The sequence below is a fragment of the Chenopodium album genome, chromosome 3 (assembly GCF_948465745.1).
Source record: "Chenopodium album chromosome 3, dcCheAlbu1.1, whole genome shotgun sequence".
NCBI lineage: Eukaryota > Viridiplantae > Streptophyta > Magnoliopsida > Caryophyllales > Amaranthaceae > Chenopodium > Chenopodium album.
In genome coordinates this window covers 13364703-13420805 of record NC_137836.1, presented here as the reverse complement: position 1 = coordinate 13420805, position 56103 = coordinate 13364703, and the positions used below count along the sequence as shown (strand labels likewise).

The 56103-nt window shown below is 34.8% G+C and overlaps 3 protein-coding genes across 5 annotated transcripts; 1 reads left to right on the top strand and 2 right to left on the bottom strand.

Moving 5' to 3' along the window:
• The first annotated feature begins 1730 nt into the window (after positions 1 to 1730).
• On the top strand, positions 1731 to 12087 carry LOC145623844 (putative aconitate hydratase, cytoplasmic). Its single transcript, XM_081676727.1, has 20 exons — positions 1731 to 1991; positions 3068 to 3172; positions 3279 to 3439; positions 3538 to 3630; positions 3909 to 4094; positions 4892 to 5053; positions 6001 to 6145; positions 6241 to 6383; positions 6491 to 6547; positions 6637 to 6716; positions 6783 to 6858; positions 7000 to 7185; positions 8674 to 8741; positions 8842 to 8960; positions 9416 to 9537; positions 10461 to 10559; positions 10639 to 11118; positions 11241 to 11339; positions 11428 to 11670; positions 11776 to 12087. Exons 1-20 carry the CDS (start codon positions 1988 to 1990, stop codon positions 11842 to 11844), a joined length of 2697 nt encoding a protein of 898 aa, XP_081532853.1. The 5' UTR covers positions 1731 to 1987; the 3' UTR covers positions 11845 to 12087.
• Positions 12088 to 12161: 74 nt separating this feature from the next.
• LOC145623845 (putative pectinesterase 15) lies at positions 12162 to 16777 on the bottom strand. Its single transcript, XM_081676728.1, has 5 exons — positions 16240 to 16777; positions 14266 to 14437; positions 13376 to 13582; positions 12936 to 13183; positions 12162 to 12654 (listed from the first exon to the last, which is right to left on the bottom strand). The coding sequence occupies exons 1-5, from the start codon at positions 16656 to 16658 to the stop codon at positions 12453 to 12455; spliced, it is 1248 nt and encodes a 415-aa protein (XP_081532854.1). The 5' UTR covers positions 16659 to 16777; the 3' UTR covers positions 12162 to 12452.
• Positions 16778 to 18579: 1802 nt separating this feature from the next.
• Positions 18580 to 41505, bottom strand: LOC145623843 (uncharacterized). Of its 3 annotated transcripts, none has more exons than XR_014110272.1 (23): positions 39902 to 41505; positions 39648 to 39719; positions 39363 to 39567; positions 39146 to 39254; positions 32147 to 32230; positions 31846 to 31944; positions 31573 to 31665; positions 28050 to 28142; positions 27755 to 27820; positions 27567 to 27659; positions 27274 to 27355; positions 27103 to 27162; positions 26968 to 27020; positions 26716 to 26882; positions 24585 to 24795; positions 23998 to 24055; positions 21276 to 21332; positions 20925 to 21170; positions 20613 to 20677; positions 20455 to 20511; positions 20273 to 20371; positions 18985 to 19125; positions 18580 to 18899 (listed from the first exon to the last, which is right to left on the bottom strand). XR_014110272.1 is itself a non-coding variant. In XM_081676724.1 (23 exons), exons 1-23 carry the CDS (start codon positions 41108 to 41110, stop codon positions 18789 to 18791), a joined length of 3525 nt encoding a protein of 1174 aa, XP_081532850.1. In that variant the 5' UTR covers positions 41111 to 41505; the 3' UTR covers positions 18580 to 18788. The 3 variants fall into 3 exon arrangements, 2 of the variants coding, with proteins under 2 accessions (XP_081532850.1, XP_081532851.1); XM_081676724.1 differs by having other exon boundaries at positions 20273 to 20366; XM_081676725.1 differs by having other exon boundaries at positions 20273 to 20366; positions 39152 to 39254.
• Positions 41506 to 56103: the final 14598 nt, after the last annotated feature.

Genomic DNA, 56103 nt, shown 5'->3' with positions numbered 1-56103 from the left:
AAATTTAATGATTGGTCGAATTTAAGAGTTGTAGTCCACATAGGACTCCTCGATCATCAAATGCGCGCACCACCCATCGGGCGATGGGTGGCCGATGGTTGGACGAGCTGCACAAGGGGGAGTTCAACCAGTGGCTGCTGGTTTTCCATCGCCCCAACCAGCAGCTCACGGCCGATCGCACAGCACGTCCATCGCCCGATGGCTGGGCGATGGATTGGCAGCTTCGCAAGGTCAACTTCAAAGGCTTGTATCTTGAGATCTAGGAATTGTATAGGGGCGTGCGACCTATAAATGGAAATATCTTCAAGTCTCGTTTCTAATGCAATTTGAATTGATTCATTCCGATCTGTAGAACTCAAGTTATGATCAAAAGAGTGACCAAAGGTCTGTTTTTCCACTTTGTAGACCATCGTTTTCCTTCGTTTCTAGCTTAAATTCATTTCCAAAAAGTGCATAGCGACCCTTATGGATGCTATATTCATTCCTCATGCATATAAATCTCAAAATAATATTGCACAAACATATATACTTCATTGAACAACCTCAATCCATCGACTTTTCATCCTTTCATTGTCCGATTCTTCCAAAACCACTTTGAAAGCGTCCAAATAGTTATAGAAACTACCTGAAACATTAAGAAAAACACAAACGAAGCGCAATAGAGCACAAAAAGGACAACTTATGCAATTGCGACCTAAAAAGCGATAAAAGACTCAAAAAGCAACTATAAAACTAGCATAATTGTGCCTATAAACTCTATATAAATGTGATTTATCAACTCACCGAGCAAGGCTTGATATAGTTGGTGAGGAATTCACATTGGGTTGAATCCTCCCAACCGTGGAATTTGGAGGTGAGGAACCTATATCCTTCCCCCTTACTTTTAAGTACTTCACCCGTAAATGGGACAAAAAGAAAACATGAAGGTTGAGGTCTAGTTCGTCAAAATGAGACAAAAAAACGGAATATTTTAAAACGTAAGTAATACTCCCTCTGTTTTTTAATAAATGTTACACTTACTAAATTTGACCGTGTTTTAATAAGTGTTACACTTCCTTTATTGGCAAAAAACTACATTTAAATATATTATCTCTCTCTTCTCATGGTCCCCACCTAAAACCACTACTACTTTTTATGTTCTATCTTTCCTCTCACATGTACTCCCTCCGTTTTTAAATACGTGCTCCACTTTTCTTTTTCGACCGTTTTTAAATACTTGCTCCATTTCCTTATTTGGAAAGCTTTTATAATATTTAACTAATTTCTCTCACCTAGTGGACCCAACAAATATCATATTTTATTAATTTCATATTCTCTCTCCTCTAATTTCTCCACTATTTTTTGTTTTTTTTTTTTTACAATTTTTTATTTTTCCACCAACCCCACTACCTCCATATTTTATTAGTTTCTCCAATTTCTCCTAAAACTCCGCGGATGGAGAAATGTAGCAAGTATTAAAAAATGGAGGGAGAATTACTTTTCAATAAACTATTAACCCCACTATCTTTCCATTATAATTTTTTAATACTCCAACAATTCCATTTACCTCTTATTTTATTTAAGTTAATCAAATTGCCCAAAACTATGTGTCGGTCAAACTGTAACACTTATTAAAACACAAAGGAGTAAAGCGATATATGGATATATACACCACAGTTTATTGCATTTAACACCAAAAAAGGAAAGAAAAAAAATAGGGATATACACAATTTAAGGTTGAAATTCAAAAATAAATGCAGTGGTAGTAGGTGGAATTGAATCACTTAAGTCATGATATGACACAGAGACGTCTTTCATTTTCCCATTGCTAAGAATAACACCTGCTCATTTTGCTTCATCATTTTCATTCTCTTTCTCTCTCCTCTTCTCCTAATCTCACCCAGTTTCCGATTACCGATTCTCATTGAGTCTCCGATCTACTTCCCGCTAGATTCACTGGCGATCTTCTTCTACTCCTATTGAACGATTCCAACGAAGGATCGCAACTATGGGTATAATTTTTAATTATTAAATGTGATTTTTGTGGAAATTTAAATCGATGTTGTGATTGTTGGATTATTTATATTATAACTGTTAATTTAATGTTTGTGGTTTAATCTGAAAACAAGTAAGATTGAATTAAATTAATCGTGGATTGTTTATTTCTCGTATTTTTTAATGGATTGAGCTTAATTTATTGATAATATGGGTTGATTCAAAAACAAGTAAGATTGATTTTTTACAAATTATGGATTGTTTATATTTGAAGTAATTGACTTTTTATTCATCGATAATTTAATATCAGTTGATGTTGATGGAAATATGCTCTTTAAGAATGATCAAAAGATTCAAAAACCTTTTGGTTTTGCCTATTGGTAGATGCTACACCCGGTTGTACGTAGATTTAGATGCAATCGGATGCAATGACAATGATGTTATAAAGTGATTTTATTTTATTTATTTATTTTTTATTTTTTTGAAAATGTATATATTATAGTGTTACATGCTTTTATAATGATGTTTGTGCCTTTTATGCTATTATTAAGTTCCGATTGTAGTGCTTTTATTTATCACAAATTGCTTGTATAATAAAGTTATGTGCTTTTATTGTCAAAAAAAAAAAAAAAAGTTATGTGCTTTTAGAATAATGTTTGTGCCTTCTATGCTATGGAGTATTATTCCTAAATAAACAAGAATCTCTAACCATAAAGTATAGCAAATCTTTGACTTGTTTATAAAGAAAGTCATTTTTGAATAACCAAGACAATGTTGTTTTTAATCCCAATATACAACCGAGTGTAGCTTTTAAATTGCGGGTTTCACAGCGTTTTAGTATCTGGACTTCAATTTTGATTAAATTATTGACTCACCATATGATGTGGGAATCAACTTGTTGAATTGCTGCAATGAATTTGTGGATTTTCAAGATTTTGGTATTTTTTTCAAATCTAAAGTACTGAATGAAACTAAATACGGAGTAACCATTAAAGGTTATGCAATATAAGCAATGAGATAAATTGAACTGAATAACCTTTAAACAGTACTGATAATAATAACCTTCTAATCTTTTGATTCTACAATTCTTCAGCTTCTGAGCATCCTTACAAGGGAATCTTCACCAGTCTACCCAAATCGGGTGGTGGTGAATTTGGAAAGTATTACAGTCTTCCAGGTCTTAATGATCCAAGAGTTGGTAAGTTTGGTTTTTAGAACTCTGTTGGTATAGTCTATGACTTTGACTAAATGCTTACTTGGTTAAACTAACAATTTTCTTTTGACTTGGTTGTTTTATATCGCAGAAAAGTTACCTTACTCCATTCGGATCCTCTTGGAGTCAGCCATTCGCAACTGTGATGGCTTTCAAGTCACAAAGGATGATGTTGAGAAAATCATTGACTGGGAAAACTCAGCACCTAAGCTAGTTGAAATCCCCTTTAAGCCTGCGCGTGTACTTTTACAGGTTTGTTACTTTGTTACTAAGTCTGGGTATTGTATTGGTATATGTATGAAGATTCGTGACCAATATACAAATACATTAAGCTTTGTTTTTGTTTCTAGGATTTCACTGGAGTGCCAGCTGTGGTTGATTTGGCTGCAATGAGGGATGCCATGAGGAACCTTAACAGTGACCCTAACAAGATCAACCCATTGGTCCGTTTCCTTTTCTGTTTTTATGATGAACCTGAAAATTATAGTTCAGTGACTGTGACCCAGTATAATATGCTACTATAAGCCATTCACTGTGCTTTATCATAGCAGTCTTGTTTTTTAATTATGTCTTTAACCCAACAAAGAAATGGGCAAAAGGGAAGAGTGTTACCATGTTCAGTGCTTTGAACTAATATTTTTGCTTTCTTTGTACGCATTTCATTTTCTTAAGAACCATATACTTGTAATCTTAACTTTAGTCTCCTTATTTTGCATGGCAGGTTCCTGTGGATCTTGTCATTGATCATTCAGTTCAAGTTGATGTAGCAAGATCTGCAAACGCAGTCCAGGCAAATATGGAACTTGAGTTTAAGAGGAATGGAGAGAGGTTTGGTTTCTTAAAATGGGGATCAACTGCTTTCCGTAACATGCTTGTTGTTCCACCTGGTTCTGGAATTGTGCACCAGGTAAGAGTAATTCCTGGATTTTGATCATTCGCAAGGGCTGATGTTTACTCGTATTTAATTATTTCATTAGAGTGTTTAGTAGGACATTATAATTTTTGATGTACTGCTAGCAGCATACTGGCTTAATCATGTTGTCCTTTTGTTTTTTCCTCTTTGCTTTTATACTCTAATAATATTCATTGAAATAGAATGCTCCTGGGTCTTCCTGAGAGACCATAGAGTTGGTAGGGTGTTCATTTTTTATATTTATTTTATTTTATTTTAATATTGGACTCTGGTGTGTTTTTCTTTTCTTGATCAAATAAGATAGTCTTTTATGAATTGGTTGATTAAATAGAGATTTCACCTACTCCTGTTCCATTAAGTATGATAGATTTTAGTTATTTCTTTTTGTTGTCCCATTATTTAACGCGTGACTTTTATGATCACAGTTATGGTGAGATGAGGAAATGTACTAATATAGGATAATTTTTATTAGTTCACCCGAGGTTTACTTATTGAATTGGATGACTAGAATAAAGTCTAATTGTTATAAGCACAATATATTGAAAGACTAGAATAAAACTTATAACAAAGTAATTAGTGGTAATAATACTGCCTATACTCAAGTTCCTTTATTTTTCTTTGACACCCAAAATTTTACCAACTTGAAAGGACTCTACATTTTATACAAGTGGCAATATGTTTATGAAGTAAGGTATAATGTTTTCAATTTCCTTGACATCTTGATTTCGGGCTTGATTTTTTTTTGGGCAAACTATGTTAACTATTCAAGAATGTTTCTAATGAAATTACAGGTCAATCTGGAGTATCTTGGACGGGTAGTTTTCAACAACGAGGGACTTCTTTATCCCGATAGTGTTGTTGGTACCGATTCACACACAACCATGATTGACGGGCTAGGTGTTGCTGGATGGGGTGTTGGAGGAATTGAAGCTGAGGCAACTATGCTTGGCCAGGTGGGTGGTGCTAATAAGATATTCCTGCTTTACATCATAATGCAAAATTTGCTGCAGTGAATGTTGTTGCTGGAAAGGCTGAAATAAAGTACATGGCTGATTTAAGTAACATTATAAAATAGAAATAAGGGGTTAATATGGTTGTGTGCATATGTATGGTATCAGGTGTTATTTGGTTGACATTGAATTTCATTCCCATAGGCATTTGTTATGACATTGAAATTAAAATCCCACATCAAATTTCCTAGGAATTGACTAAACTTATTTAGTTATGAAGGCTATTGCAAATCATGGGAATTTTGAGTTATCACGGGGAAGGGGGGAGGGGATTGGTAAATTGATTCCCATGTTTGTGGGCATTGGAAATTCCCATTAACTTGCACTTCCTACATTTCCACTTTTTATTACAAATCACTTATTTCTAAACTCGTATCAATTCAATTCCTCCATTTGTTTTTGTTCAACCAAACAATACCTTAGATTTATTTTGGGTGGTCTAAATTGTAATTTGTAGATTTTTTTTTTGGGTGGTCTAAATTGTAATTTGTCACATGTGCTTGGCATTTTTTTTTAAAATTAATTTTTTTTTTTTAAAAAAACTGTTTCTTTATTGCACTTCTTCTTTGGTATTCACTATTCTCTGCTCTGTAATACAAGTTTTCTATTTGATGAATTGCTTAACCAAGTGTAGTCCCATGTAAAACAAGGCATAAACAACTGATCTGAATTTAAATATAGAAAAGAAAAAGAAGTTATACATGCTATTTTACTATTCCCTGTATTAATACTAAGATATCTTAGAAGTTAGAAGTATCTAGGTTCTATGGATCATCTTTTGTTTTGTTTTTGTTTGTTTGTTTGTTTGTTTTTAATTGATATTTATAAGCCCTTATGAAAGAGGTTTTGGATTTTTTACTCCCTAACACCATGTGGGTTTGATTGGACAGCCCATGAGCATGGTTTTACCCGGTGTTGTTGGATTCAAGATGACTGGTAAACTACGTGATGGTGTTACAGCCACAGATCTGGTTTTGACAGCAACCCAAATGTTGAGGAAGCATGGTGTTGTTGGCAAGTTTGTAGAGTTTCATGGTAAGTTGGTGGATGGTTACATGTGGAGGTGTGGAGGGTGGTTATTTGATTAGTAGGGTCATTGCAGAAGTTTATGTTTCTCCTTGCACTTACAGGAGAGGGAGTCGGTCAGTTGTCACTTGCTGACAGGGCTACTATTGCCAACATGTCTCCTGAATATGGAGCAACTATGGGTTTCTTCCCTGTGGATCATGTTACTTTGGAGTACCTAAAATTGACTGGAAGAAGTGATGAGACTGTGAGTTACAACATATACCTTATCTCTTTCTTTTTTCTCTGTATTTTAAAAGTTGTATTAGTTTTTACATCAAGTTAACCATCACTAAATTTTGTGTTTCCTTACAGGTTGCTATGATCGAGCAATATTTACGGGCAAACAAAATGTTTGTTGACTATAGTGAGGTTGAAACTTGTCAAACTTTTTAGCTTTATCATTTAGCTGTGATGTTGGCATATATGTTCTAATATAAACAAAATTATTCCTGTATCAGCCTCAACAAGAAAGAGTTTATTCATCATATCTCCAGTTGGATTTAGCAGATGTTGAGCCATGCATATCAGGACCAAAACGGTACGTTTCTTATAAATATTTCCATTGGATCTGTAGAATGGTGCTGATGTGACCCGTTACTGATAGGCCACATGACCGTGTTCCTCTAAAGGAAATGAAGGCTGATTGGCATGGGTGTCTTAACAATAAAGTTGGTTTTAAGGTAAAACCATCTGCTTAATTTTCTTTACTTGTTTTTCTAATTTCTCGTGCTACTCATTTCACTATTCCTCTCTTGTATATATTGTTATTATGGACTCTCATTTGGTGTTAATTCATTACCTATCACATTGTTATCTTGTAGGGATTTGCTATTCCCAAAGAAGAGCAGGATAAAGCTGTTAAATTTTCGTTCAATGGCCAGAGTGCTGAATTGAAGCATGGTAGTGTTGTTATAGCAGCAATAACAAGTTGCACAAACACATCAAACCCAAGTGTTATGTTGGGTGCTGCTTTGGTCGCAAAGAAAGCTACTGAGTTGGGTTTGGAGGTTAGTTAACTTGCCTCTTATGATTATGTTTTATGTCTTGCTCTTAGGATTCGAATGATGACGCATTAACAATTCCGTGATATGTTTCTGTAAATTCCTTGGTTTATTGCCATTTGAAAGGTGGTCGGTTGAATGAATTGAACAAGTTCCTTAAATAATAATTCGTTTTACATATAAAAATTAATTAATCTTGTAACACAATTACATTCCTACTTGTTAAATGTTTTACCAATGAAGTAAATTGTAGACTGTTGTGAATAGGATAGGTGGTTCTAGTGACTAGAGATTTATATGTTACCAAGCTCTGAATTTGAGGATTTTCTTGCACCTACTATTCCCTTGTATGTGGTTTTCTTTTGAGGGCATGTTATAGTAGGATGTAACAATATTTGTTTGAGGGCATGTTATAGTAGGATGTAACAATATTTGTATCTGAAATTTATCAATGGCTATATCTTATCACATAAATTATTCTTAAAGGAGGAAAAAAATTACTCATGGTGGTAGTAGTAATACACTAGTATCATACCATTAATCTAGTTTTTGTGCCAAACCTTACACTGTTTTGTTGTATGTTTATGTTGTTTGGTTTATGTTTCTGAACTTGTTACTATTTAAATTAGGAGTGGCTTTCCCTGGAAAAAAAAAAGGTTCGGAGTGGCTCTTTCACTAGCCCTCTAGGTGGTGCGAAAAAAAAATGTAGATCATATTGTTTTGTTTGCCATTTTGTTTAGATACTATGTTAGGAAATAGATGAGGATCGATTGATTTAGGTTACGTGTTTGATATGCGCGGAACATAGACAACAATATATAAAACATAAATTTGAGAAATAAAGTAGAAAATAGAATAGATGAACACAGAGATAGATGTGGTTTGGTCAACAAGACCTACGTCCACGGGGTAAGGGATATTATATTCTTATTATCTTTCATGGAGGATAAACAAGAGAGATAACAAAAAGAGATACAACACTCTCCATCTCACAAAATCTCTCAATAGTAGAGTTACATAACGGCTTGAATTAGCTAGGCTAATTAATCAATATTTAGCACTTCTTATTGTCCGCCCAAAGGCTCCTTATATAACATAAGAAAACCCTAAATAATTCCTTAAGGAATATCATTAGTAGCCATCATAAAAAATCCCGAAAATAGGAAGCAAAAACGTCTCATTCGACTAGGCATGGGCGTGCTATATAAGGCTTGTCCGTGTCCCTTCCCCAGCTTTGACAGTCTTTCATAAAACAGCCATAACTTTCTTATCGGAATTGGGCATATGACCTACCGTTGGAAAGCTCTTGAAACAAGCTATAACCTCCATCTTAAATCACCTCAAGATCACTTCTGGATTGAGAGATATGTGCATTTGAAGTTGACCCTTTGCCATTGTACTAGATTTTAAGTCATATTTAACATACTATTTGGTGGATTGTTTTGCTTTTTTTATCATCCTTTTCAGCCAATTATATAATAATTTTTTCATCAGGTCAAGCCCTGGGTTAAAACCAGTCTGGCTCCTGGATCTGGAGTAGTTACAAAATATCTGGAAAAGAGGTAATGGTTTTTGTCATATATTGATGACATAATTTTTCAATAAAATTAATCAAAATGCTTGTTTATGGATCATTTGTTTTTCGGTTTGTGCTTTATATAGTGGTCTGCAGAAATACTTGGATCAACAGGGCTTCAGCATTGTTGGTTATGGTTGCACAACTTGTATTGGAAACTCTGGTGATCTACATGAATCTGTTTCTGCAGCTATCTCTGAGAATGGTATGTCCATTGTGTGTGTTAATTATGCCTTAGCTCTGTCTGTTACTCTGTTTAGATACTTTCTAGCATAAACTTCTTTGATGTAATCCAAATATTGTTCTAAGTAAAAATAGTTGGCTTGATTTTTGGTTTTTGTAATATTTTTGCTCTCTTATTTCTGTCTCTTTTCTATATCTTGATTTTTGTTACAAGTCTGCTTGAGATCACTCTGAAATCCACAGGGCTACATATAGTCTTTAAAATGTAAAAAAAGCACTAAACATGCTTATATACAGTAGTTGATGGTAAATTTTCAGTGACACTGCCATTTCTGCAGTCTATGTCTTGTTTGTGATGCCATATTATTATATCATGCATTGCATTAACTTGAATGCTCATATTAGGGCTACTTTCTAACAACTAAGAAATGCTTCTAATCTACCATGGTGTATTGTGTGCCTGGTTCGTTTTTGCAGACATTGTTGCAGCAGCTGTGCTTTCTGGTAACCGTAATTTTGAAGGGCGTGTTCATCCTTTGACACGTGCCAACTATCTTGCTTCTCCTCCGTTGGTTGTTGCTTATGCATTGGCTGGAACTGTAAGTACACAACTGCCTTCGGATATGCATGGTATCTAGATTCAATGGTTGTTTATGATAGTTAAAATACACCTGGACACTGATGCAGGGATGAGCTCAGATTGTTTATGGTTTAAGTTTTTCTTATTTTTAGTTGTGTATTTGATAATGCATTGATTCCTCATTTTCTTGAGGTTGAACAAAATTGAAGGTTTGTTGAATTGTGGAACTGCATAATTATTTAATACTTATTAAATATCTAGTTCTTTTAGAGTTTTTAATTTCAAGGCCGTGTAAAAAATCAAAAGAATTTGTTTTGCTGGGGGTAAAACTAAGGGTTGGATGAATGGATGGTATTCTTGTTATATATGTTTCTGTTACCGCACTTGAGTTTCTGGATTAATTGGATTATAAAGATGTGTCTAGGATTCTTGTGGATGGATATTGGTTCTATAATAAATGTATTGCTTCTGAGGGTGATTACATCAATGAGTGGTTTTGGTGCCTCTCCCAGGGGATTTTTTGGGACAACTCATGTAGAATGGGTCTGAATCCAGCAGTCACTGCTGTGAGGGACTCGTACTTCTTAGGCAACTTTAATTTGGGCTTCTTTAATGTCCTGTCCAGATCATGTGTTATGTTTCGTGGGTATATAGTTTGTACGAGTGTGTAGCTTTTTACCATTGTAGGTTTTCTCTTCTGGGACAGTCTTCCACTTATCTGTGCATGTGAAACAAAAATATGACTAAGAATTCCAACTGCTTATAATTCATTTTATGAAGGGCAGAACCAATAAAGTAACACATAATTCAATGAAATCACTATTTTTCTCTTTTCTTCTTCTCTCATTTCTTTCATCTTCAGATCTTCAATTATTTTATTTTATTGTAAGGGACACAAAGTTGAAAAATATCAATTAACCTCAATAATCTTGCATTTTATAGGTTGATATTGATTTCGATAAAGAACCTATTGGTACTGGGAAGGATGGGAAGAGCGTTTACTTCAGAGACATTTGGCCCAGCAATGATGAGATAGCTCAGGTATGGCCTTTGTAATATGCTCTGTAGTAACTATTTTCAATGATGAGAATGAAATTTAATGCTCTTTATGCTGGTGTAGGTTGTGCAATCAAGTGTATTGCCCGACATGTTCAAAAGTACCTATGAAGCTATCACTAAGGGGAACCCCATGTGGAACTCTCTTGAAGTTCCTGTTGGCACCCTCTATAAGTGGGATTCAAACTCCACATACATACATGAACCCCCATATTTCAAGAATATGAGCTTGGATCCACCTGGACCTTTTGGAGTAAAGGATGCCTATTGTCTTCTTAATGTCGGTGACAGTATAACTACCGATCATATCTCACCGGCGGGGAGCATCCACAAGGATAGTCCTGCAGCCAAGTTTCTACTTGAACGTGGGGTTGATCGCAAAGATTTCAACTCATATGGTAGCCGTAGAGGCAATGATGAAGTGATGGCAAGGGGTACCTTTGCAAACATTCGCATTGTAAACAAGCTCTTGAATGGAGAAGTGGGTCCAAAAACAATTCACATTCCAACTGGGGATAAGTTGTATGTTTTTGATGCTGCTATGGTAAAAACTAAATCTCTTTTCTGTTGCTTTAAAAATGATACTTATGTTGAGATTTTAGTTTCTTTAGTAAGGAAATTTAATTGCATGAGACTTAATACATTCAATTTCAATCATAATTGCAGAGGTACAAGGAGGCTGGTCATGAAACCATTGTCATAGCCGGTGCTGAGTATGGAAGTGGTAGCTCTAGGGATTGGGCTGCCAAAGGTCCAATGTTACAGGTAAGTGGATTTTAAATGTGTATTAGGTTTCTTTGCTCTTGTTAGTATGAAGATGCCTAATAATGGAGAATAAATAATGTGATTACAGGGTGTGAAAGCAGTGATCTCTAAGAGTTTTGAGAGGATCCACCGAAGTAATCTTGTAGGTATGGGTGTTATCCCTCTATGCTTCAAGGCTGGTGAAGATGCCGAAACATTAGGACTAACCGGTCACGAGAGATACACAATTAACCTCCCTTCTAAAGTGAGCGAGATTAGACCGGGACAAGATGTCACTGTAAAAACTGACAATGGAAAGTCCTTTGTTTGCACCCTCCGCTTCGATACAGAGGTGATTATTATGAACATCCTTTAATTAAAATTCGATTGTTTTTTTTTTTTTTTTTCAGTGCATGGCTAAATTCTGAAATAATATTTGTATGAAATTGTTTTGTAGGTTGAGCTCGCCTATTTCGACCATGGTGGAATCCTTCCATATGTCATTCGTCAATTGATGAAGCAATAATTTTTCATCGATTGAAATAAGTTTTGGTGGTCAAGTTCGGTGTTCTCTTGCTCTTCTCTGCCTTTCATACAACAAAGAATTTCCAATAGGGATTTTTTGTTAATAAGTGAGGATCTTTTGATTCAAAATTTCATGTTTGTTTTAAGGTAAACTTGTCAAAATGTACCTTGGTTTACATTCTTTATGTGAATTATCACCTTAATTAATTAATTTTATCAAATAGCACTTTATAATTTTCTTTTCCGCTGAAGAAGTCAATTTTTTAACTCCCCTGTTTTCCTCACTCTGTACACTTCCTCTTCCTCCAATGTCAGTTGCTCCAATCCTTCTTCCTTCTCCATTTTTTTTTTCTCTCTTCATTACAATGCTGTAAAATAACAAGGTTCTGCATATTCTGCTAGTTTTTATTAAAATTTAAAGACCGTACTTACAGTTTACCTTGAAATCGTCCGTTAAAACCCAGTCAAAGAACAAACTGAATGTAACCCTTAACACAATAGGAACGAGTTCATACATTCAATTATCCCCACCAAAAACAATTTACCTCTAGTATATTTGTAAGACAAATATGGAGTATGAGATGTAAAATTTGTTATGATATATGAATTCTACATAGATTCAGCATCTTTGTTGGTGTCTATTGAGTAGAATGAAAGTTTTTGCTGAGGAAGAAGCCAATCTTTTCCATCAATATATGATACATCCAAATATGTTGCTGCCTCATTTTGGTTAAGTTGCTTACTATAAGAAACCCTATTTGCGTAACTTGCTCCTGGACCCGTGCATTCATATTCTCCGAAGAAAACAGTCCTGTTACAATCACATAATAATCGTTAGAAAACATCTTCTATTTGATCTCGACACTTCTCACTTTAGTCCGTTGCTATAAGTTCTGAACGCTTGTACATTTACTTTGTGTAAATAGTAAGTGTTGAGATCAATTAGAAACGGAGGTAATATATTGCATTTATCTTTATTTTTTTGGTGTTTGCATTTATCTTTATTCATTCATTAAAATTAAACTTTACTTCTCTTATTGTATCCTTATTGTATATTTCCGAAAAAAAGTTAAAAAGAGAGAATTTACGTACGAGTCTCTAGAGGGATCTCTCCAATCATTCCATCCATCAGGAGAAACAACCTCCGACATGTATGTCTTGGAAAACACAACTGTTGAATAGGGTCCCCAAGCTCTACCGAGCCAAATTTTACCACTTCCACCAATGTTGCAATTCACAAAGGAGAATCCTGTGTTTTCATCTTGTGATTGTCTCCCGTGTGCCGTTATTGATCCATCCACCCCTTGTGCATTCCCAGCTATCGAGTTAATTGTGCAATTCTACAATGAAAATACAACCATTTTATTTCAATAACCTTGTCTCATTATTTGTTACCTTGTGACTATTCTAACTAAAACCACAAACATATATTCCCTTCGTCTCTAAATATATATATTTTATTTATTTGTGACACTACTCGACTACTATTAAAGTAAGAACAACATTTAGAAGAGTATGGAGTTTACAATAACCTCGTAGAGTGATCTAGCTTCTCCGAAAATGAAATCAATAGAACCTTGAATGAAGCAATCCTTGAAGTAATGCCTGCCACGATCATCATTAAGTGTGTCTTGAGACCCATAAAATCCACATCCATAAAAGGCAGCTTCATCACTTGATATTTTTAGTGCCACTCCTTGCCCTCCTTCATCTCCTGGAGATGGTTGAGGTGCTGAATTCTTTTCTCAAACACCCAATGTTCGTTATAACAAAGTAAAATATAATTTTCTATTGCATGCAAAACACTATAAATACTCTCTCCGCTTTAAACTGTTTGCACAATTTGCTTTTTCACGGTCTCCAAATTACAGGTTTGTTTATTCTCTCTATATTCTTGAGTGTTACACTTTGACTGTCACATATTCGTTTTTTCGAAAGTCAAATTGTAAGCCTATGTCTGTTATAACCACTGAGTGATGCATGAATTCGTACTCATAAACTCCATACCATTTAAAGATATGTGTATAATGCTAATGAAGAGTCCTAGGGGTCATAGAACAAAATAGTGGATACTAAGATTGTATATATCCACCTTTTTCCTTACCACAACAAATTCTTTGTTTACCTTCTTGTAGGAAATTAGAAATGACAAGAATTTCAAGTTTACACGATATAAAGTGTCTAAATGCATACACCTTAGTGAATTAATAAAACTTATTTATAACTCTTTATCTGACAAGGTTGACTTGTGTCGCTATTTACATTGCTTCTTTATATAGACGGATATTGGGTAAAATGAAGTTTATCATTGGTCATTTGCTCTCAAGTCTCAACAATTCAAAGTTATAAAAATTTGCTAATATAGTTATTAGCTAGGGTTGCTAAATCTCAATATAAGTGCATGCCCAAATTATGTATTTACCTGAAAGCTGATGTTGTAAGCTGTAAATCCAGGACTAAAAATGGTGACTGAGGCACTAGAGGCTGTACCGCCGGTCGATTTCGAAGTGTCATTCCATGAAATTATTGTGTTTTCATAACCTTTACCTTGGATTATCAAGTTGGTTTTGTTAGCATTAATCGTCACCTTCTCCCTGCCATCATACGTAGATATCATGCACGCAATTAACTCATCTAACTCTAAGCTCCAACAATAAAAACATATAAAAAAATTACTATGTCAGTTTCATACATATATATATATATATATATATATATATATATATATATATATATATATATATATATATTTGAAACAAATGTCTGTTTCATATTATTTGCAATGATTAAATTATTTCTACTCACATCATATCATATCATATCATATCATATAATAACTAATATATAAAGCTAAACTTTTAGCCAGGCCACGAGACAGCGACACTTGGCGCTTTAACTTTTCGCCAAGTGTAGCGCCAAGTGTCGCGCCACATAGGCGACATATAAGATTTAGTATGACACCTCTAACGCTAGATAAGAGAATTTAAGATAGATTTTTTTTAAGATAAAAAAGTTATTTAGAGTTTTATTTCTGACAAAAAAGTTATTTATAGTTTTATTTCTAATAGGACTTCTAATTTTCCATATGAATAAGTAGATTGTAACTTTAAAAATATATCTTATAAATATGTTAAATTAAATTTATATCATCAAATTTATAAAGTTGTACAAAACAGGACTTATTTATGATACACTTTAATCAACCAAAATAAAACTTCGCATTTTGATTTTTCGTCAAGTGTCACGTCATGTAAAAAACAAATATGAATTGGTGTGACACGCATAAGATAAATAATTATAACTTTTAAATACTTTTAACACAACTTTAACCCGTCTTTATAAGTAGCGAATTAATGTAAGGATTTTTAAAACATAAAGATATATATTGCGGAGGGAACTCGGGGCATCGCCCGGGGTACGTACTAGAAACTAATATATAAAGCTAAACTTTTAGCCAAGTCACGAGGCAGCGACACTTGGCATTCTAACTTTTCGCCAAATGTCGAGCCAGAATGCCAAGTGTCGAGCCACGTTGGATAGATTTAAATACACTTCATAAGATAAAAAAAAGTTAGTTTAGAATTCTATTTTGAATCAAATTTGGATAGAATTTTAGGATAAAATTATTAATTTAGAGTTTTAATTTCATTAAAATAAAATTTGAGTGTCGCGCCACGTTGGATAGATTTAAATTGACTTCATAAACAACCCGGGCATCGCACGGGCACAAAACTAGTTTTATGTAAAATCGTTGTGAATAAAATAAAACGGAGATACTACTATACTTTGACCTTGGTCATTAGCTACATGGCACTTAATTTAATTAATTTAATTTATCTATCATTTCAATTTGTATTTTTTGTTTTATTTGCAACATTTCTATTCCCCACTTATTTTTACTGAACTTAAATTAATTTTATTGAACTGAAATTATTTTTGATGAACTGAAATTATTTTTACAGATTTTCTATTATAATTCTTCTTTAAGAAAACTGAAATTTTACTAAACTAAAATTATTTTTACTGAACTGAAATTAATTTTACTGTATTGAACTTACTTTTGCTGAACTGAAATTATTTTTATTTAATATTATTTTTTTAAGGTGAAGTGAATAGGGTCTTATTGATGCATTATTTCAATCATGAATATTTTTAATTACTAATAAGTAAATATTACAAAAATTATTTATTATGAAAGCATTAATCGATATAAATCTAATGGGATCTCGCATAACTATGTTTTCCATTAACTATAAGTCACTAAATTCAGTCAAAATAGGGTATGTAAATAATGTAAAAGTCAATGAGTTGTAAGTAATAAAAAATAATTTTAAAAAAAGATGAGGAAATGAGGAAATGCCGAGTACATAATTAAGCTTTGGACTAAGTGACTAACCTGTATATGCCAGAGTCTACAATGATGAGAGTATAAGAAGAGCTAGAATCTGGCACAGCATCAATTGCTTTTTGTACACTACTAAAATTGCCATAACCATGCAAATCTACCGTTAAAGTAAGAGAAACACGGTATAAAGACGGCAACCTAGACCCCCATTTTGACTCACCACACGACTCGTGTGGCTCTTTCGGGTGGTGGTAGTCGTGGTGGTCGTGTTGGTCATGGTGGTGATGTCTTCTCCAAACACGGTCACCAAATTCCTTAAAAATGCCTAGGAAGTCATCAAAATTACGCGCTTGTTTAATAACAAGGGGTGAAATAGAGGATGAAGAGTTCATAAAAAGGGTGAATGCAATAGAAACAAGTGCAATGACAAAAGCTAAGAGCCAAAACCAAGAGATGGTTTTGAGTTTCATGACTAAAGCTCGGCTCGTTTTCGGGTTAAAGATGATGAAGTCATGAAGGGAAATGACTATTTCTTATATAATATGTGATCATGTGATGACTTTGTGAGGAGTAGTGTAGGGTGATTAGCGTAAAAGAAATGAATTCATGCAATAGTGAATTACTATTATTAGTTATAATAAATAATGAAATAGTATATAGATTAATAAGACATTTATCTTTTCTTGCTTGAAAGTAAAGAGGGTAGGAAAAAGGGTAATGGGCAGCAAACAAGATTGGAAGATGGATACGCTAAACAACAGAAAGGGAGAATGATGAAAGGTGCTACATGCGTATGGGTGTCATTCTCAGCAAGTACATTTTGACTTCTTCTCAAGATATGGTGGTAATTCAATCTATTTGATTTTGATGGTATTTGAACTAATTATTGGTTTTTATAACATTGTAGTTTTGACCCAATTCAAATTACTAAAATTAGGACCGGTTTTGTTCACCTTTTTCGGTTTTATAAGTTCAAATAAGATTAAGCAAATTTAGATAAGATAATGAGTTCGAATAAGTAAATCAGGTGAATTGAACATATCATTATTCGATGTTAAATTGATTGACGTGTAGCCTGATTTTGACATGTTTGAATCGAATTTCAATAATGAAATACCCCGTAACAAATTGTTAAACTTCATTGTGAAATTTCCACCACCTTCCATCATCACCCTAAGCTACTTTTGCCAACTTACTCCATAGCCCTTGATCCCATGCATGTAATACATCACAAGCATCCCCCCTCCCCCCAACCCACCACCCCCAAACTCCCACTCTCACCCTAACTCACCTATCCATTGAATTGAAGTAACACATTAGCACAAGTAGCAGTGTGGCACCCCTACACACCTAAAATCAATCACCAAAAAGGTAGATGCAATCTCTAGACGTAACTCCATGCATGCGCATAGAGGCCACAGTACAACGGAGTATCTTCTTCGTATGAGCGAATCCCCGCCTCCCTGCTTCACTCCAAATAATGTGTGCTATAAGTAAATGCATTTTTTCTCTACAATTATGACAACTAAGTTCTTGACGTCCTGATTAGTAAGTGGTAATAAACAAAAATAATAGAATTGGATCTTAATGTAAATCTTAACTGGCAATACTTTGAGGGAAAAACTAGCTCATGCTTAGAACTTGTTCTAATTTACTGAACTAAAATTTCTAAACTGATTGGAGTTGAACTGAATATTTTATAAGAGAAGGAAATTAAGAAATGAACTGAACTAATTGGAGCTGAACTGAACTGGAAATAAGCAACAGAACAGACCCTTAGTACTTATATTTACAACCTACGCTAGCTTACTTAAATTATCAACAGTATAAGAAATTTGTACCCACCAATTTATGTTTCATTTTTTATTGTCTGATTACAAATGAAATCAATTTTCCCAAAAATTTATAAAGAAAAATTTAGTCGTCATACTTGTTTGATGCATTACAACGTATAATTTTCAAGCACTAAATTTTTTGCATTTTATGTAAAACATACAAATACATGAATACAGACATACAGTTATGTTTTAAAGTACTACGTATAAAAGTAGAACAGGACATATACGCAATTACGCATCATGAACCATACTCAAAAAATAAATCAGTTGACCCATGCAACAGTTATCAGCTTTTTGCACAGCAAAACACAACTTTATCATAGGCTCAAAAATTGCTGAGCAGCTGAACAAAATTTTTGCACTATTTTAAAACTGAAGGAGATAAAACAACTCCATTCCACAATCCAGGAGATTAAACAATAATACAACCCACCCATCAGCTCTCCCCCTACCCTCCTTTCTTCTTTCCTTTTCTCTTTTACTGTAAAAACTGACCTTTAACTGTTAAGTAGCTGAAAAGCATAATTAATTACAGAGCTTTTGCTGCCGTTGAAACAAAAAAAAAAAAAAAAAAAAAAAAAAAAAAAAAAAAATTATACAGAATATGCCCATAATTAAACCATTCTGCATAAATATGAAGAAAAACAGATCCTAAAACTGGAAATCTACTCTGAAATCAACGAAAAATGCAATCCCTGCCTGTATACGGATAAATTGGATTCCCAAAATGTGGTCTTCTACCAAGTTCTGCTAATTTACAAGCTAACTATCAGCTAGACTTTTGAATTCACGGCAATCTGGAACCAACTTGTGAAGCATAGAGGTTCCCTGGAAACGTACTAATGACCAAAAATTTCTCTTCAACTCACGAATCTGCAGCAATAGTAAGTAATTGTTATTTGATGTCAAAACAGTAGAAGTTTTGGGGGTAAAAATGCAGACATTCAAAAAGTGTTACCTGGTCAAGCGTCATCTTTGTGAAACCAAAACGATCTGTCCATATAGATCCTGCCTCCTCTGCTGCTGGAAGCACTATGGTCTTAACTTTAAGGAACGCCAAGAGTCTCTCGATGCAAGCAAATAGTGTTTGAAAATAACCCTACAAGAAGGTTTGATGAACATTTAAAATGCCTAATCACTTTATCAGGAAATGCCTAACTTGTGAAGGTGAAATACCACCACTTTTTACTGGAGTTGGAAGCAACCAAATAATATATAGTTTATAAGGCAGTTGATAAATTAAGGTGAAATTAAGGTGACAATGTCTCCAGAGATAGCATGTATTAAAGAATAAAGATGAGGATACAGAAGACCCATAGGAGGAGCAAACTTGTAAAAAGTGGGTTAGGATAAATTGTAATAAGAGCCAAGAGTGTAGGATGCAAAAAGTGATGCTTATTATGGTTCACGGCAACCTTATGCTCAAGTGTATCAATAAGAGAAGATGATTTTTAGAATAATGAAAAAGAGATAAGACATGAGAAACAGGGCCTAATATGCTCAAGTGTATCAATAAGAGAAGTTGATTTTTAGAATAATGAAAAAGTGATAAGACATGAGAAACAGGGCCTAATATGTACCAAGAACAGGGCCCTTGATGATACCACTTCTAAACCGTAATCCAACTTAAGGTTATTCTGACCATTTGATCTAGACCCCCATACCTTCCCTAGTCTCTCATATGTGTTTACTTTAGGCAGCACCAAGGACTTTTTTCTTAAATTTCTCTGACTAGTCTTTACAACTCCCTCAAGCACTTTTCATGCATGCTGAGGCATATTTGACCATCAAAATCTATAATTGTGTACTAGCAACAATTTAATGGTTTAATTAGTAATGCATTACCAAGCGTGGCTGAATAAAACAGATGAAGTATTTTACTTCATTGATACTTTGAAATTTCAAATTTAGTAGGACATTGTGGGGGTAAAGTTAAATATACTTAAACTTGTAGTGTCAACCAGCAACAGATCAATAATAAAATAACCCAAGGGCCTATTCTGATTTACTGAACTCAACTGAACTGATTGGAACTGAACTAAACTGAAGGGAGCTGAATTGTTTATGAGAGAAGGAAATTAGTAACTGAACTGATCGGAGCTGAGTTGAGCTGAACTGAACTAAAATTAAGCTGAAGAGAACAGGCCCTAAATATAATGGAAGGATATCATTACTAGTGGAGGTGATGCCATATCAAAGGCCACAGAAAATTTAGATAAGTCATTATCTCTCAGTAGACTACTTACTTTGCCATGATTACCACTGCTTGTTGCGACCAACGGGAGCTCTGCAACATCTGGACCAAATATTCGGAATATTCCAGCTGATACAACCACTTCGCTGCACGTAGTGAGGAAAAAAGGTCAAGTTGCCAAAAGGTCACAATTTCATAATGTTTTGAATAGAAAAATGAAGAGAGCTTATTTACTTGGCGGTTAACACAGCACAGTACATCCCTCCGTATTCTTGGCCACCCACATTCCTCCTGTCACAAAGAATTGAATTAAACAAAGCAATCATGTTAGGTTAAGTTATACCCACATAAAGCAGCAATAGGAACTCATTTTAAAAGGGAAAAGTGCGTACCCGTAAACCATTGCAGGTATAAGGTCATGTCCAGACACTACATCAATGATTGGGGCAAAAGATTCCTGAAGGATGAAGAAAAGAGCTTAGGAACTAAAAAAAAAACCTATATATCATTGCCATAAGCCCATAATCATATACAATTTGAAATTTTAAAAAGAAGCAGCCCAAAAATTCTATTCTTGAAGATAGAATACAATTAATTTTCCATAGTCATACTACACAAGTACACATATGAAACATAAAGTCAACACAGAACAATATTATTAGAATAATCTAGAAAATTTTAATAAAGGCACCTAAAAGCCTTACATGGAAAATAGCTACAGCCTGCGAGAGCAAAGGTCTAGTTTCAGGAGATGCAATCTTTCCACTGAGAAGTCTCCAGCTTACTTCCAAATCAGATCCACTATCAGAACCAATGTGCATGTTCTTTTTCCGGATGATATCCACAAGAGATTTAGGAAGCTTTTCAACTCCTCGAACCAGAAGATTCTGCAAAGAAGATTCAACCCTTCTACAATCCATGCTACAAAACCATTTCCCATCCGGCAATTCCTGAACCATGATGACACCATCATCTCAAGCTTGAATCAAATTGCAGATAAGAAAAGGAGGAGATAATTCATAAGATGTGTATGATATTATTGGATGGATGCATACCGTAAGGTCTGCCATATTATGATCCTTTAAGCAACCAACATGATATTCCTTCTCACACTGACAAGAGAGAATTCAAAATTAATTTTAAACAAACAAACAGCTTGATCAAAGACTAAAGAAAAACTCAATAGAAATTGTACAATGGCCTCTACTTCAAAAGCATTCACGATTTTTTATAAGGTAATTCTTTGACATTCAATTATTTGGATGTGAATTTACAAAAGCAGGCATATAAAACATGTCCCACATCCCAAAGCACACTTGTGTACATGTTTACTACCTAGTTGGGTACCAGGTTCTAACCCCCAACAGTTGCTATTGTTTTTCCACACTCACAACCTTTTTCCATCTGAACTGCAATTTACTACTGACTTCTCAATACATGAAAATTACACTCCTCCCTTGTCAATAAAGAAAATATACGCATCAGTCTCTCATATGAAAGCAACAAGGATTGTTACCCTCAATGAATACAAATCAAACAGACTAAATTGCTTCAAGAACTGATCCAGAATCTAATGCATATTCTAACTAATGGGCCTCCTTAACTAACGGGCCTCCTTGACTAAATTGCTTCAAGAATTGATCCAGAATCAAATGCATATCAATCTCTCATATGAGAGTAACAAGAAGAGATATCCTAAATGAAATCAAGTCAGACAATAAATTCAAGAATTAATCCCAGGAGATTTAATGCCTATTATACCTCTAAGAGGTCGTCTAGACTGTGAGCAATGAGCTGTAGCAAATACGGGGATACTTATTGTTAGATTGAAACATCCACCTGGATAAAGCCATAAAGGTAAATCTTTTGGGCTTTTCATTTCCAAAAAACCATTATTGTGACTTTATCTATTCCTCCTCTGGCTATTTTGACTGGTTGTCTGACACCATCTTCATTATTTTCTTTCTCATTTCTTCCTTCCTTTCATCTTTATCCCTCAACCTTCATGGTGATTACAAATTTAGATGTTTTGGTTTCAATTATTTTTCTTTTTTCGCTTTTGTATTTTCAAGGATCATGGATCGTCCATGGTTGAAGTCTTTTTAAACCATTACTTTCATCTTTGATGATTTATCATTTCTGAGTTCAAGTTTATCAGCTCTGATTTTATTGTTTCTTTTTGATGTTGGTTTTTCGAGAATTCTGACTTCTACTAATCAAATTTTGCTTGCATTTCTAAGGGTTCTGAATCTTTCTAAAATTATTTTCCACTTTGTATTCGATATTATATTTTTTGGGCCACACGAAAATGACATTTTCCTTTCGTCTTTCCTTAACGTTGTATGTAAAGCAGTTAAGGAGTTTGTTGCATCACATTTCACTTTGATATTACTCTAATATATCCACTTAGATATTACTCCAATATTTTCCACTTGGATAGTTGGATGTCACATTCCACTTGGACATTACTCTAATATTTTCCACAAGGGTTGCAGCTTTTCATTTGAGACATAGAAACCATGACACCAAATGATTACTCTAATATATATTTCCCTGACATGCCCAACCTATTTCTTAAGAAAAATTACCCCCTAATTCCCACATAGAAACCATGAGACCTCTCTCTCCCCCCCCCCCCCTAATTCCAACTAATTATTCCACATAAATGGTAGAGGATTCTGCACAAGAAGGCAGCTTTGGCTTCCAACATGAACATTTCTTCAAAACATATACTACCTCGGTTTCATATTATTCACAACGATTAGACATTTTCTACTCTTGTCAAATCGCTGCAAATAATAAGAAACGGAGGTAGCAAATGGGGAGAAGGCAGGTGGGAACGAGCGGAGCGAGAGCATTTTGTTGAACAAATTAGGGACCTAGATTTTGCAGAATTAAAAAATAAAAGGGAAAAAAGTGAGGGGAAAAAAAAAGAGAAAGAGCAGCCATCACATAAGGAAGGCAATGACACACAAGGAGCAGTTGATGGAAGGGCACGAGTCACATGGCAAGCTATGAAGTCAAAGAGGATCTTCAGAGACTCATAGAGTCATCCACTTTCCAAGGGTTAGGATGCTGAGAAAGTTTGTTTCTTCCCATGGAATATTTCAATAAATTGAAGGATACAATTACGCTATTAGGGAAATTTATGCACAAAACAAAAGAAGCTCGGTTTTGGAATAGATGTATTAAAAAAAAAAAATTATATATATACATACATATATATAAGGAAACTTCTTATCTTCCCTTTGTATATCACAGAAGATCGAAGGATACAAATATACAATTAGGGGATATTACACACAAAATATATATTAACCTTGGACTAAAAATGATAATACATAGATAAACTCTTGAGAATTGCCACATGCCACCAAGTCCATATGGCCATTTGAGCAAAATCTTGGCCAGAAAGTCATTGTGCATAATTTGAGGGTATTTCACAATTTTATCTTAAAATAAAAACTAAAAGTGAAGAAAAGCTGGCACCCAATTAAACAGACATGCCCAGAATCATAGTATTAATCCCCGACAGCAACACTGCATTGTAAAGGTTGTTATGCATAAAGAGACTGAGATATTAGGCTGCAGGTCTCACAAATGCAAATTGTTCACATGGCCGCAAAAGTAGTAACACCACTGCCATTGAGATCGCATCCGAAATTTAAAGCCAAGATCATACTAAAGATTTTACTCAAACTAAGACTTGCTTGGACCGTTAACAGTAATGGTAAAGGACTATAGGCACAAGATAAAACAATAAAATGAGAAAGATACCTGGTCACAGAGGATAATTGTACGAGGCCCAAATCCTGTCTTGCAAAAGTCAAAACCTCTGCAGCAGATATAGTTCACACAAACTAGTGTTAAATGCACTATAGCATAAATAAGAATGATAAGATCAATTTTTAAAGAGAGCAAAATTAAAGGCATGCATACAAAACAACCCAAAATAATGAAATACAAACAAAATAAGATCCTAATTACAAGCAAATCTCTTCTTATCATGAGAAACCATAAATATGGAAGCTTGTTCCTGACATTCAGCTTTAAGTTATGTTCAAAATATTCATTTTGGCCTCAACTTACAGCCAGAACAGGTGTATAGATGCAGAATTGACAAAACCAACTCAACCACACATGCCACTCCTACCACAACTTATCAGGAAATAGCCTCAACAACTAATATTATCAGGTTGACATAGCATTTGTTTGACTCCACAACATCCACCTCCATGTATAACACACATGAAAAGGGATACAAAAAACTAAAAAGTAATCACCATTGATCCTTCTCAAATAAGTTTACTTGTACTTGCAAGTTAGAGATCATTTAAAAACACGGATAGAAATATTGGAAGTACCTGCACAATATGCAGGCACTAACTTCAGATGCAAGGTTGTTGACAATTCGAATGGACTGCTTTGTTATCTGCTCTATAGAATCAACTCCACTAACTCTTCCAGCAGCAAGCGCATTAGCATTATGTGCAACAAATTTCTCCCTTTCAAACATATTCTGACAGTATTTACAATACCATTTTCCACGAGGTATGCTTGGCAAAGATGCACACTCTGCGTTTTAAAAATATATATAAAAGCACAGAACACAACAATTATACAAGTCAAGTCACTGTGGCTAATATCATGACATAAAGGTACTAAACACGTATTTAACTGGTAAAAAAGAAACCGAAAGTCATGAATACTTGACCAGTGATAATTAGGATAAAACAATACACCAACTTATGAAAAGAAGATGAACATCAGTATCACAACATAACAGAACGAAACAAAACCTCTGCCGTGTTTTGAATCAAGTAGTGCATGAAAACAGCCTCTCATTTACCACTGAGGTATAATATCAAGTCCACACCTCATCCATATACAAGTGTAATTAAAAAAAAATAATAATAATAAATTAAAAACTAAAAAAAGGCAATGTCCATGATGGATTTATATTAACATCCACAGCAAGGTACCAAGGGTCTTGTTTAAATCAATCAGAAAAACATGAAATATTCACCCCTTTACAAAACCATGCCAAGAAAAAATCATACCAAGAGAGACAAACACAATAAGAGGCTCTCATTAGGCAATCACATAAACATTATCCATTAGTATAACTGGCTGGCCCATTAATAACTACTTTTTGCATATCTACTTTTTGATGCCATCATGTCCACAAGGTTTTGGATGCATGTACTATCCTTTTAAGTTCTAACTCCTGAGAGTACAAAAATTCAGGAGGAGAGGAGAAAAAAGAGACATTAAAAGGAATAAACTTTCAGAGATAGTAATAATAAATCGTACTCTCATGATTTCTAAGGGATAATTCCCATGTTTACAAATTCATCAAATCGTTGTAAAAAGTTTTCATCAGTTCATGAAAAAGCTTTGATAACTACAAATGCAAGTAACACATAGCAAAACGAAGATAATCACATCGTTATAATTTTCATTTCTCTACCCACTGTCACATGCCCATATCTTTCATTCTTCCTCTCTCATTACTTCTCTCTCATCAATTCTTCTCAACTTCTTTAAGTGAGATTCTCACTCAGATTTTCACTCAAAACTTCATCAACTTAAGGTAAAACTTTGTTTTTACTCACATCGTTCTTTTTAATGTTCTCTAGTTTTATTTTTGGGACTAGGCTTTGTTGTTGATGTTTAGTTTTATTTTGGTCGTTGCTCCTTAATTGAAAAATCTGTGTTGTTTGAATATATTGATTTTGTCAATTTCTTAAACGTTTACGTTTATTTGTCCTTTTTTCTTTCTCTGATTTTGTGTCCTTGTTTTTCTATTGATTGATGTCTAATTTTCCTTTCATCCTAATTTGTTTTTTTTCCCCTCTGTTTATTCTAATTTTTGTTTTGCAGACATGCAAGTTGAGAGCTTTTTCATGGTTTAAAAATTTATGCATTAGACATTTTATATTGATCATATTTTGCTACATATTTTGAAAATGCAACTTCACATTTCATCTAAAATTGTACTTTGTAGATTCCAGTTTAATATAAATATCAAATATAACCATATTAAATTTATAATTTTTTGTCGAATGAACATAATGGGATGACAAATTTGAGTAAAAATCATAATTATTGCCTTAATTTTTTTTATATTAAAATAAACACAGTTAATAAAATCAGGTCAAAGCAGGTTGCTATCAGGTTGACCTGAACCAGAACAAATCAGGTCTTGGTCAGGGATTCTGACCCGAAAAGTTAAGACAGGTCAGGTTAAAGTTGGGGATTTTTGACCCAAACCCGAAGTGACCCGAACCTGAAAGTGACCCTATCCGACCCAATTGCCACCCCTTTCTTCTTGATCACTTACAAATTGCTTGAATTTCAGATAGTCAAATGAACTCCATTACATAAAGAACATTTATTATTAACAGAATCCTTAAGAAAAGAAGGAAAAAAAAAGCACTGGCTTTCATCCCTCAAGGCCCAAGGTAAAAAAAGTACATGTAGGACATAGCTTACCCGTATGAAAAGCTCTTGGACATCCATCGCAAAGAAGAAGATTCCCACCATCAGCACAAATAGAGCACAGGTCATCATTGTACTTGGCAGAATGCCGACGATCTTTTATTAGGGTTACCGATAACTCATGCAGAGAGACCCCATTAGATGTGTATATATAGCAATACCTATCATCATTCACAAGGATGAAGGGTTCAACAAAAACACATTACTCCAAATGAGAAGCCACAAAATGCTATAATGAAAACTTACGGTTTTCTGCGTGAAGCACAACCAGCATGTGCCTCAAATTGCGAAGCACTAACCTGAATAATATTTCATGTCAAAAAACAAGCTTCAAAAAGAAAATGACAGTATTTAAGGTCAAATTAAAGACAGACAACGCACCACCGTATCACAGCAATTACAAAGAATTCCAGAACCCTTTTTGGAGCCCTCCAGTAATTTCTGCACAATTTATACCAAAAAAAAAAAAAAAAAAAAAGATTATATACATATAAACTTAAAAAGATTGCAACAATATTCGGAAGTCTAAAACTGATCCCTATTTACACTAACCTGTCCTCTAGCATAATAGCCAAGCACAGTTCCATCAGGCAATACATCATCTTCAAAAACCAACTTATGCAGCCGAAGGTCTCTGAACATAAAAGTCAAATGAACAACAAAAAAGTATAATCAGCGCATGAAAAAAAAAAAAAAAACATAAACATCACAGTTAAGCTCATATAGATATAGCTGCTCGTGATATAAAGAGATGTGACACTTGCTCATACAAAACATCAAGCATGGTAGTTCTAACTGAGACCTACACCAAAATGTATTAGCAAGAAAAAGGAGAGGAAACATACTTTCTTGTAATTTTCCCACTGGTTTTCTTCTCTGAAGATTTAAGAGCGGTGGGAGTTTTAGAAGGCTTGGGTGTCGGAACTTCTTCTCTTAACCTAAACAAACAAGATGAAAAAAATTTTAAGTCAAAATCAATCAAAACCCTGCAGGGATGATTTCACTTACCCTTGAAGGGAATTCAAACATGTACCTTGTTTTAACTTTTGCACAAGCATTTCCAGGTGAAGGCTTCGGAGACAAGGCCAGTTTAGATGACCTAATTTGACAAATTAGATGAGATCCATGCTATTAAGGGAAACAAATCAAATCATACACCAAGACTTACTGTAATATGAGTAAATCACACCGATAAACAATTTTAAAGAATCAGATCCAAACAATTACTTCAAATTGGTACAACAAACCATAATCATAGACATCATAGCAAAATGTATGAATTTTTTAAAGATGCAAATTTGGAATAAAGCTGAATGTATGATCCATACCTTCTCTTCAATTTCTTGTGATCCTTTGTTCCTGCGGATTTTCCCACCACGGGACTGACACAAGTCTTTGGAGACATAGATGAATCTTGTGCACTGCAATGATAAAAAAAATACAATGATTAATGTAATTTCTTTCATGTTTCAAGGAAACACTTAAAGCTATGATGAAAATCACATTGTACCCAAGAATAAACCTAGACAGCAGAATTCTTACCTTGCCATAGCTAACTAACCACACTTTTCCAACAAATAGGGAGATTAAGTATTACAAAGAAATAGAGATACTTATGTTTATTATGAAAACCTAGATTGAGGAACAAGAAAAGGGGCTGACAGAAAATCTGAGTAATGAATAATTTTATGAGCCCACTAAGTTAGACAAGAGTAAGCAACACTAGATAACTACAAAAGGCCCAAAAGTTAAAATATGCAAGCCAAGCCCAATTGGAGGTTTATTTTCTTGGTGAAAATGATCATATTGGGACAGAACCTTTGTTTCATTCAACCACTCTGTAAAGAATCAAATACTCGATGCAAAAGCAATTAATATTAAAGCACTTTACACCTTTCTCATCCAAAGACCCAGCCAATCATATTCTTTTCAGCAATGACTCAGAATAAGATATGTAACTGTGATGGTGCAAAAGAAACTAAATACTTATATGCTATGTTACTCGGACTCTTTCATTTACCTCACGTGTCCGTGTCGACACGACACGTGTCGGACACCGACACTTGGACACTTAACTAAAAACACAATTTTTTCCAAGAAAATGGACGAGTCCGATGCTTGGACACCCGTGTCTAATTTGACACTTCATCCGAGTCCAAGTAACATAGCTTATATGAAAAGCGCTACTTAACAAAATTTTCCATGCAGCAAAAGCACTAGCCAACCTATTTCGCAAGCTGACATCAGCCATAGCAATAGCTTATCAACCTTCCTAGTACCTGCGCTTCTATTATAGGAAAAGACCCACTATTTTTTTATTTATTTCTATGCTGAGACCACTTTATTACTATTACGTATTTTCTAATATAAAGTTAAATACTAATATACTCACTCACATCTCTCAAAAAGCAATGACCCACTTCCCGCCAACTATAATAAAGAATTTTTAGAAATACTCCACTACCAACTTGCACACAATACAATAAGAAAGCCAACTGTTTTGGGTAAAATCTTGCACTGGTCAAACTGATTTAATTGTTCCGGGATAGAGGTAGTGATTTTTCATTCAACTGCTTTTGTATGTTATAATTGAGATGCATAAAGATCTTGTTTTAAAAAGCGCGCCTCCGCGCGGCGTGCCTCACTCCCAGGCTCTAAGAAATGGGTTTTAGCTAGGCAAGGCTCAGTCACCTACGGAAGGCGCGCGCCTCGTGCGCCTCAAAGCGCCTTTGGTAAGGTGCGCCTTCGTGCCTCAAGGAAAATAACTAAGATATAAGTTATAAATTGAAGAATGATGGACACTTTTTCAAATTTACACTACCTTAGCTTTACATATATTATTATTTAATTTATTGTGAATCTTTTTGATTGGTATTTAGTACAATCAAAGTAAAAAATAATTTGAAATAAATATGTAAATACATGCACCTTGCATACAAAAGGCGCGCACCTTCGCCTTGCGCCTCGCTCCTAGGCTGCAAGGACCATTTGCGCCTTGCGCCTTTTAATACTAAGATAAAGATACAAAATCTTACAAGCAAAGGACAACAGTTTCAGACAAATCAGGTTTCTTTCGGTACGTATTGAAATTCATTTCATCCCCAAATTCAGTATCATAGATTCCAGGAATAGAGGACAATAGTTGAAGTTTCTTTACATAATATATCCCCTAAATTTTTGTAACAAAAGAAGCCAAGTCATCAGCCAAGTGAACCAAGTGAATTGACAAACCCACATTGTAGCCTATGAAAGCTTTATTGAGGATTTGGTATAAGAACCAACATTGAATCAGGTCAAAAAGTAGACTTGGATAAGTTTATTTATTTCCAAAGTTGTTCGGAGTTTTCTTTATGGTCTAATTTAAATTCCCTGAATCCCAAAACTTAGTAAATATGGCTAATATTCAGGAAGATGGCTATTTTTAGTAAGACCAAATCCCAAGACTAACGGCACATGCATTTACATGAACTAATGAAGAGACAAATTAACATTTGAATAACCTAATCCAAAACTAGTATTCGCTATAATCAATTTTAACCAAAAGGCTTCAAGGCAAATTAGGCAATGTATCCCCCGAATCTTCCTCACGGGTATTCTCTATATGAACCGATTGTGGTTTACCACAGTGTAACATATTGGAAAATCAAAATTATAGATATGATGATCACAATTAATCTCTGTAGAAAAAAATGGCTAATAAAAGACAACATAAGCTTTCAAGAGGCTTGCTCTCCCTCAAAAAGTAAACAAATACTAAAGGAAACAATCAACAATAATATCATGACCTTTTTTTTCGCTTATCTCTTCATATAGCATTTCTCAATCTGACTGACTTCCTTCCTCTTCAAAGCTAATTCTAACAACTAATTATGAACAGCCTATATTATCCCTCCCCAATAGACCAGTCTATTACATTACCGGCCACCCAAACTTCTACTTTTTCCTTATGGTGGATAGTAGTCAGCTTCATTTTCTCAGAATCTACAATGTTGGTCAGCATTTCATTGATAGAACTAGCCAGAACTGAACCCAGTATAAACTGCAGGTCTTCCTTGGAGTTAAAAGTGTACGTCTGTTGGTTAAATAAATGCAGAGAAGAAAAACGTTGCATAGGCTAGGTAGACTAATTAAGGGGATGGGTTCGGTAGAAAACTGAATTGAGTAATCACATCCTGTGTAGATTTGTTTGCTATGAAGATTAGGTTCAACAAATAGAGTTGCGGTTCCTGTCAACTGAAGAGCTGAAAAATGGGAGTTGAAATATAGGGTTGGGTGTTCGGGTCTAAAATTAGGATAATCAGACATAAGATATGTCTCATAAAAAGATAGAAAGATATAATCCAGAGAGGAATTAACAAGTATTGGGTAAGCTAATGCTGGGCTTGACATCACCATCATACAATCTTTTAGAGAGGCTTTTTCTCTCCCAAAGTGTAAAAGGAAACACTCAATAATAACAATCGTCAAGATTTCTTTTTCACTGATCACCTCTTTATATAGCATTTCTCTATCCGACTGACTCCCTTCCTATTTAAGCTAATTCTGACGGCTAATTACGCTACATTACTTTTCCAAAATAGGCCAGTCAATCACATACAACAAATTGACTCTGCACTCGCATCCTCTTTTCTTGCCTACTATTTTCAAAATTGATGACAATATGTTTTTCAATTTCCATGACTACATCTTAAAAGTCTTGACCAATTAAGAGTAAGGCTAGATGCATTTAGAGCACTCTAGAGTCTAAACCCTGACAATGGCAACAGAGATTTTGGTTTGTAGTTGTGTTTTGTCCAAAGGTGATCAAGTAACCATGCGGAAAGCTGAAAAAAGTCAGAAGGTAACACATACTTTTTTACTATTTTCTCACACATATTTGTTTCTGAAATTCTTCCCATCCTTGAACTGCTGCGTAATTTTGGCGTAAGAGAAGCACCTGCTGATCTGTAAACACCAAAGAAACAAACAAATGTGAGGTTACAGGCCATTATGGACTTATGGTAACATATGTACACATTCATATTGCATCAAAATATGCAACCCACTGAAAATTAAAAGGTAAATAAAATAAAGAAAGCATATGCTGAACAAAAGAAAACTTAGGAATAAATGTAAAGTACGAACTTTTTCACTAATTTTGCTCGACTTCTGCCTTGAAGCATTTCAGAAGGCAAATCAGCCTGAGAAGTGTGCAACTTTGGAGTAAGAATTGCTTCACCTGAGCTGGATTTACCATAAAATTATCCAACATTATGGTAAACATAACTAAATGAGTAATATGGACAATTAACAGCAAATATAAAATGTACATGTAAAACTACCTGCGATCATTCACTAGCAGAAAAAGAAGAGGCACCAACTAAAAGGTCAGGTACAAGCTGACTACAAGAAAATATCACAAAAAGATAAAACTAGGGATACTAACTTTTCAATTGAATTTTTAGGGCTGATATCTTGAGCGTTGTCACATGCTGAAGTAGATTGGGAAGGAAAAACAAACTTTGATGACCTAAAAAAGTTAAAAAGGAGAACACATATAATCAGTAGATGCAACAGCAGCAGGAACAGCAACAACAACAAAAGTGCTTTTTGGCATTTAAAGCCCTATTGCCAAATTGACATCATCAAAATTTCATGTAATATTAAAAGATCCTAGAAGGTACACAACAAAACTTCGCCCAAAAAATTCTATAGGATAACAGCCTCCAATGTGTATAGTTAAAGATCCAATTCCGTCTAAGTCCTTTGCCCTTTGTGGCTCTACGCACACACACACATATTTTTTTTTTTAAAAAAAGTGTACCCTACCAACTTGGATGTCTAGGAACATATCATTATATACATCAGAATATATTACAAAACATGTCAGAAAATAAAATGGAAATTGGCAAATCATACAGATAAAACCAAATATAACGATCCCAGATTTCTTGCTGCTTTATGATTAGCAAGGAATTTGAGATAACCGCTTAAAGCAGGATTCATGATACACTAACAACGTACAACCCATGCAGTCAAAGTTTGTGTTTCACACTATAGACTGAAATGTAGAGTCAAAACTCAGCAGCCTCTCTTGCAAGGAGAGAGGAGAGACTACTACTAAATATTGGGTGCCAGAAATCCCAAGATCCCCACTGAAAAATAAAAAATTATACAAGTAAATATTTTTCACAAACATATTTAGTAGTCACTCTCTCTCTCTCTCTAAAAATATAAATATTTTCTAAAAAGGGAGAAGTTTTCACCCACTTTAGGACATACCACAGGACCAACTAGGCCTTTTTTCACTTTATATTTCACAGGTATTAAAAAACACTTCCTCTGCTTCACTAAAATAGCAACATATGCTTCTGGTAAATTAATATAGGCAAGGGGAGAGAGACAAAACAATCCATAGATAAAGAGGAGAGGAGAGGAGAGAAATGTTAGGGTTGAGTCATTGTGAGTGCATAGCAAAAGTCAAGATGTAAACATTGAGAAAAATAAATGGAGAAGGAAGGCAAGAAAAGAAATAAGCAGGATATGAAACTTAACGTGGTAAAAATTCTCAAATAGAGGCAAAACATACACAAATAACAAGCACCCAAATGTCCACTATCTAATGTAGGATAGTACAAATACACAAAATTATCAGGCTTGAATTACACAATTATGGCTCTCACTGTTGGGAAAAACTCACAACGAAGTAGTGAATAGGGAGATTGTGTCCCCACACACGGAGTGTCTAGGAGGATGAAACATTAAAGATCATATTGGTGGATCACTCCCAAATTATTTCCCTAACACCAATATATATAAATTATGTAAGTTGACAAGTGTAGCTTCATGAAATTGAATTAATGAAAATTTGTAAAATTTCATCATTAGATACCTTCTAAGTTTGCGAATCTAGAGGAATCATAAACCTTTCCAATAAGTGCATTACTAAGGCTATGTTTAATTCCCCTTTTTTTTAACTTATCCAGTCTAATTTGATTGCCTCGTTTAACAAAACTTTAACCTAATATGTACGCTAACTTGCAAATAAAACAACAAGGTCTAATGCTCTCAAATTTTTTCCTGATGTAATCTGAAACAAGTAATAAGGTACTTAAATAAGGTGAGCTAAACATAACCCAAGCAAGATATTTCTAAAGAATGGCATATGCTCATAATTCAAAATAAACCATTAACAATAAAAGTGGTCTTATTAGGGTTGTCAAAAGCTGACACGACACAATAACACGACACGAACCCGACACGAAATAAGCGGCTTTGGGTCAAGAAGTCTCGACCCGTTTACATAATTGGGTCGACACGAACACGACACGAAATTAAACGGGTTAGGTTTGGGTTGAAATTTCCAACCCGAAATCGACACGCATAACCCTATTATATAAGTGGGTTGAATGACAACCCATCAGCCCGAACCCTACACGTTTAATCTATTTACTTAAGTAGTAAAAAAACTGAATTTTTTTATTCAAAACTAGTAATTTTGTAAATTACCTTAACACCATTTATACATTTTGGTAAATTTTTGGCGGTTAATTTGGCGAAAAAATTATATATTTCATCTTTTGTAAATTAAAATTTAATTTGGCGGTTAATTTGAGACAATTCTTATGTATGGTTGCATTGTTAAAACTACTAGCTTTAAACCCTTGTGGTATCTTTTGCATAAACTACTAACTTTAAATTGTTGTAGTATCTTTAACGAATTAATGATGTATGTCTTTTAAATTTGAATTGAATATTAATTAATTTTTACATGTTATGTGAGTAAAAGGTTTGGGTCAAGGATTTTCAACCCATTTAATAAACGGGTAAGGTTTGGGTCAAGGATTTTTCAACCCGTTTAACATCCACACGAACACAAACCCGACACGACACGACCCATTTGATAGCCCTAGGCCTTATGAAATTTAGGCCACACAAAACCTAACAAGAGAGTATTGTGGGCCAATTATAGGTAAATTTAATAATTTAAGTTATAAAAATTTACAAAAAAAAGAAAAATGTTACCTTTTTTTCAAAACACCTAAAGTAGTAAGTGTTTCAATTATTAGGAAATGATGGTAGTATAACAACATCATGATTGATCCCCCCTTAAAAGAGGCTAGGTAGTAGGTAGAATCAAACAAATGTAAATAGAAAATAGACAATCATACCTTTAAACAAATGAAGTTAACATGATTCCATCGAAAAAATCAAGATATGCCTAGCATGCTTAAGATGAACACAAAGATACCAACATAGTTAATCAAGGAGAACCTTAACATAGATTTAACCTAGAACTAGTTTACTTTAAGAGATTAACACCGAAAGTTTCATGGTTTGGTGGTTTAGATTTTAATGTTATAATCTTGACATCACGAGATCAAATCTAGTAAGGACCATTTATAATATATTTAATTGAATGTGGATGACAAGGATTAAGATTCCCAATGGAAGAGTGACTCATGACATCTCAAGTCCTAAACTTGTTGGGGAAGCAAATCGAAGACAAGGTCCAACTACACAAGATCAGGGAAAACAATAAAGGAAAATGAGCTTCAACTAATCAATCACTTGCTAGCAAAATTGAAATTCACACCTTCATGTATGGTTCTTCTTAAGCCTCATAAGGGAGACTTAAACCTCTAAATGGTCTCAAAAGGTGAATAAGACTCAATCCATCCCTCCAAATATGCTACCAAGCTTCCTAAGAATCCAACATAAAAAAAATACCAATATTACTCTTCAATACATAGGAAAGATTAATTTCTCTACCCTAATCAGTAACAACTGCTTTTTTTTATTGCTAATCCCCAATACAATTTGATGAACCACATATTCCTCCGGTGATATCAATCAATCAAAGCATTAATCTCATAAGAGGGTCGGCTACATAAACCAAATTTGATTATTCCATGTAGACATCGACAAAAATCTTCCTCCTCCATCCCTTATGATCCAATGCCTCATCCTCATACAAATTTATGTACTTCATATCCCTCCTTACTCCTTCCAACCAAGTCATTTTTGGTCTCCCTCTCCCCGGTTTAACCCCGTCGTCGCCTCGTTTAACCCCGCTGTGGTCCCACTCTTCCAATCTTTGTACCGATGCACCCTTGGGTCTCTGTCTTACATGTTCAAACCAACGCAGGCGATTTTCCTTAGTTTGTCTCCAATGCCACACCTACTTTCTTTCTTGCGAATAACCTCATTTCTAATTCTATCTCTTAGAGTGTTCCCTTACATCCAACTTAACATGCGCATTTCTGTAACCTCCAACTTTTTAATGTGCTCCTTTTTAGAAGCACGACATTTTGTACCATAAAGACACGGGACTGTCTTCAAAGCCACACTAATCAGAAACATACAGAGCAACTACCTTGGGGAACAGATACAAATCAAGCTTTTAGATTCCACAATATAACAATTATTTAGCATATCTTTGGACCAAATCACATTTCCAGTATTCAACACATACACTTGAGGAGAAAAACCAAAGAACATAACAGTAAAGAGTTCATGGACCAGGCAGACTTACATATATATCTATAAATAAAGGCAATAAAGATTGAGATGCTGAACTTGCCTAAAAGAGACCAGCAGCATCAAAAAGCTAGGAGCCTAGGACAGAATGGTGGGTTGACTATTTACAGAAGAGATTGATAACCCCTAAACTACAGAGATGGAAAAAACAGAAAGGGAATCAACTACCATAAATCCCTATCCAATCATTCCCTTTACCCCTCCCATTACCCTATTTTCATTCCCCACCCACCGGCCCCCACGGAATCACTCTAACCCCCAAACTCGACCGACACCACTGCCAACCACTACCTAGCCACCAAAAAAATCGCCTAACACACTGACACCACCAACCACCCTAATGCACCGAAAAACAAACCATCTTTCCCCAAACTACCCAACTTCAATTGAAATAACCCTCACCCACCATGTACACCACCCATTACCCACGAAAATCACCACACCCACCACGAAAACCACCGCAAAAACCACCCAAAAAACCATGACCATCTCAATAATAACCATAACAACCCTCAAACACCCAAACAAAACAACACATAACACTCTAAAAACAAACTACCAACTAGATCTACCAAAAGATTACTTAAAAAAGAGAGCGATGACATTGACATATACCAATCTAGCTGGTTCGGGGGTAGACGATGGAAGGGTGGCAGTGTTGCAGGGAAAGGGGAGTGTGGTTGCCGTTAGGGAGGATGGGGGCCGACGAAGGAGGGTGGGGAGCTCGGCGGCGCTGGAGGGAAGGGGGGCTGGAGTTGGTTGTTGGTTGTGTATTTTGAAACTTGATTCCATTCTTTTGAAGTAAAACAAACAACCTATGATAAATGGGGAGTTGCTTTCCATTCTCCCTCTTTCTCTTTCTTTTAGCCATTCCCTTTTCCCTTTGCGAACCAAACGGCCTCTAAAAGTTATGGTCACTCCATTTTCCAAACCGTCATTGAATTAACAAATAATGAACTGAACAAAGGGGAGGCATATGAGCCCACCATCTTCCTAGTAAGATGAATCAATAGACTTCTATTTTGGTCTAGGATGCACGGACTCGGGTACGGGTGTCGGACTCGAGTATGGGTCTAAGTGTCGGACTCGGAAAATTCTAAAATTAAGGATCCAGGGACACGTTTTTAATGAGTCCAAATTTTGGATTTGGACTCGGGGACACGGAAATAAATTTTTTGTTTAGTAATGTACCTCGCAGAAAAAAAAAACACGGTAAGAAAGAAAAGTCAAAGTACATTTATTGTTCAAATTAAAATAAAGATAAAAGAAAAGGGAAAAAAGAGAAGGTAAACCTGGTAAAGAGGAGTTAGAGGACACGTGATTATATCCCCACCTAAAAAGCAACTACTTTTCCCCACCTACCCCCACCTCCACAATTAAAAAAAAAAAGGAAACAGAAATTGCAACTTGAAAATGTCGAAGAACTAAAACAACCCAGCCTCTCGTCGCCGGCTAATAAAGCCGGCAACTTCTTCGTGCCGCTCGTCTTTCCCTTCCGATCAAAAGCCTTAAGATTTCGATTCTTGTTTTGGTGAATCCAACCTTCTATTTTAGATCTAGGGTTTAAGACTGACGAGTCCACTTTTTCTCCCGGGTCGCGTCGTGATACGGTGGGGTGGTTGGCCGAGTCCGAGCTTCGCAGATTTTGGTTGAAACGAAAGAAAATTAAACCATTTTGCAAAAAATGAGGTAATTTTACAAGAAAAAGATGGCTCATATTCCACTAAATTCTGAAATCCATAAACTTTTGAAAGAATTCGGACGCACCAAACATGTCAATATTAGTAATGATGGTCCGCACTTGCCTCTTTATAAATGAATAGATCCACGGAACACGAATCGAATAGGATAAAGAGTTTATCAATTATTTTATTTTTATTTTTTTCAGAAGACAATATATTTTGGATATAGAAACTTGAAAAAAGTGCTCACCCTACGGAAATTGTTTATGATATATTAAAGAGGGCAGAGCATCTTGTAGAATTCAACTAAACACTACAATGTGATAGCAAGTTTGCTAGAGTATCTTGGAAAGGAAGCAGGCAATGAGTTTGTTATATAAATAACAGAAGATTAGGGTGAGATAATTACATTGAATATTAATAGAGTATTTTGGGTTAACTTAGCTTTGCCAAATTGTGAGAGAATCCACCTCTCGAAAGTATCTTCTTCACCCCTAATTTCTGCCATTAATGATGCCTAAGTTATACTAATTCATAGTAAAACAAGCCCAATAGGTAATGTAATCCAGTCAATATACAGCAGTTTGCCCAGCAAAGTGCCAAAGAGTTACCATGAGTAGTTCACCCAAGTCCATGATCCATTGCCACACTATAATCGAAGTCCAAGTCCTTAAGGTAAGGGTACAAGGGAGTTGAATGATATGCAAGGCCCACAACTCACACTCATCTCACTTCTTAGGAAAATGGTCTACATTGATATGCCCAAGAATTAAGTGTTATACTATTACTCATAACAAAACATGTATGACGAAATTAAAGGAGCAAGTATGATGAATGTTTCAAAATCGAAAAAACGTAAAGGAGCATGGTAATAGGAAAAGAAACATGACTTGTAAGCATAAAACTTTTGAAAATACAAATCTTCATAGTTCGAACAAGCATGATGTCCATTAGAGCCTATATGCAGGTTAAACTATCAAACTCAGACTTCAAACACATGATGTCCATTAGAGCCTATATGCAGGTTAAACTATCAAACACAGTAATCCCACTCATGCTCTCCAATTTAACGGACAAATTATTATTCCAAACTCAAAGATCTTAGCCTAAAAAGGGATTTTATAAGTAATGCAAAAACGAGCAGTAGAGTAAAAAAAAATATAAGGTGCATAATTTGAGCAACTAAGAGAACAGAAGAGAATTGTCAAGCTTCAAAATCAGACCTATACCGTTTACGAGTTGAGTACACTGGGCCAACCGAGGACAGATTCAACATAACACATTTGCTGCAGACTGGCTCTGAGCTTTCAGCGTCCATGGAGGAAAATGGCTCTAAAACCAAAAAAAAAGCCGGGTCAAAGGACATAGCATCATGAGATATGCATTTTGAAATTCACAATTGATACATCTTAATAAAGTCAGAAAAGGGTAGTAACTCACCTTTGCAATTCTGACAAACTATAAGTTTCTTTTCAGGCAAAGGACCAATAGCATTTTGAATTGTGGCTTCTAATGTACTAAGACGAGTGCTCTTGCATGCTTTTAGTATATGAATTAAACTTCTCCCGTTCTCAAGATATATGTATTGTACCGCCCGTTTATACTTGTTACAAGCATGAATCTCAAACAGAGAAGGGGGGATAACCTACAAGATTAAATTAACATAAGCAAAGAATTGACATTATGTTACTGATAATGGTAAATGCCTCAACTGTCAATACTCACTTTGCATCCTTTGCACAATCCGCAAGAACATAGTATGCCAATACCTCTAATTCTTCCATTAAGCTTCAAACCCTATAATGAAAAGTCTAAATCTATGAGCATTTAGTTTCCATATATATTTGAGGAAATAGCTAAAAAGGAATGAAAGCAGACGACTTCTACTAAATGAACATTAAAACAATCATTCCACATCAATGAAATATCCATATTCTATATATACGAATAGCAGGAAAGGTAAGTTAATGTTATAATACCTTGCCGCCATCATAATAAACCGGACATCCCTCTAATAAACCTGTGGCAAGAAGCTCCTGAACATTGCTTGGGACTTTTCCCTGGGATATCTGCTTCGACATTTTCATCTCCAGTTTTCTCCTCGGAACTGCTGAGCTAGGCTCTTCGCTATCTTTGCCAGCATCACACTCTGCATTCTCACTACTCTTGACAGGCACCACCGTTCCTATATCTACAGTGACAGCAACCGCCATTTCTGTATCTAGAGTAGCAGGTACCGCCTTTTCCCTATCACTATCATCCACTTTAGGCTTCGAAGCTGAGCGAGTAACCCTTCTTGAATACTTCTCTATTAATGAATTCTTTACTACCCCATTACTCTCACTCTTTGAGGCTTCAGAAAAGACCACTATATCCTTACAAACTTCTCCATTACCCTCATTCGTTACTCCCTTCGAATTTCCCTCGCTTTGATCAACATAATCATTCCCTTTTGTCACGATATCCTCCTTAGATTTCAATGCTGATCGCGTAAACCGCCTTGGATATCTCTCAAGAGAGGATTTCTTGGCTTTACCATTAGCATTCAATGGAGATTTCGTCGAATCTCCTTCCAACACTTCCTCAACTTCAATAATACCACCATTAGCATGCACCCCATTAACAACTGCATCCTGATAATCTATCTTAATAGCAACCAAATTCTGCTCCTCAAATAGCTCCCCATTCACCTCCACATCATCACACACTTCATTCTTCATCACACCATCACCATCCCCATCCCCATCCCCATCCCCATCACCATCACCATTTACAGAGCTCCCATTAACACCCTTTTCCTCGACCGCCATCGACGAAACTTCATTCACATTCTTAACCTCCTCATCACACACTAACTTCACAACTTCACTATCCACCCCAACTGCCACACCAATATCTCCCTCCTGCACCTCCGGCACTCCAATTTTCTCCTCCGGTTTCGGATCATGAGCTCCATTTTGATCTCCTACACCTCCACTCGCCTCCGAAACCTCGACCGCACCATTATCACCACCACCATAACTCAACACCTCCGATTTTCGAGCTCGAATCGTCGACCTTTTCACTCTCTTATACACTAAATTCTCAGAAACTGGACTCGTACCACCAACAGAAAGTCGCTTACTCGAACGAGTAGTTCTCCCAATCACTGGAGACTGCATCTCCAATGCCGCTAACTCACGCTTCATTTCTCCAAATTCAAAACATCAATCCACAATAAATTTCTTCAGCTTTTCATCGATTCATACTATTTTATCGACATTTACAATAGTTACAACACAAATCGCAAATCCAAAAAATCAAAAACCCTAGATTTCTCAAATTTTTTTCCAAAATATATCGTAAAATCCAGATTTTTTTGTTTTTCGAAAAATTTAAACCATGATATAGGAAATGAAAGTGATGAAAAGTTTGAATATGGTTAACGAAGATTTGAAATCAGAGGAGAGAGATAGAAGAAGATCTTGAATATTTGGCGAATAAATTATCTTTGAATTTTGAAGAAAAAAGCACCGAGGAAAGAGAAAATTTTCTGGAAGGAAGAAGAGGGCCAATGGCAGGTTTTTCAGAAATATTACCTTTTTTTTTTTTTTTTAGGGAAAATTTTACTTTTTTTTAATTTTAAAAGAAAATAAATAAAAAAATGAAGGAGGAACCGCTTTAAATATAGGAAAAATACATTTTAATAATCTCAACTATTAGCGATTTACTTCCCAACTAAGGTTTATTATCTAATAATCCCAACTATGCTATGAGTTTTCCTCCAGCAGTCCGAGTAACCGGGTACCTGCTGAAGTGGTAAATGTTTTTTTTTTTGTTTTTTTAATTCCACTTGTCATCACGTGGTTGGTCTAGAAAAAAAAATTAAAAAAAAAGAGAAAAAAAACCCAGACACCCCGGCCACTCCCTTCTCCACCTTCCCCCACCGTAAAACCATTAGTCCAACCCCTGACCCCCCCTCGGAAACCGGTCAGCCGCCCCCTAAAACGGCCGGCCGACCCCTCCCAAGTCCCAACCCCCCAAAACCAACACAACCGCAATCAACCACCTGCAAACCAACACCTCAAGCTTAGTGAGAGCCGAGAACTCTGACGGAATTATAGCACCGGAATTTCACCGCCATAAACCACCTGCAAATCAACACCGCCACTCACCGCAATCTCAACCCCCAGAAACTTGCATCAATGGCGGACACAACTCGAATCCCAATCTCAAGCCTCGTAAAACCCCACCCCCGATCTACCACCGTTTCGAATCCCAGGCCAATCTCTCACCATTTCAACTTCTGTCCTCAAATTCTTCATTCCTCGCCGCCGAAACTCCTTCGACGATGTCACTTCCATGGTCGTCACCACTCACCAGCCTCGGCTCTTGAATCAACGACTGTGCTGATTTGGTCTGCTAATTGAAGTAATCCCGCTGGCCGTTGTGTTGGATTTGGGGGTTGGGATGGGTCTGGCGGCTCTTTAAGGGTGTTAAGGTGGCGGCGGCTGGTTCTAGGTGGGGTAAGGCCGTAAGGGGTTGGGCTGAGGGGTTATACGGTGGGGGAAGGGGAGATGGGAGTGGCTGGGGATTTGCGTTTTTTCTTTTTTTTTATAAATTTTGAACCAATCATGTATCGACACGTGTCATGGTTACCTCTTATAATAGGTCGTTGACTCTTCGTTGACCGGTTGGGACTGCTAGAGGAAAACTCATAGCATAGTTGGGATTATTAGATAATAAAACTTAGTTGGGATTATTAAAAGTAAATCGCTAATAGTTGGGATTATTAAAATGTATTTTTCCTTAAATATATCAATTTTTTTAGGAAAAATATTTCACTGTAATCGAAGTATATACTCGTATATAACTAGATTAACCCCGAGCATCGCACGGTTTTTAAATAAGAATTGAATCAGCGCGTTTTTGGTGCGGTTGGCCGCTCTATCAAACACCCTTTCCTATTACTCCATTATTTATAAAGCAAGGAAGCTTTTACGGGAGATTAGTTTTTAAGATTAGGTAGTTTTAGGGCCTTTTCTCATTGACTTGAACTCAGCTGAACTGAAATGAACTAAAGTTATTACAGCTGAAATGAACTAAACCGAACTGAAATGAATATTTTATGAGAGAAGGAAATTAGGTGCTTAACTGAATTGAACTGAACTGAATTGAACTGAACTGAATATTTTATAAGAGAAGGAAATTAGGTGCTGAACTGAACTAAACTTATTAGAGCTGAGCTGAACTGAACTGAATTGAAAATAATCGTATGAGAACAGGCTCTTAGTTTTAGTTTAGTTTTAAGTTTTGCTCATATACTTTTATTTTGTTTTAGTATTGGTGACTTTTAGTTATTAGTTTCATATTAGTGTTTTTATTAGCTTTCTTTATTATTGTTTTCATGTTAGTTTTATAATTAATGTTTTTAATCATGCTTTCTTTAATTGTTTTAATTAGTGTAGATTTAATTATGTGTGAGTAGTTTAATTCTAGGGTTCCTAGAGGATCCATAATTAATATGAAGGGACGATTGATTAATGATATTGCATGATAATTTCTTATTAATTGTTTTAATTCTTTACAATTGGATTATGAATCGAGGAGATGTGATTTTATTGTAAAAGTATAGCAATATTGAATTGATGAATCGAGCAGATGTTAATTTGATATTAAAGGCTATTTTCAATAAGAACTTAAATCTAGTAAATTTCGAGAGCCTATTAGATCTATGTTGATTAATAAATTGTGAGAGTCTGTTAATCATGTTTTGTTTGCAATATTAATTATTGATAGTTATGTGTTATCCCGGAGTATTAATTATTGGTGAACCTGTGACCCTAGGCTTTTATTATTGATTTCTCTCTCATTATTCTTCTTAGTTTAATTCCCTTAAAAATAATTTAGTTACTCAATAGTTTATATTATATTAATTAATTAGGAATAGAAAGACTTGTTTCCCTGTGGATTCGACCCTAGCTACTTCCCTATCTACTTTAGTTAGAGGACTTAGGTAATACTTTTGATTAAGTGATACAACTTTAGCCTATCAATGTTCTTGTATTGTGCCCAAAACATCCACAATTTTGGCATTTGACTGTCCTTGACCTTTTCCCCGGTTCTACCTTTCCTTCTTCTCTCTTTCAATTCCTACTAGGCCTACCAACCCCTCTCTTCATTTTTGGAGGCTATACAAGCCGAGGTGAGTCATCTTATGGCAATTATTCTGTATTAGGAATGGGGTTGATATGAACACTGTAGGTCTGTTTATAAGTTTTCACTGAAAACCAGGAACTGACATAGTCATGGGGGTCTAATTTTGCATCTATTAGTGCTTTTTATGGTCGAATTTGATTATAAACACCAAATTCACTTGTGTTGCTCAATTTCGTAAACTAAAAGCCGAAGGCGAGCACCAAGAATGAACAGAGCACGACCTTAACATAACAGAGGGAGAGGAAGATGCGTGAAAAAAGAGAAAGAAAATTAAAGAAAGAAAAAAGGTAAATTGCTCCATTTGTTGCGTGCAGATCTGAAATTATTGGAGAGGGAAATTCTACTTCTTCTACTTCTCTTGTGTTAGGGAAAGGAAGGAGAAAGGAGGAGATGAAAATGTTGTAAAATTGAGGTTTTTTTTTTTTTGAAAGAAGCATGAGAAAGAGAAAGGAAAGAGAAGTAGAGAAGCGTGAGAAAGGAGCTGAGGAGAGAGAATGGGGAAGGAAATAAGGAGGAGAGAGAAGGGAAAGAGGAGCGGCATAGTAATTAGGGTTTGGGTGAGTTGGGTTGGGCTGCCTCTTTTGTAGCCGATCTTTTTAAAATAAAGGGTTTTTCTACATTATAACCCTCTAACTTTCCGTTTTCTACGATATGCCCCCCCCCCATTTTTTAGAAATCTACATTGTAACCCCAAAATACATTTACTTTCTACACGGTAACCTTGCCGTTATCCCGCCGTTAACAAATTCCGTTAGTGGGACACACTCTCCCCTTAACAATTATTTTTTATCGATTTGCGGGTTAAAAATTGTTCAGTTAAAGGTTTTGGGGGATATTTTGGACTTATAAGGACCAAATTGAGCTCAGATTTAGCAAAAAAAAACATAAATACGAAAACGAGGTATTTATGTTTTTTTTTTGCTAAATCTGAGCTCAATTTGGACCTTTTAAGACCAAAATATCCCCCAAAACCTTTAACAGAATAATTTTTAACACGCAAATCGATAAAAAATAATTATTAAGTGGTGAGTGGGCCCCACTAACGGATTTGTTAACGACAAGATAACGGCAAGGTTACTGCGTAGACAATGAATGTATTTTGGGGTTACAATGTGGATTTCTCAAAAAGGGGGGCACATCGTAGAAAACGGAAAGTTACAGGGTTATAATGTAGAAAAACCCAAAATATACCAATACTGCCACGGCTATAAGCGGTCGTAAAACTGCGACCGTTTCAACTATTGGTCGCAATAGGATTATTTTTATTTCGAATTATTGTAGACAAGTATATTATTTAAAAAATGTTAAAATACTTTTTGCGACTGTTTGATAGCTAAAAAACAGTCGCAAATCTGCCACCGCCTAAAAAACGGTCGTGGGTACTACGACCGCAATATAATCGTTCGCAAATTTGATATTTTACGACTGTTTCTTTGATGGTCGTAGAAAAACGGTCGCAATTTAACAGATTGCTAGTAGTGTTTGTAACGGTCAAAATAATGGTCTGTTACGAAAAATTAATTGATGAAATTACAAAGCTTTCAAATTTAATGGTTCCGATGTAGTTGAGAGTGTTTATTACTAATATATTAGTTAATTGTTAATTTGCAAAATGAATTGATTAATTATTCAACTTGAAATTCTACAAAATGTGCTCATGAAATGGAATTTGATTATTGGGAAATTTTTTTGACTTAAAGCTACTATATAGAAGTATTTAATGAATTGTTTTGGTTACTAGGTGATTATTATATTTGCTAAGTATTTGTATTTGTGAATTCTTTTGCTAAAATTATCCTGATCCATTATTTGGTTGAGGCTGAGCTTGCCTAGTTGATATGAGGAATGTTGGTAGTTGATTTTTTTTTTTTTTTTTTTTTTTTTTTTTTTTTTTTTTTTACGTTAATTTCATTAAGTTTACATGAATTGATTTCCAAGCTAAGATTGCATTGATTTAATTTTTTTTAGTTCAGATCTATTGTTTTATGCTTGTTATAGTCTTAAACAATCCGTGTTTGTATGTGAAATTTAAATCTTCTCATGGATTTTCTGAATTGGTTATTTATTTATTTTTTTTAATTGAAATTTCACTAGAGTGAAGAAGAATAGCAGCCAAAGGAGAAGAGTAATAGTAGTAAGATGAGAAGAAAAAAAAACATGATGATGTTGATTTAAATGCCTCTAAAAAAAGATTTAAATCTGCCCTCCTTGCTGCCCACTATAGCTTGTGCTCGTCCTCGCTGCTTGGTGAGCTACTGCTGCCTTTGCTTTGTAGTTACTGATGTTGAGCGCTGCTCGTAGTTCAATTTTAAGGTTCACACTCTTCTTTCCTCCTATCTCTCTCTATTATCTCTAGGGTTAGATTGTAATTCATTTTGTGAACTCTTTGTGTTGATTGTTTGAATGGTTGTTGAGGTCATGTTTGTTGTTGGTTTAGTTTCTTTAGTTCAATTAGTCTTCTTGTTTAGTTTGTTATTTGTTTCGATTGATCTGTTTTGCCTGCTCAAGTGTTATTGATTTGTTTCTGCTTTGAATGCGCTAAATTTTTTTTTTTGTGGCTGAATTGAATGAGTAATAGCTTGGTTGTTGTCTAGTTGTTGGGTGGTATATATGAGTGTGGACTGGTGTGAAGCTACTACTAAGTGTGTCATACCTTAGTAAAACTTTGTGGATTGATTGGTATGGGTTTTAATTTAGGATTTGATATATTGAATGAATTGAACTTGACTCAATTTTATATATTAGTTTAGTTTTGGATTTTATTTTCTGTGCTGTGTTAGGCTTCATTGAATGACTTAAATATGCTTCCATCCTGCTTTTCTCTTAATGCCGACTGTGGTGCCTATGTGTAGACGCCCAAATATGTCTCCCCAAAACCAAACCCAGTGATGAGTACCTTTCACGTCATTTGATTATCGAACGAAGTGAAAGTGTGGAAAGTCTAGTGATGAGGATGTTTTTATTAAAATATTTCTCTTTTTGTTTCCAAAAATATTTCTTTTCTTACCTTATTTATGAAAAATAGCCAGTCTAATTTGGTTTGGTTCATGATAAGGGTCCAATAATAGTGTAGTTGGATTAGGCTCGAAAAGAGCTTTCCAATGATATATTATAAGCCCAATTCCGATGAATTATGAGGAATTTATGAATTAAATTAAATTAGGCCCAATGATTTTAAATGTGGCCCAATAATTTTAAATGTGGCCCAATAATCTAGAGGAGGGCCTATTAATTATTATTCCTAAAGTGATTAGGATTGATTTTAATCTTCTAGAAATATCTCAAAGGTTCTTTTTAATTCTAATAAGATTAGGATTGTTAATTATATTTTTAAAAGATGTTTTATTTTGAATAAAATATATTAAATATGATTTTAAATCTACTTGGACGCAGAATTACTTGTAACCAGTTTAAAAGGTGATTCCATGTGTAAAAGCGCGTTGTACTTTTGAACCAGCGCGAGACTACAGAGTCATCGCCAGGCGCTGACTTTCGTCGCCTGGCGCTGCAGCTGTCGTCTGGCGACGAGCTCGTCGTCTGGCGCTGACTCCTGTCATTGGCGACAGGAGGTATCTTATTTCGAATATGATTTTCTTTAATCCCGTGCGATTTTTCCTATAAATAGGGGTCGTATTTCCCTGTTTTCAAATCACTTGCACCTAGAATTCTCTAATTCTGATCTCTCTCTCTCTCTAAAAGCTAGAAGCTTTCTCCCCCTCTCTCTCTTCTTTTTCTAAACCTTCCCTCTCTCAAAATTCCTCACTCATTAGTTCTAGAAACACCTAGCCAAATTCGAAGTTTCCTTCGCCCTAGACGTGAAAGGTTTGGTCCCAAATCTCTATTTCAATTATTATTTAATTTAATTGTTTTGTTTATTATTTTCCTTGAAGTTACTAACGTGTGTATTTTGTTATTAGAAAGAGATACGAGGCATCAAAGTAAGTACTTTAATTATTTTATTGATCTTTTGATATAGAAATCATGCTTACATTATTTTATTGATTCCTAGTATCATGTTAGGATGTTTTATTGCTTCCTAGTATCATGTTTAGGATAATAACTAAAATTTATAATATCAAGTATTATTATTATGATGCTTCCTATTTTTTTCTTAATATCATATTAGTATCATGTTAGGGCTTTGATCTTTTTGTGTTAAGTGACATGCTAGGGGTTTGTTATTAATCTTGTTAGTATCATGCCTATGATCTTGCTAATAATATTATGCTTTAATATGATTATTTTAATATGATCTTGTTATTATTGTTAAATTGCTTCCAATATTAATGTTTATTTTATTATATTTATTGATCACCATATTGCATGTTTAAACGGAATATGTAATTAAAAATCACGCCTAATAAGATAATTTGGACAACCAGTTTAGGTTCCTTTTTAATCTTGTTATTAATTCAAGTGGTCACAATATTTTAGAATAATGTGTTGCATTAATATTCAACCAATTTAGCTTAATAATAATTTGGAGCAAATTGAATATTTTGTTTGCATTCCCTTGAGATCGCAGGAATCACTTTTCATTATAAGAATCGAGTAGAGGCTAATACGGGCAAATGTGACTTCATGACACTTCGTACCATCATCCCCGATCCTCCTTTCGTGGTTCCGAACCATATGGAGTTAGTAATCTCATGGATTAAGAATGGGGTGTAACCTTCACGGGTCAATCGATGGTTGCCTATCGTTGTCCCTTAATCGTGGTTACCTTTTATGATCTGTGAACGGTTTCAAGTTCCTTAAAAACTTGTTGGCGGCTCCCTACTTTGCTTTGTCCCTAATCGTTGTCCCTAATCGTAATGTCAATTCCCACTACCTATGAGTGCCAAGCATATTCACCACATGCTTTTATGTAGGCACACTTCGAACGACGCCTACAATTTACCTCGATAAAAAATTTTGAACAAGTTTTTGAACTTTCCCAAAAGAAAATAATGAAAAAAGGGGAAGAAGTTTTGAACTTCCTCCTTGAGCAAGACGAAATGAATCGTATGGATTGAATTGCTTGTCTTGAAAATAATTTATGCATGATGCATGTTCTTAGGACAGGAGCTAAGAACGATATATAGATGAAGTGATTATTGCATAATGAACGTTGCTTAGGTCAAGGAGCTAAGAACGATATGCTTGTATGATTACAAATCATTGATATATAAATGTTGCTCAGCACATTATGCGATGCATGAAACAATGAACATTGCTCAGGTTAGGAAGCTAAGCAAGTATACAATGTTTCTTTTAATGAATGTTGTCTTGAAAGATGATGAAGCATGCACAGTGTTGAAACAAGATTTCATGATAAGGGCTCTTAAAGGGAAGGATGATTGATATGGATATGGATGTGTGAGTGAAGTGTGTGAATGTGATAATAAGGATGGCTGCAAGGGTTATGGTGATGGAAAAAGATGTGAGAAGAGTCAAAGATAATGACTCTTTAGGCTGGGTAGGCTAAATGATGTGGGTTCAAGCCCCCAAGTCTAGCTCTATATGGATAGGGGTAAGCATCGGATATTCTTTGACTCGATCAAGCATGGATATAAATATAAATGCGAATATGAATGTGGCCGCACCTCGATGTGAGGTTGCCTACGTATCCGTTAGGAATCAGGCCAACGTAGCTCTAGCCGAACTTTGCACAATTGTATGTACTCCTCAAAGAGGTCTTTCAAGGGTTCTAATGTTGTTAATTTGATGGTTTAAAGAAGAAAAGGGTAAAAGGCGCAAGACCCGAGAGAATCCCTAAGACGTGTAATTGTGAATTTGAAAATTTTGAATTTTGCTAGTTTTATTTTTCATATATATTTTTTTGTTTTGAATTTCTTTTTTTTTTCATTCTTTTGAATCAATGTAGGCAATCTCAGATCATGCGGTCCATCACTCACTTAGCATTCATGTTTCTCAGGCACGATACCAAGCACTCGATGAGAGACGCAATTTGAGACGTGTTCATATCAAAGACATTGGAACACTTGTCTTTAGACATTGTTTTATTGTTGCTTTGCTGTTTTTTTTTTATTTGTTTTTTAAATGTTATACAATTACACATCTTCCAATCCCAGGGTTGAGTGAATGTGGGTTGAAGAAATGAAGGCCAAACGTTAGACGAGGCTCAAAGTGGTTGATGAAGAAATGGAATGTGTTCTTGAATGGTTAATGGAAAATGACAGTGTTGGAAAGGTACCTCAAATCATTGGTGTACCTTGTGTTTAGTTCGGCAATTGTTTTTTTTTTTTTTTTTTTTTTTTTTTTTTTGGCGAAAGTCATGATCGAATGCAAAGGAAAGAAATGATCATTTATGGAACATGGCATATAGACATAAGGATAAGGAGAACCTATGCTAGATTTATTAGGGGAAAAGGGTTAAAATGAAAGAAAATAAAAAGCATGAAATCTTGTATGGAAACTTGTCTTGGGATTCGTCTTCATGGTTGCTTATGAATTACTTGTTACCGCCAAGAGGAACAAGAAGTTTGTTATTGCTGATGCTTTGATTGGAAGAAAAGAAGGAAGGAATGACGTTCCCCTTATTCTTCCAACTCTTGCCTAGTGATTTTAGATTCAAGTACTGTGTAAGGATGAACTCACTTAATGCATTCACTTAATACTCGGATTGGAAAGGAAGAGTGTATGAAAAAATTTTGAACACTGATGGGAAATACTCTACTCATTTCTACTACGACGAAAAATGATGCATGCATGGTCCTAGTATACGATCATAAACAATATAGTGCATTACTCGAAGACAAAGTGTGTGCAATGACTCAACATGTGTGATTAGGTGAGTTGATTAAAACTCGTGGTATGATCGCATGGCTAGACATGAGGACGTTGTGAAAAACAAAGGACCCAATGACCAAATAGCACGGAAGACTAAAAGACAAACTAACTTGATTAATTTTGTCCAATATTAATGTTTATGCTATTTACTAGGTGAAAACGGTCCATTGGCAACCGTTAGTCATAAATAAGATCAACCACAATCAAAGACAAAGAACACATGTTAAGGTTAGCACAAAAAATCACAAGAAACTAGGAAGAGGACTAGAATTCTAGAAGAGTTAGGACTCATGGATATAAAAAAATGAATAAAAATGAATAAAAATATATAATCTTATGTTATTCGAGTTGACACAGATTAAACGACTTGGCTAAGAATATCTTGACGAGAAAAGATATAAAAAAAATTTAAAAAAAAAGAAGAAAGTTGACGCTAAAAAGACACCTAAACTAGACAGGCTGCAGTATATTGGTTATAACTTTTGATCTGTGACTCTAATTAGGACGAAACTAACTCCAAATGAAAGATAAAACTCGGGGCTACAGATCCATAGGTGGCACAACATGTAAATCTTTCTAAACTCCGGCTATGACCAAAACAAGTTGACTCTTATACAATATACGAGAATAAAAATCCGGGTCGACTCAATTTTTTTTTTTTTAAATATATGGCTTGACTCTAATAATAAAAAAAGGTTTGATAACAGAAAAAAAAATATATAAATAAAAAGTAAAAAAATGCACATATAAGCACATTGTCACGAATGATGCAATGAAGTTCGAAACCTAAAATCAAGTTCTATGTTCGACTATGGTCAAGCTTAAAAGGGTGTTAAAGGGTATGTACCATGGTTAAGAGTTTGGACGCGTTAGCAAGGCAGCCTCCCTTGAGGGTGTATGCCAGCGAGCGGCTCCGCGTGTTCGTGATGAAATCGAACTCGACTACATGGTTTGGGTGGATTTAAAAACTCAGATGAACCCTTATTGCCATGAGCGTTTTCGGGTTGATAGCGCATAAATCCCCCAGGCTAGCACATACATAGAACACGTATTATTGTGGCAAAGTAGGTAATCTAAAATGCATATGCATATGTAACAATGCCAATTAAATCGCAGGATTTACAATTCAAGAATCTTTCAAGTCTCATCCACTCATCTCAATTAAATACCGATCACTCAAATCGATAAAATAACCAAGAATCCTCCCTAGTGGAGTCGCCAGATTGTAAGCGTCGTTCTAAGTGTGCCTACGTAAAAGCATGTGTGAATATGTTTGGCACTCATAGGAAGTGGGAATTGACATTACGATTAGGGACAAAGCAAAGTAGGGAGCCGCCAACAAGTTTGATGGTACGAAGTGATTCATGGAGTCACATTCGCCCGTATTGGCCTCTACTCGATTCTTATAATGAAAAGTGATTCCTGCGATCTCAAAGGCATGCAAACAAAATATTCAATTTGATCCAAATTATTATTAAGCTAAATTGGTTGAATATTAATGCAACACATTATTCTTAAATATTGTGACCACTTGAATTAATAACAAGATTAAAAAGGAACCTAAACCGGTTGTCCAAATTATCTTATTAGGCGTGATTTTCAATTACATATTCCCTTTAAACATGCAATATGGTGATCAATAAATATAATAAAATAAACATTAATATTGGATGCAATTTAACAATAATAACGTTAGTCAAATCAAATATAAAATAACCTAATCATGATGCTAGCAATAAGAATAAAAATAAGAGTAATTAAGTGATTAGTTACTCACTTTTCGCGTTTCCTTGAATTGCTACATCATGAATAAATTGTTAGTAACTTCAATTAAAATATAAATCAGATTGAAATTAAATTAAATAAATAGAGATGATTTGGTCCAAACCTTCAGTTAATTCTACCTTTCACGCCTTGGTTTAAGTATAGAACTTTGGGTATTGTATGGACTCCTTGGAGTGCTTAGGAGAAGTATTATGGAAGAATAGGGAGGCTAGTGTATTTAGCTAAAGAGGGAGAAAAGAATTATTTTATGATCAAGATTGTTGATCATTGAAAAGGGGGAGATATGACTTCTATTTATAAGGAAAAAAAGAGGGTCGAAGAATCAAGAAAAGATAAAAATTCTAATCGGAATAAAAACTCTTGCGATAGACAGCAGTTTTTGTTTTTATCATATCTTTTGATCCAAAAATCGAAATAAGATATAGTTGGAAAACTCTTGAAGTCTACTTTCTAAACCAATTAAAATCATATTTAAATATTTTGTAGAATAAAAGATATGGCCGACATAGTGAGACGGTGTCAGTTTTGGATAGAGTTTGACATTTTATTCATATCTTTTCCGTTATAGCTCGGAATTGATATTATTATATATCATTGGAAAGATAATTTAAAGGGAAATCCAACCATATAAAATTTGGATAAAAAATATTAGGCACAAAAATCATGCCTGACTATCTTTGAACGTCTTTCAATTCGGATAGAAATAGGATTTTCAAAAAGAAAAGTTTTATTCAATTTCAAACTCTTTGATCTTATCTTTTCAAAAAGGATAATTAAGATCTTTTAGAAACTTATAGAAGTTTCTAATTAATCCTAATTGGTTTAGGAATGGGATTAAATAATTTGGACCCTCCACATGATCATTGGGTCGTAGGTAAGGTGGGCTTAGGTTCGGTTTGGGCTCGGGTTAATATTTTGGCCATAACTTATTCGTTATAACTCGGATTTGGGATTATAATATATCGTTGGAAAGCTCTTTTCAAACCCCATCCAATTATTAAATCATTGGACCCATATTATGGACCAAAATAAACTGGATTAAATGTTTTTATAAAAAGGACACGAAATGAATGATTTTAAAGGACAAGGAATGAATTATTTTGGATTTAAAGGCACGAAAAGAGGAAAATAAGTTATGGTTTGGGAAAATTGTCTAGGAATTGGGTTGTTTTATGAAATGTATTGGGATTGAATTTGGATTTAAGCACTCCAAAGATTAAATACTCAACCCGACCAATAATGGCGGTAAAAGACTGTTCATCACCGGGTTTGGTTTTGGGGAGACATTTTTAGGTGTCTACAGCCAATAATAGTTTTATTTGTGCATTAATATTCAACCAACATAGATTAAACAGGTTTAGGGTTAACCTATTGATTGCATGTTAGTCAGAAAGCGCACATGAATACGAGAAGAATAAAGAGAGGCCTATTTTTAGGGCAAGTTCAATCTCTTTTAGGTTGGATTTGTACCTTCATCCTTGAACTTTCAATCATGGTTCCAGACCTATTGGAGTTAATGATCTCCTGGATCGTTAAGGGGTGTAACCTCCACCCTGAGAACGGTTTACAAGTTCCTAAAACTTGTTGGTGACTCTTTTACTCTTGCTTCCTCCCCTTTGGACGCCACCATGCTTAAGTGTTTGATCACAGTTGGGCTCAAGTGTTGGATGGCTTAAAATATTCCCTACAGCTTTTTGGCGACTCCACTAGGGAGGATTTCTATTTTAATTCCTAAAATTTATTTTGGCAATGATTTAGAATGAGTGGATGAGACTCGAAAAGTTCTAAGTGTAATACCTCGTATTTTTATACGTATTTTAGATAAAAAAGTATTTTGAGAAGTATTTAATTAAATCGAATTACTTTATTTAAAGTATTTTAATTAATTATTTAAAATAAGTTTGGAAATATTTATAAAAGGAAAGTTTATTTAATAAATTAATTTAATTAAGTTGGCGTTTAATTTAAGGAAAGTTTTAATTTAGTAAAGTTTTATTAGGGATGGGATTAGGAAAATTAAAAGAGGAAAGTTAGGGAAAAATGGTTTGTAGAGAAAGGGTATAAATATCCCACATATGAGGCAAATCAAACTTTTCCCAGAGTGGAGAAAACCCAAGGTAAACTTCTCTCTCATTTCTCCTTATCTTTCTTTCTTTTTTCTTTCTCCTTTTTCCTTTTCCTCTTTCTTTTTTTTTTCGGCTGCTTTCCCACCCCCCCACCGCTGCCGATGTAACACCCCGTATTTTTCAAACCATTACCTTATATGTGTTTCAACCTATAAAGCCTAATTTCTAATTTAAATCTCAATTTTTAAATTGAAATGCTAATTTAATTATTAAGATCGATATTTTATTTAAGGGTCATCTCAAGCTTTTGAAACCCTTATTATAATATTTTGACAATACTTTTATAAGGTATTATTTAAAAGGTTTTACATTTAAGTTTTAATCATTTCAACTATATTTGACTTGTCTGAATTGATATTAGTCTTAAAGGGTGATTCCTTAAGATTAAGCATCAATTTAGGAAGTGTTACTAAATTATATGTAACTTTAATATTTAACCTATTGGGATTGATACGGGTTATCATGGGTGATTCCTTGACTGAAGTACCAATCTAATAGGTATAAAATGATTTTGGAGTTTTAAAAACCTTTTACGTGCAATTGTATCAATATCGATAAATAAAGTTGTATTGGGTGATTCCGTCAAGTCGTTTATCAAATTGGTATTGTTTATAAGTATTCTTTAATTATTTTATTTATAAAAATCATTATAATTTCCTTTTATTAATTAGGTCATTATAAATGAATAATATTACCGATTTCACATTTCGTCTTTTATGTCGCTTTTCGGTATTTATGAACTTTATATATATATATATATATATATATATATATATATATATATATATATATATATATATATATATTCTGTTTTGTGATTTAAATAATTATTTTCATTATTATTATTGAGATATCAATAATAAAACCTATATCATCGTTTTTGAATGGGTTTTAAAATGCCTTCCGTTACTTTCCTTTTCTGGTTTAGTTTCGGGCCAACTAGCATTTATCTATGGCTCAGGTTTTTGCCTTAAAACTTTCATGAATAAATAGATTAAGATAGGTATCTTTCCTAATCTCATTCTTAAGCCTAAATTAATCATTTAATTAAGCTCATAAGTGTAGCTTAAGTTAGGGTTTATAAGAAGCTCATTTGAAGCCCAATTTCTCCTATCTCACTCCCGCCTTAAGGCTAATTATTGATCAGTTTCTAAAGTCTAAAACTCCCTAATTACTCATGTAATAACACCCCCTTTACTCTTCTTTAAGTATCTGTCCAAAACCCTTCTTCTTCCTCTCTTTTGAACGTACAAAACAAGATGATTGAGCTTTCTTTTCGC

Excerpts from the sequence above, each read along its gene's own strand:
- LOC145623843 (XM_081676724.1), bottom strand. The coding sequence starts at position 41,110 with ATGAAGCGTGAGTTAGCGGCATTGGAGATGCAGTCTCCAGTGATTGGG. Across the intron at positions 39,720-39,901 it reads TTTATTATGATGGCGGCAAG|GGTTTGAAGCTTAATGGAAG; the intron begins GTATTATAACAT and ends TTTTCATTATAG. Across the intron at positions 31,945-32,146 it reads CCTAAAAATTCAATTGAAAA|CTCAGGTGAAGCAATTCTTA; the intron begins GTTAGTATCCCT and ends TGGTAAATCCAG.
- LOC145623844 (XM_081676727.1), top strand. Across the intron at positions 6,384-6,490 it reads CTGGAAGAAGTGATGAGACT|GTTGCTATGATCGAGCAATA; the intron begins GTGAGTTACAAC and ends GTTTCCTTACAG. Across the intron at positions 10,560-10,638 it reads GCAATGATGAGATAGCTCAG|GTTGTGCAATCAAGTGTATT; the intron begins GTATGGCCTTTG and ends ATGCTGGTGTAG.
- LOC145623845 (XM_081676728.1), bottom strand. The coding sequence starts at position 16,658 with ATGAAACTCAAAACCATCTCTTGGTTTTGGCTCTTAGCTTTTGTCATT. Across the intron at positions 13,583-14,265 it reads CTTACAACATCAGCTTTCAG|AATTCAGCACCTCAACCATC; the intron begins GTAAATACATAA and ends GTTTGAGAAAAG. Across the intron at positions 12,655-12,935 it reads AGAGATCCCTCTAGAGACTC|GACTGTTTTCTTCGGAGAAT; the intron begins GTACGTAAATTC and ends TGATTGTAACAG.